A 72089-nucleotide genomic window follows, 5' to 3' on the forward strand; every position below is an offset into this window, starting at 1 on the left:
TCGCCCTTGTTGCCTGAAGCGAATCAGCCCTTGTTCACTATTATTTCAACAATAAATTTAGGTGGAATATTGTAGGTACGCTCAAATATTAATTAAAAAATTTGACCAATCATAACATATTTGTTTTTCTAATAAAATGAAAAAAAAAAATCTTTAAATCATTTTCGAATGGAAATAAATGCTTTAAATTCTTCAAAACGTTATATTTAAATCCAACCAAAATTGTTATATCTAAGACCGTAAAGTTGCAACGGAAATGAGCCCATCCAACTTCAATCGAAAACGTTTTATATCAACTTTTCACGAAAATGAGCTAACAATATTAAAACTTTTAAAAAAGTTTACGCTGCCATAAGTTGTCTATGGCCAGTTCCCAAACAGTTTAATATTTTAATCTGTGTACTGTTAGCGGGATAATGCGATGAAACTCATCGGTAACAAAGCTTTGATGTCGGCAATAAACAGACGTTTGTTGTTGGGCTCAGCACAATTTTCACATCAATATTTTTTATCCCTAGCTTTCATGTTTCGTATAAGTTTATAAATTGACTTACGAATTGGATGAGCCTCTGGATAAGTTAGGTCAATATTATTTGAAATAGTTCTCTTTTATATTTCTTCTCGTAAAGGTTGCAAACATAACTTAATCAACAGCCGCAAAATACAATTAATAAATTCATTATTTGATTTAAATTGACACTAAGCTATTTTTAATATCAATTTATAATTGATAAATGATTAATGTTATATAAGTTTGCCACTGACAAACGGGTTCTCGAGATTTTATTTATTTTAATCTATGTGATTATAATTTTGAAATTTGTTTATTTTTTTTAAAAGTAAAAAAAATAGATATCTGCACTAAAATACGAAAAAAGTTCCACAAGTTTCATCAAGACATTTGATCTTTTACTATCTACTAGCTGTTGCCCGCGACGTCGTCCACGTGACGTTCTTATAAGACAGTAAAATAGTATAGTGTTCTGTAGTTTTTGTGTAAAAAGTGTGTAAAATACACGGACAAACAGATTTAAAAAAATACATGTAGAGTACATTTTTGGATTCGGTATAGTTTGTAGAACACTCAACTAGTGTCTTCTTAAAAACATATTCCATTTCCAGGTTTTACTTTGTTACAATTGTATTACTTATTATGTAACATATAGATACTTATCATTAACATTATAAAATATTTACATGTTAGGGTTATAGTTTAGGAAATCCTGCTGAAGTTAATTGATATACAATAATTTCATGAAGCAACTGTAAAGCTGCTATTTTTTAAAAACAGTAATTTGGTCAAGTAGGCAGTAGTATCAGATGTTGAGAATAATTTATTTATGATAAATGAGTTCCTTCATACATACGTAGTCATAATACTTAAATTATTTTTTTATTTGAACCCAAAGTTTCTTTAACTAAGAGACACACCTACTTCTACTGTTAACAACAACACAGATGACCCTTCCACAAACATCTACATACATATTATACAAACAACGCGTCTACCTGTGCCAGAAATTGGCATGGTGCCAGTACCACCATGAAATACTAAATGTATACAGTTACTTGATAAAGCAAATGTAGCGTGAATGTGGTTTAGGTATAATACATCGTAAGACATGGGAAAAGCTATCCCGTGGTGAGTCCCTTTTTCATTGAATGTTGCTGTCGTCGTTGAACATAAAAACGGATTAATATTGAATGTTTCGTGAGTGTCGGGTCCAGGAATGTGCGGTGGATATATTCGGGAGCAATATCGGGATGCCCGGGATGCCACGGCGGCCACGGCGGTCACGGCAGCCACGGCGGCCTCGCGACGCGGACGGTGTTGGCCCCAACTTATTGCTTTTATTTGTGACAACTTTAACAATAACGACATGCTTTTATAGATTTACAAGGGTGTCGTTGTTTCTGATTTGTTGATTTACTTTTGTTTGTTAAACACATGAAGAAACTAATAAGATTATATTTGCTCTATGGTTTAAAGTGTAACGAATTCTACAAGGAATAATATTTGTCTAAAATTTAACTTGGAATACAGAGATATTAGTGGCGTTCAATGAATTGTTAAAATGAGTAAATAACTTCCTGGTAAAGGTGAAATACTGAATAGTTAAAAAATAATAATATCTTTTGTTTTTCACAAATGTAGGTATGTTTTATTTAAAGTTTGTCGGACCGTGTTGAAGAAAATGCATATAATTTAATTGCGTGCACATTTTAATTATCTGTAGTACTGAAAAAATGTCAGTAGGGCAATCATTTGATATATAAATATGAAATGCACGAGATCACATCGGAAAAATACTAGAAAATAAGAAGACATAGATAGTAAATAATAAATTAGAGGAAACATGATCCAGATCTCAGTGAGACAGAACGTGAAACATGAATAACAAGCGATACCTACAAGATAGAACTTTTCAAATATTGTAACAAAATACAAGCAGTAACTGAACGAAGTGGTGTTCAATATCAGAGGCACACGGGCCGGCCGCCGGCGTCACCGTCGCTTGTTAACCCGCCTGTATTTGTATGACACGGTGACTGTGTGTTCTACAACCGGATCAAGTTTATTGTACGTGCACTTACCCTCCGCTACTTATAATAATTGTAACATGATATGCTATGCCAAGTAAACATAAACAACGATATGTTAATGTTTAGCATACTTACTCAGTGGGAATGGATTTTTCTCATAAAAAACTTAAATAATTTAAACATCTAGAGAGAGTCTCTTGCTTTTAGACAACCGATAAAAACAGGCCAGGTTTAATACTTTAGTGCGCGTGACAAGCTACGTCTTACACTTGCGAGATGTAAGTATGAAACATTATGTTAGTGTGTGTGCATTGCTCAAAATAGAGATTAGCATAATAAGAACAATCGTGCGACTGTACGGTACAGTGCATACAATTTTATATTATATTATTTGATAAAGTTGCTTCATTAACATTTAGTTTTAATTCGATCGTGATCGTTGTTGTGTTTGCTGACAGTAAGCGAATATCGCGCTTTATATTCACACTTCTAGGTTGATGTACGCGCTCTTTGAAGATTTCGTTCGGATTTTTTTATTGTCATTTCTTCTACAAATCTAGGAGTAATCTTTTAAATGGAGGTCATTATTAGAGTAAATTAAGTATAACACTTCAGCTGATACGTATTCTAGTTAAGTATAATTAATATCTATAAAGTTTAAGTTGTCGTTATCGACGGTGCTTGCTCCTTAAAAGCCATAAACGCTGGCGTCCCGCAAGGCTGCGTGCTACCCCCTACACTGTTTCTTCGCTATGCAGATGACGCTTCGTTATCCCTTTGTCGTAACCCCTCGATTCGAGATCCCTCCTCTAACTGCCACAGTTACTATCGGTATACTCGTCTTCAGCCAATTAAAAAACAGGCCTCTAAAAACATGGTGTATTCATTTAGGCGACAGAAGTTCATTACAAGCCACCACCTACAAATATATAAAGAGCAGAAACGGCTTCACATTGGAGTACTGTTCTCACATCTGGTCGGGCGCTCCCCAGTACCAGCTCCTTCTATTTGAAGAGCGGCTCGAATCAACGACGATCAAGTCATCTGAAATTTCATAATGTTTAAAAACAATTAAATTATTAATTTTAATTTATATTTAAAACTTAATTTCAATCAAAACTATTTCAACAATGCACAGTATATACATTGAACTGTTCACTGAATCCATTCAATTTCACTGCGTCAGCTGTATAGCTACAGATATACTGCTATAAGCAGTTCGGCGACGCGAACTCACGAGATTTCCCCCATCTAATAAGTGTTTTACTATACATTTTTTTTAATTATTTATTTATCGCGTGCGCCAGTCATGAGCATGTCGGTGACACGAACCCATAATATTTTCCCCAACCGAAACGTGTCCCACGCGGCTAAAGAAGTTTTCACTTGAAACATTAATTTGAAAGGTTACATGTTGTCGTAGACTCGTTGAAGTGTCGCGCGCGATGGTGTGGCTGCTGGTGGCGGCGTGTGTGGCGGGGTCGCTGGCGGCGCCGGCCCAGTTGTGCACTGCGGCGGCGGAGAATGACCCGCGGGCCGCGCGCTTCTGTCAGGCGCTCAACACCTTCCTGGAGCTGTACGCCGAGGCGGCAGGCGAGCAGGTGCCCGAGTACCAAGGTATCCAACACACAACTATCACAACATGCAAACCTCTCCGCCTTAACATAAGGTTCAATTGACAAAGCCAAAGACAAAAAAGCGTCGTACAGTGTTCTTTCTAATGAGACGTGTTATATCAACACAAGATAAAATTCGAGGTATTCGCTTTTCGAGTCATGAAGATGCGGTGAAAGCGTACGAAAATGCCATAGAAGAGCCCCTAAGGAAGAATGGGCCCACTGCTTCCATCGAATGCGACGATGTGTAATGAGGAACGGTGATTACTTCGAAAAACAATAAAAATATTGGCAACTTTCTACATTAAGCCGTTTTTCAACATTTTCAGTGTTACCTAGGTAGTTTCCGGTTCATCATCAGTAGACTGTTATTAAATCTAAAATATTTACCCGACACCAAAATGTAACTCCAGTTGTTATAACACACATGCCGATTCACTTCACACCATTTACTATTCAACTCTTTTTGCTTGGTTCCAATTCAATTACCTACTTACATTATTGTATGGCGGTCACCTAACAGTTCCTAAGAAGGCATTTTTGCTTTACATTCGTTCACGTGATGATAAGTCATGAACAATACTTCAAGGTCACGCAGGTCCGGCCACATAATAAAGAGTAGGTATTGTCCCTATCTCTGCAGGTCTGGTGCACCCCAGTTTCCGCTCGAATCAGACATCGAATCGTTTGGGTTTTTCAAAAACGCTGAGCGGCATTTCATTATAATGGGCAGGGCGTACCAATTACCATCAGCTGAACGTGTCCTCTCTTATTGTCATAAAAAAAATTGCGTTATTTATCCAAGGTTTCATGGTATGCTGATTGCGCGCGGATCACTTTAAGTAAGAGTTATTGTTTTGGTCCCCAGCTCTGGTTCGAGACTACCCTCAGCTCCTGGACAGCGGCATGAAGCGACAGGACGTCGTGCACTCGTTCTTGCGCTTCGGGCGCAGGCGTTGACGAGTGGCGTGACCACGTCCGTCACAGCGACCCGACCACCCCGAGCGACGCACAGCGACCCGATTTACTACCCGAACATGAACATAGGTTAATTTGTCCAAAACATTGATTGTATAGAATCCCCATATATCGTACATATATAGCTCGTACTTAGCTCCAAGTATTATAGCTGTAAGTATTGTTGTCATTCCGCATTTCCTTTTATAACTAATTACATATATTATTATTGTAATGTTTTAAATAAATATGTATTTGTGAAGCTCTCCGTCTTTTGAATGAACCTCTTTATAATAATAATAATAAATCATTTATTTCAGACAAAAAGTCCATACATAGATCGTAACTAGAAGTATGTTAATAAACAGTTTTGCGTAGGTTTATTATTATATAATTCAAGTCATTTAATCAAGCCAACGCAATCTTAGTCCATCCTCTGTGTGGAACAGTCTGATTTGGCAGCAATCATCTTCAGGATGCTGTAGTATTAATCATCTGTATGGGAATCTGGAATAAATAAGCAGCACTTCAGCCACACTGTGGTCCCAGCAGCATCGTGAAAGCGTTGTTACAGTGTACACGCAGGTCATCATAGGTCGACGTGTGTATGTTACCCGCAATCCACTCGTATATAATGACTTACTTCTTACTGAAATCTTCTTAATGAACTGAACCGTGAACGATTATGAATTGTTTGGCCTAGTCCAGTGGTCGGCAAACTTATTAGCCAAAGAGCCAAATATGAACATAACAACAATTAAAAAAAAATTGAAAGCCAAATCTGCTTGTTGAGTAAACTTATATTTAAACATTGCTTGCTTGCTGCTTGCATTTCCTTAAAAAGTTTGAGCGTAATTTAATTTATCAAAATAAGATGTAATTTTTTTCCAAACAAGTTTTTTTTTATGAAAATATTGATGCGCCTTCCGCGGATATTCGTTCCAGCGCCGTACTTAAGGATCCAAAGAGCAACATGCGGCTCTGGAGCCGCACTTTGCCAACCACTGGCCTAGTCTATACTAGCTCTGCCTGGATACGAGCAGAACTGCAGGAGTAGTATAGAAAGTAATAAAGTTAATCCTGAGGTAAACTTATTCTCATGTTAGGCTCAACTAGTCCAGCCTAGGCTAAAAGGGTTTATCCAAAGGCCGATCGGAGAAACTAATTCAACCTAGTCTGTACCGGTTTATCCTATCACCAAAAGGATGAACTGATTTGGCTTAGGAAAAATTAGTTTATCCAAGAATGGGTTTTGGCCGGTAGCATATTTATTTAATTTTATTTTATTAGGTAAACACACATTATTATATGACATAAATTGGTTAAAAAAAGTATACATCTATTTACCATTGTCAGTTTTCGCATATAAGAAACTATAAGAATGTTACAAATAATGAACAAAAATCAAGAAGTAATACAATAAAAGTATATTAATATAATACACGAAGACAAAATGAATGGAAATTATGAACCTATTCATGTATTCAGCACTCAAGAGAACACGCACGTTGGTTGACAACGCCTCGTCAATGTATCTCTTAACGCGATTGGTGACGTATGACGTATACGTTAGGATAAGAACTCCTTGTTACAGTATATATAATAGATATGTGCCTATTATATTTTAAGTATAATTTGTAGTCATATATTATATATAATATATCTACTGCTACTATACCTACTACTTTAATAAGCTTCGTGTCAATACGTGATATTAGAATGAAGTATAAATAAAACAAACCAAATCAAATCAAACTTTATTTGTGTAAAAGTATGAAAACATGGCAAGAACAATTATACAGTCTGTCAATGGTTATTTACTCAATACGTTTATTGATATACTTAATTTATTACTTCGTTACATTTTCTTGATGAGTCTTACATATAATGAAGTTAATTATGTACATTTTAGAAGGTCATGCCCAAAATAACGTTAAGCCCGGATTCCATCAAGGAGCTGATATGCGATGATTTACACCGATGGTTGGTGGTGAAGCAACCTGGGCATCTCGTGTTGGCGTGCCTTTATAATAAACAAATAGCATTGCTTTTATACAGCTATTTGACAACAAGAGCATAATTTCGATATAATGTGATTGAATAACAAATGACAACAGAGTCACAGGCACATCTGTGGAAGTAACCAGGGATCAACAGTGAGGGTTGCCAATCGCACTATTACATCGAGCATTTTCTATTTAATACAGGTGTACTTTATCATTTATAATGTTAATAGAGTACCTACGCTAAAATACCCTTTTTATATGAAACAAAAACTGTTACTTTAGTACGTCAAAATATAACGTCATATGACAAGTTGTTGTAGGAAATATTTAAATAAATGATTCTCTTTTTTTATTGACCTAACATCTGAAAAAATAGACAACTCTGCTCGGGCGTCTCCGTGGAAGAGACCAATAGCGGACGCCATACTTCTCACTATTACGGTATCTTGTTATACTTTATAATCAGTCCGAAAAGGGAAATGGTAGTTTTATAATATCTAATAGAAGAATTATGAACTTTCTAACGTTAAAAAATGAATATAAGATATGAATATAATGAATATAAAATATAATATAATATATTTTGAAGGAACATCTTAAGTAACTCTGGTTTGATCGTTGTACACAAAATATTAATAGAAACTTAACTGATACCTCTCCTCTAGTCTCGTCACCATCTTGGTGGAATCCGGGCATCCTAATCCCTCGTGCTTATCCTTGGAAGATAACATCTAATATATGTAGAGAAAGCACACACTTAACTTCACCTATACTATGTTAATAATGAACGCAGTATAATGTTACTCCGAATTTAAAATGACTTCTTCCTGTCATGTGATAATAGATATGTAGATGTAGATGAGCTAGTTTAATATGATTAATGACATGTATTTGTCATTTGATAGTGACGGAGCTATGCTCTGCTGTCACTTACTGTCGCTGTAACGGCTGCTCTGTTTCGCCGTGCTTTATTTTGCTCTACTGTAACTCTTTACATCTCAGTAACTCCTAAAAAATTATTACTTTTATTTATTTACGTTTTACGCAACTCATTTGCGAAAATAAGGTTTATTGTGAATTGAATGAAAATGTGATCACACAAAAATTATTGAATAGTTCGAGATATCAAAATATTTATGATTATATCTCAATTGGACGTAGTTAAGCAGAAAGGACTCAAACCACACTTTGGTCAAAATAGAGTTAAGTATGCTATCATATATTAATCTTATCATAGTATCGTTATCATATATTAATAATATATTAATATATATATATATAATATAATAATATAGATAATATATACACTACTCGCTTGTGTATGCGACTGTCGCGCCTGCGCACGTCTCATTTTACGGTTTTATTCCACGCACTTTTTTCCACGGATTTTTTCTTACGGTTTTACTATCACATTTTTTTCAGTTCGGTCGCGCAGCAAAATCCCTATCCCCTCCAAGTCCGCCGTAAGGAACTTCGTTCCAATTAGTAGTGTAATAAATTAGACCAAATGGCATCTATTTAGCATCAAACTAAAAAAGAATTACTTGAATCGGATCATAAATCTCAGAGTAATCGGTGAACATACATAAAAAAAAATCGAATTGTGAACCTCCTCCTTTTTGAAGTCGGTTAAAAAGTGCATTTTTGTGGTTTGAGTCCTTTCTGCTTAGTTACCTCACATTGTTAATATCAAAATATAATTACAAATAAGTACCTACAGATTTGTAATAATGATAGCTACACAGTTCAGTGTCCAATAAAATAAGGCTACGCAAACATAAACATTAGTGACACTTACAAGTATATCAAAAACAAAAAAGTCATCAAGAAAACCTTCTACATCATACAAATGATTGATAGTTACTACGTGAGTATAATAAACACTTATAAATAATATTGACATTGTATAATTATAACTACTTACTTATATTAGTTTAATCAAACGATCATCACAATGCTAATCAACTGCGCAATATTTTTTTACGCCTATCGGAAAACATTGATGTGATTCACAAACTAATTCAAATCTCAATTCTCGAACTCAAATGTAATCCATTGGTATTTATAGTATAAATATGCGCGTGTTGCGAGTTGCAATAATTAAAGTTCACTTTTGATAATTATTGTTAAATATCGCGTTATTGTCATAAGTATAAAGTGTGTGTTTTTGTATTTTCCTTAGCTTTAAGGACGCGTTCTCAAAACAGAGAGGTATCGAATCGCACCACTACACTGACACCGCTCAAACACATACACGTACTTAAAGTTGATAGCGGGAATCAAATGAATTTGATACTTTAGCAAGTTTGAATTTTTTTTAATACCTACCTATGTAATTTTGATAATTGTTTGATGTATTCGTTTAGTAGTTAAATATTAGAACTTTAGATGGCAATTCTGTCGCATAACGTCGTTTGCAGTAAACGCAGTTTTTTTTTAATCCAAGATGGCCGCTGCGAAAATTATGATTTCAGCAATATGGGTATCGTATCCGACGTTATCGAGGGTGCAGCGAATGATTTTGGGATCATTTATGAAATCCAAGATGGCCGATGCGCAAAATTATGATTTCAACAATAAGGGTATCGGATCCGAGGTTATCGAGGGTGCAGAGAACGATTTTGGGATCATTTTTTAAATCCAAGATGGCCGCCACGCAAAATATGATTTCAACAATATGGGTATCGTATCCGAGGTTCTCGAGGGTGCAGAGAAGGATTTTGGGATCATTTTTGAAATCCAAGATAGCCGCCGCGCAAAATTACCCTTTCAACAATATGGATACCGAATTTGAGGTTCTCAAGGGTACAGAGAACGGATTTGGGGTCATTTTTGAATTCCAAGATGGCCGCCGCGCAAAATTATGATTTCAACAATATGGGTATCGGATCAGAGGCTATCGAGGGTGCAGAGAACGAAATTGGGATCACTTTTGAAATACAAGATGGCCGCCGCGCAAAATTATGATTTTAACAATATGGATATCGTATTCGAGGTTCTCGAGGGTGCAGAGAACGAATTTGGGATCATTTTTGAAGTGAAACTTCTTTGCCCGCATGAGGGTATAATTTTTACGGATGAAACGGAGTAAAGTGTCACGAAAATGAAGGGACGTTTTTATCCAAGAAGAGGGGAGGGAGATTGAGTCTGATTGAGATAGAGTGAGAAAATGCGAATGTAGCATGAAGCAGGCGGTACCGCTATGAAGTAACACAAATTGACTACTAGCGTTGTATCAAGCAGGTTTAGCGCGCGGCCGCGAGTAAGTAGAACATCTTCTCTGGTAGCTTTGTATTGTGCAGGTTTAATGAGTAATAATAATTAGTAAAACATCTAATAATTTCTAATATTGACAAAAATCAATTGGTTTAGAGAACAGATTAGCATAATTATTAAATATAAACGAGATTTAAAAATAGGTTTTCACAAATAAGTTTCACTTCTGACATGTGTATTTTGTACGCACGCCATTTTTCGTGTTGTCTGGTACTTTGGACGTACTCCCTCCTCCTCGTATTCCCCCCTAAGGAAACCTCCCCTACAAGTGGAGTTGAAAAAAATACTGGGCACTTACCTTGTAGAGTATCGTTGGATAGGTTTTTGAAAGTTTGATACATGACATTTCCTTTGGTCTTTTGAAAATAATGCGGGATTAAGGAAGATATACGTTACATTAATGTAATAGCTTATACCTTATGATTACAATATCTATTGAAATAACTCTTCTTCACATAATATGGTGGTAATAATTGATAAGCATAGAGCTTCTTGTTGTTAAAAAAAGGATGAAATTTTTTTTTGCATGTAGGGTTTCATTAGATAGGTCATTCAAAATAAATTTTGAGATTTTTTAATTAGATTGGTAGCGGAATGTGTTATGTAAATATTGTGGGTGAAAAGTCGAAACGTAAATATTATATATTTAGGGAACGAAGAATTAATTTAGCATATGGGATATTGTTAGACAGGCCTTTTATAATATAATTTAAGTTTATAAATGAATTCTAATTTTGACGATGAAAATTTTGTAGATTTCATAGGCGCCATCATGGATTTCAGTTTTGACCCGATATTCGTTATTGTTCACCCCGAAAACCATGAAAATGACACCCATGAAGAGAAGTTGGTAATTTTCATAGGCGCCATCTTGGATTTCGATTTTGACCCGATGTCGATTTAATATAGACCTTATATTTAGAGATGAACTTAAAAATCACTAATTCTTCAAAAAAATACAGAAACATAATTTTTTGAAAATCTGACTGCTTACAAAATATGTAAAGTATCAAAGACAGTATCGTAGAGCTTCTAAAGAATGTTCATGTTCGTACAGCGATCTTTCCGAGTACGAGCTGCTGCTCATAACCGACGCAGTGTCTACTCACGAGGGCGGCCGAGCGCGGACTGACGTTGTTTCGAATTTCGATAGATCTTTCTGTGCAATGCGTACGGAGTGACAAAATAAAATAACCCTTAATACTACACTTTAAAGCTCATGCTTATCAGAAAAATATATGAATTGTAGACGATTAATTTTTAATTCTTTCTGAGATTATTTATTCATTAATTTATTTCCCATGTTTTTGAAAATATTATATCTGTATTCCTTACGTAATTTTTAAGAGACAAAATTATATAAGTAGTAGCAGAAAACTGATCCCCATTTCGTAAATTTTGTCTGAAGAGGTAACGGATAATCGTTTTTACGACATAAAATATCAAAATTTAAAAGCAAAAATTTCCCGCTAATTGGATTTAAAGAAGTAATCTATTTGTGGTAATATTTAGTTTTGTTAGATTTAGTTTCATTTCATCACAAACTCTACCGAAAAATATCTTATTTTTGTCGGATTCGTAAACGCGTCCCAGCGCTAAGACACACTAATGCAGTCCTCTATTTCATTTTTGTAATGTTTCTGTTAGTGTGTTGGCACGCAACCAGCGCGCATCGTGTGGCACTGTTGTCGTTTCTTTTATCTGTCGAGTCTGGATCAAATATGAAACCTTTAAAACAAATATATACCAGCTTGTCTGCCTTTTTACTGTTTAATATCTTCTCAGTTCTTTAATAAACTAATTATTTTATTAAGTACGTTTATTAATTACCACAACCGCGTAATATTATATTTAATATTCCTTCAGTTTCAAAATATATTTTTTATAATTAATGAATATTGTTAATAATAATTACAATTAATGCACTGATTTATTGTTTGAAGTAAACCTTTGCTTCGAGCCAATTGTCAGCATTGAACAGGAACATGAGCACAGATAGACGGAGGTGGTGGGAGTTATTGTGACGTCAGTAGGTGACGTGCACCACGTCCCCGCCGACCGATAGCAGGCACTGGCCCTGCCGTACAGAAATACAAATATATTTATTTAACATAGAGAGTGACAACATTGGTAAGTATCATGAACCTACATCAGTTCGTAAAGGGGCTATGACATGGGGAGAAGAACTGATAACAAACTCTCAGCCCATATTATAAATCATATAACTAGTTAGCCTACTTAATATTCAGATTACTACTAACTATTTTATACGAATAATACATAATACAGACACCGATATTGATACTAGTGATATTATATTGCTGCGATGGCTCTTCTGATATTTTACTTCTTGTGAAACTTACTAAAAATTACAAGTGCAGCGAAGAAACTCTTTTATATAAAATGTAGTATAAGTATATAATATATTAAACGGTAGAATGTCAATCCACTTCATGTCTTACAATTTAACGGCCTGGTTTTTAGTTAAATAAAGATCTTTAGTAAAATAAATTTTAACTTGATTGTTGCAGTGCCAACTTACTTACTAACACTTGTGAGCAATTGACACAGTTGGTAGTCGTGCCCTATATAAGCTATATTGTTAAGTTAGATAATTCATTAGGTGCTTATTTGTGAAATGTAAGAAGAAACTATGCTCAAATACAGTGATTATGTTGAAGTGATCACCTGGTTCTTGTGCGCGTTGTCCTGCAACATGAGGTGCGTGACGTACAGCGAGGTGAGAGCGTTACCGCCGAGCGCTGCCGTGTACGCGCGCACGATGGCCAGCACCTGCGACACATGTACATCGCATCAACAACTCACATAACCTTCTAATATTGATTGTACATTCATTCTTTAGATAAACATAAACGGCCTTACAAATAAAATAGACATAAAGTTATACCTGAGAATAAGCAAAGAATATGCTAAATGTTTACAAATAGACTATTTGCTTATTACTGATTTATTCGGACATATAACGTTTCCCGCGTTGAACTTGACATTCATTGTATTGATAGTGTTGTCAGCGATATAGTCAACATTTCGCATATTTTTGGTTTATTTTCAGGTATAGCTTTATGCTAAATTTATTTGTAACGCCGTTCGGGTATTGATATCCTATTATTAAACCTGTACTAGCTGTGGAACGTTTTTTATCTCTTTTAGTCAATTTGAAATGACTTCGACTTCGTTCGACTATTGATGCTCCAGTAAGTGCTTATATTTGACCGGGACACCACGGTACTGTCCGTAAGCTACCAAACTAGACACCATACAGACACCAGTCATGACGCGTCCCAGATGGTCGGAAACGGACACCAGGTGAGTACCAGGATGCTCCTTTGCACAGGATGCCGGCTAGATTATGGGTACCACAATAGCGCACTTTTCTACCATGAAGCAGTAATGTGTAAACATTACTGTGTTTCGGTGTAAAGGGCGCCTTAGCCAGTGAAATGACTGGGCAAATGAGACTTAACATCTTGTCTCAAGGTGAAGAGCGCAGTTGTAGTGCCGTTTAGAATTTTTGAGGTTTTTCAAGAATCCTGATTAACATCATCTGTACGTCCTGCTCGTCTCGTCCCTTATTTTCATAAAAAAATCTCAAAAATAGAGCTTTATATATTTTGTTGGAATCGACTTGATGCGACACCGTGGCGTCCTGGTAGCCCTGTCCTGAGGTAGTTTATTCTTTATGCGTTATAGTGTGTGTGCGTATTAGTGATGCTAGTTTATTCTTTATCATGTCGTTGTGTAGTTTTTACGTCAAAAGACTGTATTTTGTAATACAATACTTAAAGGATTATCACTCTTCCTTGAACAAATTGATTTATAATTTTAATGGTAATTTTTTTCCGTTTTTTACTTTTAGCTGTGAGTATAACACAATGAGTTATAGATATGTTTATTGAATATTTTTGACCGTAATAAATAAGATATTTAAGTACAGTATATAAGTTAAGTTATGTCTGTATAAGCCATAAAGCTAACACTAAAATATAAAAAATAAAACAATATTCTTATAGTCTATTTCGAAACGATTGGAAATGAAATGTGTTGAAGTAATGCAAATTCACACAATACAAAGATTGTATCTAAATAGGTAGTAATTCTATCGTAAACAATATGATACGAATATAATATTAGCTGTGGTAGGTACACATGCAGTTAAATGTTGATAACAATGTTAGCAATTTAAATTAATTTTTTGTATTATATAATACAAACTTCTAGCGACTAGTTCTGATCCTGACTTGAGAATATAAGCAGTGTTTCTTGCACGCGTTCTTCTCAGTTAATAACGAATGGTCTATGACGTTCAATAAGTGATTTGAAATTCTATTTTGAATATTTGAGCCAGTATTAGTCCTGTACTTTTTAATAATGTTCAATATCTGACATACTACGGTTTGAGCCCGGAGACTCCACAATGGTTCAGTAGCTATTTAAATAAAAAAAACAGAAACAGTTAATGTTACTAATGATGGTGGTAGTAATAAATTATCTAGACGTACACCTATCGACAAAGTATATCCCAGGGATCAATCCTGGGACCTCTGCTTTTCAATTTATACAGTGCTGATATAACCTGATATATAAAAATAGTATTTATCATATGTACGCTGACGATACCCAATTATAATATTATTCAAATCCTTAAACACCATTGTTACAAGTAAAAAAAAATTAGTATATTAAAAATTCCAAGTCTCATTTTAGATAGGTAGGGAAATACCTAACTCACTATAATACAATATTTTGTATATGTTATGTTAATTAAAAGAAAAAAATTTTTTTTACGTATTGTAAAATAAGTGTACCTTTGTAGGTATTACCATTAGTAAAATAACTGGCATCTTGTAAAATTCAACCACTGAGTAAAACGTATGTTCGAGAAGCCACTTTTACAAGTTGTGTCATAAATACCGTTGTGGAAGATGCAACAAAAAAATATATATTTTAGATTCTTTATACATATAATTAAGTGTGTTATGTATCTATGAACCTAACTTTGTATTTTAACATTAAACAATATTTTAATAATACTATATTTAATTTGTAGTAACGTAAAAGTAAATATATATGATTTATAGTAGATAATATATTTGATTTATTAGTTTTACATAATGTATACATGTACCCATTCTCATTTATAACAATTTAAATACTATATATATACAATATTGCATGTCAATTTATTACACTGAGAAGACTATAATTATTTATATACTTTAAATATTATATTGCTGTTTTTATTTCCTTTAACTTAGTATATACAAACAGTTTGTTATGTTTTTAAAGTATATAACCCTCACTACTGGAATTAATACACAGTAACGTATCGTCATAAAATCTTGAATGTTTTGTTCAACTCTCAGATTGTGGTTTCATCTACAGAATCTACTTTACAGTTGATAACCTGCCCAACCCATTGCATATTAGGAAATTGACTCACTCGAACGGTTAGCTCATTTGGAAGAGCAGTCGCACGAAACGCGAGAGATCGTGGGTTCGAGTCCCACATCGTTCGTAAAATTATGTTTTTAAAGCATATACGATTTTTTTTCTTCTCTTATATGATTTAAAATTGTAAGATGTAATTTAAAGATAAAATTTGTGCGTGGCGTTATAATGACTGTAATAAACATTTTAGCATTGTATTGTATTTCATCTGCTGTCTGTCGCTGGTGCGGTGATACCTCGCAGGTGAAGGTGTGCAGGAAGCCGCTGAGCCCGCCCAGTTCTCGCACGCCGCTCGTCTCCCGCACGAACAGCAGTCGCAGAGCGCACACGCGCCGAGCCGCACTCGGAGCAGCCCCCGCCCCCGCCCCCGCCCCCGACCCCGCCCCCACGTCCACGTCCACGTCCACGCAGCTCAGCGTCGTCAGACACACACCTCCTGGCTGCAAACAACACACACAAGGCGCACACTCACCTATATCCCGCATCATCACCGCGCTCAACGCTCTTCTGAACGCAAACCCTGAGTGTGATTCGTTCGATGATGAATGGACGGGAATAATGTCAGAATCACTGAAGTACTGTGAGCGAGATGAATGAATCTATTAATATAATTGGTGTTGACGGTTTAAATTAAAGTAGTTAAATTAATTATTATATAACTAATACGGCTGTATGGACTAGAAGCCTTTGCCTGTCCCAATAATGGATGAAGAATCCAAAAAGAAAAACAACGAATGACGCAAACATCAGAAAATTTGAGGAACCAACTTCAACCTGTTACTATTACTATTGCGTTACAGTGATACACGCGCATCTTAAAATTTCACTGTCATAATTTTTTCATAGCGCGCCTAAAGAAGTATAACTTTATATCAGATTATCGAAAGCGAATCACAAAGCGAGTAAATCTGCAAAAGTTGTCCTGTGCTAGGACCCCGTCGGTTACTAGTTAAATTGTGTATAAATGAGGCCTCCATTGAAGTTTGGAATCTAAATGTTATACCTAAAAATACTGCATTATCATCAATTTTCAACCCTGTGTCATTAATATTTACTTTAGTATGTCCTTGCCTTACATTTGGCAACGTAAATTTCGCACATTTTGTTTTAATTTTATTATTCTTATTATTTATAGCTCGAAATACCACAGTTCTACAACAAAGCCTACTTCCCTTCCTGTGAGATGGCAGAAATGTAAAGATAACGAGGGTAATCACTTCGATTAAATATATACGAGGGGAGGTGATATTAATTATAATTTGTTAACGGAAAGTTTCTTAACAGTACGGGCCACTTCATTTTTATATAAGCTGCTTAGTTAAGTCCTTTTTTGAAATTTAAGATAAAATTTGTATTTATACGTTAATATTTTTTATTTAGGCAATACCACAATTTAGAAACGGAAGCGTATACTAAAATGGTGTTTTGGGTATTCCTGTGAATCAATTTATGATAAAATTTTGGTCTAAGTAGTTTTGACACGAGAGCGTTGAAGAAGATCCCCGTGGTGGAAGGCCTATTTCTGCATTTACTTTAATGTGGAAAACCTGGGACCTTCTGCACAAAAAGCATACGTGATAACCGCTGTTCCACGGCAACTGTAATGACCGTGGCGAAATATCTATGTACATCTAGTAAGTGGGGTGTTAGGTTATTTATGTTAAGCAATTTTTGGATTCGGTCTCCACGCTTAAGGCCCGAGTTAGAAGCTATGCAATAGCTTAATAAAATCATAAACATTTAGTAATGTCCAATGAGAGATGATCCCAGAAAATGAACAAAACAAATGTGTTACGAAATTTAAAAGAATTGTTAAAAAACGTTTGTGTGGGAAAGGTTATTATACCATAAACGATTTTCTTAATGACACCACGGACTGGGAATAAAGCGAACACCCTCAGGCTCTTTAATTATAAATGTTTATTGTACGATATTACATTGTAATCCATATTTTATATTAAAAAAAAAGCCCGCTAAGTTTCTTGCGCCCATTCTTCTCAGGTCTGAGGCTGGTAGATTTTGACGTTCAATAAGTGATTTTAAATCCTATTTTGAATAAAAATATTTGAATTTGAATTTGAGCAGATGTTGGGTGCCTAGTATTAGGGTGCCATTTTTCGGGATGTAGTGGAGATTCTGATGGATAGACTGTCTGCCTAAAAACAGAACTATGAATACTTTATATAAGGCATGCTAACATTAACTTCGTCATTAAATTAAGGAAAAGCTAATGAAGCTAAAAACATCTTCAAACAGAGATCAATCAGCAACCTTATAGTCCAGTTGGCTGGCAAGAGTGGCCACTTGTGCCCCGTTGTGACTAGTTTCTTTTAAAAAAATATATTACCTTATTTTGTGGTATGGTGTCACTAACTGACAAATGTCATAAGTGTTGACAGATTATATTTGCACATTGAAAATAAAATATTTAATTACCGATCCAAGTCTTTTTTCATAGCTAGAAGGATTATTTTTCAGCCACCCCTAGTAAACTATACTTTACAATTATTTTTAAATCTAATTAAAAGAGCGAAAATACTGGGGGAGTTTCTTGTGACGTTTCATTTCTCTCAAAGCAGTTTTGTTTTATTTTATTTATGACACATGTTAAAGCCACAGACGAATAAAAAAAAAAGGACTCCGCGCCATGATATTAAGAAGTGAAGCAACATTACGCTAATGTGTGTGCAGTTAGGGGGGATACCAGATAACACAAATTTGTCCCGTTATTAGTCATAGTTTTACAAAGCCACGTTACTTGTTACTCCGATTTTTTAATATCTTATAGTCAGATTGTTTTCTTAAATAAAAATAAATATGGCCATATTATGAGTAAATAAATAAATTACATAAACAGTTACACCTTGAAAGTAAGGATTGCGGGTTTAATTCCTGTGCCCGTGTCTTGTTTGCAATATCTTTGTTTTAACTGATATTAAATGACATACTAACGTGTCTTATTTTATTTTTACCTACACAAAATTCATTCTTAAATTCGTTTTTTTGCCACTGACGTGGTATCAAATAAGTAGATTTTTAGAGAACAAACAACTACCTATGTTCTTTATAGTGATTTGGTTGCTTAGTAAATTCACACCATACAATAACACTTATATAAAGGGTAAAGGGTCTTAAATTCAGTTCTCGGTACTTCGTTATCTTCCTAGAATGACAAAATTACAATTCATACTTTTATGTCATAGACGCCACGTCTCTCCACAACGCCAAGTAATGGAAATTTTCACAGAGTACTGGATCCCCGACAATACGAGCAGCTCTGCTCAAAGATGGGAACAATACTCATTATGTGGCTGTAACTGCACCTTATAAAGCACGCAAATATGGGCCACACTACTTCTTCCACACTACTTTAAAAAATAGTTGGTAAAGACTAAAAAAAAACTACTGGGCAAATGCGACTTGACGTCTTATGTCTCAAGGTGACGATCGCAGTTGTAGTGCCACTCAGAATTTTTGGGTATTTCAAGAATCCTGAGCGGCACTGCATTTTAAAGGGCAGGGCGTATCATTTACCATTAGCTGAACGATCTGCTCGTCTCAACCCTTATTTTCATAAAAAAATGAATTATCTACTTAGAACACCATTAAATTATGGATTACCAAATTTTTCGGGTAATGTCCCTGTTTATTTTCCAGTCACACTGGATGTTACTATCACGCGTTGTAGAGGTTTTGTGTTCCAAACATCGAATTAATTTGTATTATGAAAAGAACAAAAAAAGTGTGATTACTACTATTCTATCTGTGAAATGTAATTCCATAACACTTTTTAAGTTGTGTAGTATTGTTTTTACACGTTTTCACAACGCGCGACGGCTATTTTAAAATATTTTTTTGAGACGCAAACTGATCTGTCACAGCACAGACGATGACAATTCTCATAATGGCGGCCTATCAGCGTGTAAGTGTGTGCGTGCTTTGTATTTACACGTTTATCGGCTTGTTTTGGTGCTACACTGTTATGTAAGGTGACACGGAGTCCTTATTTTTTTTACTAGTCCGTGGTTAAAACTTATGTGGTACCTGTGCATTTCCTTTATCCTCCACTAGCTCCGCTTGACTCTTCACCAGTTGCTCCTCATCCAGTACAAATATGTCATCATCCTGCGTGATGCACTCGCTGCCCTCTTGTTCCTCACTCACAGTGCTGGGGTCCCGCAGCGGTATGGCCGTACCCGACACCACGAGTTGAATTTCATCCTGCATATTTATATAATATAAACATATATTTCCTAATATATACATCGAAACTTTCATAAATGTAAGGGCAGACAAAAAATGAAAAGATGAAACAGATTTAAAAAAAAGGAGGAATTCTCAATTCGATGCTATTTTTTTTATGTTTGTTACCTCAGAACTTTCGACTGGGTAAACCGATTTTGATAATAATGTTTATTTTTGTTTGAAACCTGGTGTTTCCCATGGTACCAATTGCAATTTGGTCCAGATATCAAACTGTCTGTAATCAAATTGCAATGTGCTTACGTTCATTGCTGCTTTGAAAAATTTAGTAGATCTTCTTCTATATTTAAAAAAAAATTGTTGGTGTATTTCAGAGTCACTAAAAATCAAAACATAAAAAAATTACCAAAAAGACAACCGACTTCAAAAAACTATTCCAAAACAATAGATATAATATGCACTAAGAAGTATAAAAATAATTGCGTATTTTTATACAATCTGATTAATTCATCTAATTCTAGTTACGATTATTCTCATTTTTATAATCGGTGTCCTTCCGCCGCGACTTGCTCTTGCCTCTCGCCTCCTCACGACTCAAGCACATCTCACCTATAACTTATATGTACTTTGTAAGAACTGGCCAGTTAGAAACATTGCCAATGAAAATTTCTTTTTAATTTCAATTATAGGGCTCTTTGGTAACCTAATGTAGTATATTGCATTCATTTGTCATTTGTTTTTATGAATTAGCGGCAAATCTAAAAATTTGTTACACGTGAAAATGAACCTAACGCGAGAAAATTTTCGGTCAATGATTTATTATACCTTTCGTTGTAGGCTTACTCAACAACAAAGCTATGATAGGCTGCGATTAGCATTTCTTAATGTAGCCCCATCTCTTGTCACTATTTACAATTGGTTTAACGAGTTTAAGCGTGGGTGTAGCAATCTCAATGATGATCCGCGTGAGGGACGTCCTTTAACAGCGACTACTGAAGATAACCCCGCGCACCGCGGAAAAGTTAAGACACATACTCGTTATCTTTTCGAATTAAATTCGCAAAAAGTGGTTTAAAGCGTATTTTTTCTCAGAAATACTACACAGATTGTCAGTTAAGAAATACATCAACACCTAAAAAGCAAATCTATAACGAAAAGTGAAGTGCTGTGATTAATTAAACGTAAATTGTAAGGTTCAATGTGCAAAAAGAATCCAAGTGATTAGCAGGGTCGGCGTCACAGTATACAATCCGGTCCAGTCACGAGACAGAAAAATAGGACAACAGAGACAGGGACAACAACAGAGACATCCATCACTACTATCATTTGCTATTTTCAATTTGGATAGAAAAGCATAAGTGGCGTTGTCGGTATATTTGCGGTTCTACTCAAACGCGACGGACTGAGTTTGCATTCCAGCAATTCTAAAAGACTTTTTTTTTTCTATCGTTTTTCTTATAATAGACTAGCTGACCCGACATACGTTGTTTTGTATATAATAAATAAAATAATGTTATTATATGAATTTGTCAATAATATATCATAACATCAAAAATTACTTCGTAAAATATGCACCCTGCTGTCGGAATGAAATTGTTTCACAGCAGAAGTGTCAAACCGTGCGTCAATAAATTCTCTCATAGAAATTATGTATGGACACATCAAAGGAAAAACAAATTTATTGTTTTTATTTAATTTAGCAGCATTTTCCTATTTTTTCACCTTTTAAACCTTCTCTGGACTTCCACAAATAATTCAAGACCAAAATTAGCCAAATCTGTCCAGCCGTCTTAGCGAGACTAACGATCAGCGATTCATTTTTATATATATAGATTCTTGTAACACATTGGCGTATTTCGGCCTTATCGGGAATCTCACGTAAACTTATTTGCTACACATTTAGTTGTTCACCTACACAAAGACTGTCATCAATATGTTTGCGTGTGCTAGCTGTGGAGCGCAACACTCTGACGGAACGGTATGCAGGGTCTGTAAGCACCGATATGACTACCCATGCTTAGGTGTTTTCGAGGTGGGCTACCGCAAACTGGGTGACAGGAAGAACTCCTGGAAGTGTCCCAAATGCAAAACCAGCCAATCGGCAACCCCAGCCACCACATCACCGGAAACCCTTCAGCTGGAAAAAATTCATGAAAAACTTAATAAAGTTATGTTCCAATTGACTCCGCTGACTTCCCTAGCGGAAGACATAAAAACAATAAAGAACGAGGTAACTAGTATGATGGAATCACTCGCGATGGCCTTCCACCTCATTGGCGTTCAATCAGTAAAGGTCAAAGACCTAGAATCTCGACTGATAACGGGAGAATAAATATCGCTAGAGGTACCTGCTATTAACTCGGAAATCACCCGAATCAACCGAGAGCTACAAGATCGAGACCAATGGGCAAGAGCAAATAATGTGGAGATAAGAGGGATTTCCCAGAAGAAAAACGAGAACCTCGCTTCGAGAAAATAGGTAAAATTTGTGATGTTCATATAAAAAAGGAAGAAATAAATTATATTACACGCATACCAACACGAGTACCTAACACAGAAAATCCTATAGTGATCGCATTCAACTGCCGTTGCTCTAAGGAAGAATTTGTAGCAGCTTCTCGTAAGAACAAGAAACTAAATCTAACCAGCCTCGGCTTCAGTACTGCAGGCAGCTTCTATATTAACGACCATTTGATGCAGCGCAATAAAAATCTTTTGAGTAAAGCGAGAGCTCTAGCTAGGGAGAAGAATTTCCAGTATATATGGGTCAAGCATTGCAAAATAATGGCTAGACGATCAGACACCTCGCGAATATTTTTTATATAATGCGAAAGCGATCTCACAAAAATAACATAGTTATTAAGCCAATTAAAATAAAAATATTTTTTCAATTGTATAAACTTACACTTGACAGTTTGGGAAACAGTAAAACTAAAGATTTGCTTGAGACTTTTGTTATCAGCTGTCAAAATACTCGAGGGCTACGAACAAAAACACACTTATTCAAAAGAAACATACAACTAAATTCATATGATGTTATCTCGCTGACTGAAACTTGGTTGCTTAGCAGTATTAATGATTCTGAATTATTCGATGACCGATACATACACACGTTACACGTGAAAGGTATGGCGGGGGAGTACTTTTGGCCATAAAACGCGGACTTATCGCAGAAGAACGCTTGGAGTGGCGTACCTCTGCCGAGGATATATGGGTTACGGTCAGCTACAAAAATAATAGAACAATGCCTTATATACATTTTTGTTGTATTTATTTATGTAGTGAAAGACTTGGTCTTTCCTTTAACTTACAATTAAATAATTTTACAGCAAACCTATCTCTCATTATCAATTCTTGTCCAAATGGTATATTTATTATAATGGGAGATTTTAATTTGAGTAACATACAATGGACACCTGGCTCTCATGATCATCCGGAACACTCAGGTGCCTCAGGTGAAGCACAGATATTATTTGTTGATACCATGTCTGAATGTAACCTCACACAATATAACTTATGCCATAATATTAATAACAGAGTCCTAGATTTAGTACTAAGTAATACTTACCTTGCAGTTTCTTCTTGTGATGACCCCTTAATACCAGAGGACTCCCACCATAAATATTTAAGATTAATTTTAAATTTAGAAAACTGTAATCACCTAAAAACAAACAAAATACAGAAATATATGTATGAAAAAGGTGATTACAATATTAGGTAAAATGGATTGGGACGACTATCTATTAATCAATCCTATAGAAGCAATAAAATTATTTTATAAAAGTCATTATGATAATAAAAATATATATATTCCTCACAAGTATTACTCCCCCAATAACACTAGATAAGAGAGAATAGAAATAATACCAGGTGAGCTTAATAAACTACTCAAAACTGTAGACCTTACTAAGCGAGCCGGACCTGATCGAATTCCCCCATTATTTATACAAAAATGCGCAGATGTACTAACGGAACCTCTTATTCTATTATTCAAACGTTAATTACGGGAAGGGGTAGTTCCGAAAATGTGGAAGTTTGCCTTTATCACCCCCATACACAAAAATGCCAGCAGAAATGACATTAAAAATTACAGGCCAATTTCAAAGTTATGCATTTTCGCAAAAGTTTTTGAAAAATTAGTCTACACCCAAGTCTATAATAGTGTATCAACCTTATTTATCCCCGAACAGCATGGATTTATTAGAAATCGCTCAACTACGTCTAATCTACTATCATTCCTAGATTACACAACATTTAACATGGATTCTGGGGTCAAGTAGACTCTATTTTAACAGATTTTTGCAAGGCATTCGATCGAATTGACCATAAAATACTACTCCAGAAATTTTTTTCGGCAGGAATTCATGGTAATTTATATAGGTGGTTTACCTAATACATTGAGAACAGATCGCAGGCTGTGGTTCTCAACGGATACTCATCAGAATGGAACCTCGTGCCCTCTGGGGTCCCTCAAGGATCCTTGTTGGCTCCATTGCTGTTTAATATATTCATTAATGATATCGCTGCTTGTTTTCAACATTCCAAATTCCTACTATACGCAGATGATATGAAAATATTTAAACAAATTCGTGACGTTGATGACTGTCTTTTATTACAACAAGACATGCACAGGAACAAACATAAACTTGTTATGCCTACTACTCGGTTGGGTCGAGTTAGTAAGTCTTTTGTTGGGCGATGTATATGCTTCTACAATATGATCCCAGAAAATGTACAAAACAAATGTGTTACGAAATTTAAAACAATTGTTAAAAAACGTTTGTGTGGGAAAGGTTATTATAGCATAAACGATTTTCTTAATGACACCACGGACTGGGAATGAAGCGAACACCCTCAGGCTCTTTAATTATAAATGTTTATTGTACGATATAACATTGTAATCCATATTTTATATTAAAAAAAAAGCCCGCTGAGTTTCTTGCGCCCGTTCTTCTCAGGTCTCTTTTGAATGGGTGGTAGTTTTTGACGTTCAATAAGTGATTTTAAATCCTGTTTTGAATAAAAATATTTGAATTTGAAATTTGAATTTGAAAAATACTGTAGCATCAACAAACTAGACCTGAACGTTCCAAAATGTTACGCTATAACATATATTTTTTTTTTTATGGAATAGGAGGACAAACGAGCGTACGGGTCACCTGGTGTTAAGTGATCACCGCCGCCCACACTCTCCTGCAACACCAAAGGAATCACAAGAGCGTTGCCGGCCTTTAAGGAAGGTGTACGCGCTTTTCTTGAAGGTACCCATGTCGTATCGTCCCGGAAACACCGCACAAGGAAGCTCATTCCACAGCCGTGGTACGAGGAAGAAAGCTCCTTGAAAACCGCACTGTGGAGGACCGCCACACATCCAGATGGTGGGGATGATATCGTAACTTGTGGCGTGTCGTGCGAAAGTGAAATTCGGCGGCAGGAATCAGGTTGAACAGCTCTTCGGAACACTCCCCGTGATAAATGCGGTAGAAGACACACAATGAAGCGACGTCTCTACGCAACGCCAAGTGATCCAGCCGTTCACAGAGTACTGGGTCCCCGACAATTCGAGCTGCTCTGCGTTGCACGCGGTCAAATGGATCGAGCTGATACTGGGGTGCGCCAGACCAGAGATGACAGCAATACTCCATGTGAGGCCGGACCTGCGCTTTGTAGAGCGCTAGAATGTGGGCCGGCTTGAAGTATTGCCGTGCTCTATTTATGACGCCCAGTTTCTTTGAAGCCAGTTTGGCTTTGCCCTCCAGATGGCCACGGAATTGGCAATTGCTCGAGATTTCGAGACCCAGTATTCCGATACTAGGCGAGGCTTTAAGGGAAGTGTTCTCGAAGAGCGGTGATACGGCAAATGGGGTTTTTTTAGTGGTAAACGCGCAAACTTGAGTCTTCTGGGGGTTAAATTGGACAAGGTTCAACTTACCCCATTCCGCGACCTTCTCGAGAGAGGACTCGATAGAAGACACAAGTTTCACCCGGCACTGGTCAACGTTTTCCCGAGAGAGACCTGCATGGCACGTGTATACGGCATCACCAGTGCTGTCGTCTGCATAGCAATGCATGTTGGCGGTGTCCAACATATCATTGATATGCAGAAGAAACAGCGTGGGAGATAGCACACAGCCTTGGGGTACTCCAGCGTTCACGGGCTTGGCATTCGAGCAATAACCGTCGATAACGACCTGTATGCTGCGCCCAGTGAGGAAGCTGGAGGTCCACTTGCATAAGCTCTCGGGAAGCCCAAATGATGGAAGTTTTGCGAGGAGCGCCTTGTGCCATACACGATCAAAGGCCTTCGCTATATCCAGACCAACTGCCAGGCCTTCCCCCTTGCTTTCAATAGCCGCCGCCCATCTGTGTGTTAGGTATACCAGAAGATCGCCAGTCGACCGACCATGGCGAAAGCCGTACTGCCGGTCGTTGATCAACTGGTGACCCTCAAGGTATACCAAGAGCTGGCGGTTAATTATGCTCTCCATAATTTTGGAGAGTAGGGAGGTAATAGCAATAGGCCTGTAGTTTGCCGGATCCGAACTGTCTCCTTTTTATTGAATCGGATGGACAAGGGTTGACTTCCATGAGTCAGGGACTACGCCTTTAGAATAAGAGTGCCGGAATAAACGCGTTAGCACCGGCGTCAACTCAGGGGCACACGTTCTAAGCACGATTGGAGAAATGCCATCCGGCCCGCTCGACTTCCTAACGTCCAACGAAAACAGAGCTCGCCATACAGTTTTCTGTCGGAACTGTACTTCAGGCATGGAGCTCTGACACCGCGGGATAGTCGGCGGTGTTTTTCCGTTGTCGTCAAGAGTCGAGTTGGAGAAAAAAAGAGTGCACAGGAGATCGGCTTTCTCTTTTGCTGTATGGGCCAGGGTGTCATTCCTCATGTGCAACGGCGGCATGGACGGCTGGTTGAAGTTACCAAGAGCAGCTTTCGACAACGACCAGAACTTGCGTGTTCCGGTCGGGTAACTGGAAAGCTGCTCGCCAATTTTGACGACGTGCTTCGATTTCGCACGGGCGATTTGCCGCTTAAAAAATTTGGAGGCACGGTTATATTTCCTCTTCAGAACTTTGCAGTTCGGATCCTTTGAGCCCAGCGCCGCAACCCAAGTTCGATACGCCTGTTTTTTGCAGTCAGATGCTGCTTTAACTGACGCATCGAACCAGGGCTGTGATCTGCCACCGATCGGTACTACAGAGCTTGGTATAAAAATATCCATGCCCTGCAGTAACACATCGGCTACTGCAACGGCGCAGGCACTAGGATCATCTGAAAGGAAACAAACCCTGCCCCAAGGGTAGGATGCAAAAAAGGAACGCATCCTATCCCAATCTGCTGACTTGTAGTGCCAAACGCGGCGGGTCGCTGGTGGTCTGCGACGTTGGCGTCGGATAGGCACTACACTCCTGACCAGGCAATGGTCGGACGTTCCGAGAGGGGCGTCGACAGAGACCTGGTAACCATCGGGATGTGTAGTCAGCAGAAGATCTAATAAGGACGGCATGTGGCTATCCACATCCGGGAGCCGCGTCGGCGACTCAACCAATTGGGACAGACCATACGCCAATGCAAAATTATGCACAGATCGCCCTGCGTAGTCTGTGGTACGTGATCCAAGCCATTCGGCATTGTGCCCGTTGAAATCACCCAAGACTACGATTTCAGCGGAGGGGATCTGAGCAAGCACGTCATCAAATGCCGCTTGAACGCAGCCCATGAGGTGATCCGTTTCTGCGTTACCACTATGGGACCTGTAGACACACGCATAGATGCGGACGCGGTCCTCTAAATCTACGCGGAGCCAGAGAGTAGACAGGCCCCTACCCTCAAAATTGCCGAGACGGCGACAGCAGATATCCTCCCTAACGTACACACATACCCCGGCATGAGGCATGAAATTATGCTCAATTTTGTACCCGGGGTACGTTAAATATGACGTATCGCTAGGTCGAGATATCTGCGTCTCCGTAAGGAAACACAAGGCCGGCTGCGCCGTCTCAAGGTGGTGGTGGACGGCGTTTAAGTTGGAGTGAATTCCCCGGATGTTACAAAAGTCCACATTAAGCGTGGAGCGGGGTGCCGTGGTGTTGCTGCCCTGTTTGTCCTGTGACATACGCGGTACTGTGCCCTCCCCAGAATACGAGGGGCAGCCCGAGCGCGAATGCTCGGGGAGGGATTCTCCGGCTCTACAAGAGCCGGTACCCTCCTGGGGTAATTTATTTTTTAGGACCGCTCTCATATTTTGTTGGGGGGGGGGGGAAGGACGGGGGGGAATGGCCTCCGGTCCTCGACACTAACCTATGCAAAACATAGCGGCACTAGGCCGCTACTTCACGCCGGTATTCTGTGCGAGTGTGGTAAGTAACCCGGACGAGTCTGGCCCGATTGTGCTGACGTCATAAGGCAGCAGCGTGACTCTCCCACTTTCAAAATATACCCGTAAGCCTAATTTTATTAAATATCAATATTCACTTAATGGTCCACTCAAAATTGTAATAAAGATACGTGATCTAGGCGTAATTCACGACTCTTAGCTTTCATATGATAAACACATTGAAAACATCGCTAATAGAGCCAACCAGTGTATGGGATTTATCAAGAGATCCTGTTCCCAATTCTCAAGTATCAAGGTTATAAAAACGTTGTATTGTTCATATGTTCGTAGCATACTCGAGTATTGTACACAAATTTGGAACCCTCAGTTTGATATATATATTAATAGATTAGAATCAATCCAATTCAGATTTATTAAATACCTTGAATATAAGTGCAAGACATACGACAATGATTATGAGTCAAGATGTAAGGGACATCATATATTACCACTCCACGAGAGACGTAAAATAGCTGATATTCTATTCTTAACAAAAATATCACAATGTCACATTGACGCTCCCCATCTTCTCTCGAACATAAATTTAAATATTGCCAGAATCTCTGCAAGACATCTTAAATATTTACATATACCCCATTGTGCGTCAAATTACAAACAAAACTCATTCTTCTCAAGAGCATCTGACTACATAAATAATCTTAAAGGCTTTCCTGATTTTGACCTGTTTAATGCATCCACAAATTCTATCAGATCAAAAATGACTAAAAACTGGTTTAATGTGTTTCCCTAACTTTTACTATAAACATAATTGAACGTAGTGTTTAAATTCTCTTTGAACATTATAAATGTAATACCTATGTAATTATTAACATATTTTATATAATACTTGTATAAAAAAAAGAAGATGTACCTGTATTATGCTATGTGTTATTAGAAACAATATGCGAAAACTATTAAATAGTGTAAAATGTTCACACTATTGTACAGTAATTAAGTTATTGTAACGCAGTAAGTTTTCCAAATAAAATAAAATAACATCAGTGCTGTGCGACGCATGATAGAGGAAGATAAGAGAATGAGTATCAGCAGATATAGGCAAGCCTAGGCATTGGTATGAGTCAAGTTCAAAAAATATTACACGAACATTTAGGCGTCAGGAAGCTTTGTACCAGTTAGATTCCCCATACTTTAACCGATGACCAGAAACACCTTCGCATGGACTGGTATCGCCAAATGTTAGATAAGTTGAACGGTGGTGACTCAAATGTTGTATTTGACATCGTCACAGGTGATGAAAGCTAGATATATTGCTGCGAACCCGAAACCAAACGATAATCAGCTCAGTGGGTGTGGCCCACTGCTTTACTCAGTGGTCCATCGAATGCGACGATGTGTAATGAGGAATGGTGATTACTTCTAAAAACAAGAAAAGTATTGGCAACTTTCTACATTAAGCCGTTTTTCATTTTCTAAACATTTCAGTATTACCTAGGTAGTAACAAACCTATCTTGGATGACACCGACTCCAAAAATAACAATAATCGTAACTAGAATTAGATGAATTAATTAGATTGTATAAAAATACGCAATTATTTTTATACTTTTTAGTGCATATTATATATATATTTTTTTGGAATAGTGTTTCTGAATTTTTTTTCTTAACATTTTTTAAGCTTTAATTCGAACGAAAATAAATATCTTTAGTAGTCGCTTTTAAAAATGTCACTTATCTATTAATAAAAAGAGTCAAGAAGGTTATTTGATAAAAGGTACACCCATCCCACTAAAAACAAACATACGATGAAGCAGACATAGATCCAAGAAGATAACGCAAATTTCTCGGTCTGTATGAAAACGTCTGTAAAGCTAGAAAGGTCAAGTCGGCAGAACCACTCGTTTTATATCTCAAAATTTAGTGCTCATTTAGTGCTAATTTAGTGCTGATAACAGATATTTGGTGCTGTGATAGGGGGACTAAAAATGAGAACACTGCTAAATTTTCATTAAGCTAGCAGTGTACCATTCGTGACTAGAAAGGTCAAGTCGGCAGAATCACTCGTTTTTTATCTCAAAATTTAGTGCTTATTTAGTGCTAATTTAGTGCTGATAACAGATATTTGGTGCTGTGATAGGGGCACTAAAAATGAGAACACTGCTAACTTTTCATTAAGCTAGCAGTGTACCCTCGTGACTAGAAAGGTCAAGTCGGCAGAATGTCTCGTTTTATATCTCAAAATCTAGTGCTCATTTAGTGCTAATTTAGTGCTGATAACAGATATTTGGTGCTGTGATAGGGGCACTAAAAATGAGAACACTGCTAACTTTTCATTAAGCTAGCAGTGTACCATTCGTGACTAGAAAGGTCAAGTCGGCAGAATCACTCGTTTTATATCTCAAAATTTAGTGCTCATTTAGTGCTAATTTAGTGCTGATAACAGATATTTGGTGCTGTGATAGGGGGGCTAAAAATGAGAACACTGCTAACTTTTCATTAAGCTAGCAGTGTACCATTCGTGACTAGAAAGGTCAAGTCGGCAGAATCACTCGTTTTATATCTCAAAATTTAGTGCTAATTTAGTGCTAATAACAGATATTTGGTGCTTGATAGGGGGGCTAAAAATGAGAACACTGCTAACTTTTCATTAAGCTAGCAGTGTACCATTCGTGACTAAAAAGGTCAAGTCGGCAGAATCACTCGTTTTATATCTCAAAATTTAGTGCTATTTTAGTGCTGATAACAGATATTTGGTGCTGTGATAGGGGGACTAAAACTGAGAACACTGCTAACTTTTCATTAAGCTAGCAGTGTACCATTCGTGACCGCGTTATGATACAGTTGGAGCGAGAGGCACATCAGCTAATATTTTTTTTTATGGAATAGGAGGACAAACGAGCGTACGGGTCACCTGTTGTTAAGTGATCACCGCCGCCCACAATCCCTTGCAACACCAGAGGAATCACAGGAGCGTTGCCGGCCTTTAAGGAAGGTGTACGCGCTGTTTTTGAAGGTACCCATGTCGTATCGTCCCGGAAACACCGCACAACAAAGTTCATTCCACAGCTTCGTTGTACGTGGAAAAAAGCTCCTTGAATACCGCACTGTGGAGGACCGCCACACATCCAGATGGTGAAGATGATAACCTAACTTGTGGCGTGTCGTGCGAAGGTGGAATTCGGCGGCAGGAATCAGGTTAAACAGCTCTTCGGAACACTCCCCGTGATAAATGCGGTAGAAGACACACAATGAAGCGACGTCTCTACGCAACGCCAAGTGATCCAGCCGTTCACAGAGCACTTGGTCCCCGACAATTCGAGCTGCTCTGCGTGCACGCGGTCAAATGGATCGAACTGATACTTGGGTGCACCAGGCCAGAGATGAGAGCAATACTCCATGTGTGGCCGGACCTGCGCTTTGTAGAGCGCTAGTATGTGGGCCGGCTTGAAGTATTGCCGTGCTCTATTAATGACGCCCAGTTTCTTTGAAGCCAATTTGGCTTTGCCCTCCAGATGACCACGAAATTGGCTATCGCTCGAGATTTCGAGACCCAGTATTCCGATACTAGGCGAGGCTTTAAGGGAAGTGTTCTCGAAGAGCGGTAATACGACAAATGGGGTTTTTTTAGTGGTAAACGCGCAAACTTGAGTCTTCTGGGGGTTAAATTGGACCAGGTTCAATTAGTAATTTAGTGCTCAATTAGTGCTGCCTGTACAAGCAAACAGATTTTTCAAAAAAAAAATTTTTCAGTTTTTAAGTATAGATAACTGCTGACATAACGATACGAGCAATCATAGAGCTGAAAGATGACTTTAAAATCGGTATTGCTGAAATTGAAAAGAGTTACAAATTAGTGCTCAATTAATGCTACCGGTAAACCCAGATTTGTTTTTAGAAAAATCGTTTTTTAACTGCCCGCTAAAGAAATCGAAGGTTTTCAATAATCGAAAAGTTATGGGTATTATTGTGTATTGTAAATATCGAGTTTTCATCAGATCTCAACGTTATAAGGTAACAGAAAACTACCCTGACTCCACTCGCGATGTAGCCGCTGTATGTGTGTGTTAAAAAAAAAGAGGAGTTGCACTCGGGGACTGTCGCGGTAAAGCTATTGCATAGCATTTTTTATGAACTTATGCAATTATAATTATTTATTTATTTTATTTATGCAGTATTTTTTCCTTTGTTTGATTGATTTGATATTAATTCAAGTTACACTTTTTGAGCGTGGTGACCGATAAGAAAACATTTTTTTTTCTTTTATAAAATAAATGAGAAGTTAATATTGTTCAAAATATTTTTATTATCTTACAATACATGTAGGTTATTCAGGAATATTTATCATTTAAACTATAGGTTTATGGTAACTGAAATAAGAAACATTAGTTGATGTCTAAATATCTGGAAAATACCGTGTCAATGGTGGTCCCATATTTTTTTGTGGATTCATTTCAAATTCAATATTTTCGAAAGAAAAGTTGTCAACCGCTCTGATTTTTTATCAGCGAAGTTGATGTGGAAATCGCCAGCCAAAATTAGTGGAAATTTATAACCATTTGCACCAAGTATTTTCGGCCCTCCTTCTTTATTTTTTGGATACACTAAGTGATCCAAAAAAGTGTAAAGAAACTGGTAAATTTATTTATATAGTTATATATTTTAACACAAGATGGCACTCGTTTCCCATTGAATGAACCAAAACTGTCGACTGACACATTTTCATATTATTAATATTTCAAAAACAAGAATGAAAATAAAAAGTAATAATATTGAGGTTATTTTTGATAAAATTAATTTTAAAAAAAGCAAACGGGAAGTGAGTAAAATTTAACTTGCAATATTTGATTATAGACAGACAACGGGACAGGTGAAACTAAATATAAATGCTTATCAGAATAATAAAAATTAAAAAAAAGTGATAAAAAAAATAAAGAAATTAAAAAAAATCAAGACGTACCCCGGGCTGGAACCTGGGACCTTCTGCTCAAAAAGCATATGTGATAACCGCTGTTCCACGGCAACTGTAATGACCGTGGCGAAATATCTATATACATCTAGAGGGCGGTGTTAGATTATTTTCGTTACGGAATTTCTGGATTCGGTCTCCACGCTCAAAAAGCTATGCAACAGCTTAATTTTTTTTTCAAAGCAACTACTGCTAATATAACGACGCCAGAAATCTTAAGAGTGAGAAGAAAACTATAGAACGGAAAGTAATGGAATTAAAAGACGTCACCATTTAGTGCTCAATTAATGCTACTAGTATAGCAAAGGATTTCTGAAAAATATATTTTTTTTTTCAAATCAACTACTGCTAATATAACGACGCCAGCAGTCTCGAAAGCTAGAAGAAGACTCTACAACGGAAACTAATGGAATTAAAAGACGTCACCATTTAGTGCTGAAATAGTGCTGTTGTTGTAGTAAAGGAGTTTTGAACAATATTTTTTTTTCAAAGCAATTACTGCTAGTATAACGACTCCAGCAGTTTCAAGAGCAAGAAGAAGACTCGAAAACGGAAACTAATGGAATTAAAAGACGTCACCATTTAGTGCTGAAATAGTGCTGTTGTTGTAGTAAAGGAGTTTTGAACAATATTTTTTTTTCAAAGCAATTACTGCTAGTATAACGACTCCAGCAGTTTCAAGAGCAAGAAGAAGACTCGAAAACGGAAACTAATGGAATTAAAAGACGTCACCATTTAGTGCTGAAATAGTGCTGTTGTTGTAGTAAAGGAGTTTTGAACAATATTTTTTTTTTCAAAGCAATTACTGCTAGTATAACGACTCCAGCAGTTTCAAGAGCAAGAAGAAGACTCGAAAACGGAAACTAATGGAATTAAAAGACGTCACCATTTAGTGCTCAATAAAAACAATGTATTTTTCAAAAATCTTTTGCTGTCCTGGCAGCACTAATTGAGCAGTAGTTGCTTTGAAAAAAAAAATAAAAAAAAAAATCAAAAATGTTTTGGTTTACTGGCAGCACTAATTGAGCACTAAATGGTGACGTCAATTAATTCCATTAGTTTCCGTTTTCGAGTCTTCTTCTAGCTCTCGAGACTGCTGGCGTCGTAATATTAGCAGTAGTTGATTTGATAAAAAAATAAAAAAAAAAATATTTTTTAAAAATCTTTTGTTCTACTGACAGCACTAATTGAGCACTAAATAATGACGTCATTTAAATCCATAAGTTTCCGTTTTCGAGTCTTTTTCTGGCTCTTGAGACTGCTGGAGTCTTAGTATAAAGATTGCAGTAATTGCTTTGAAAAAAATAAAAAAAATTAAATTGATACAAACTCGTTTACTACAACGACAGCACTAATTCAGCATTTAATAGTGACGTCTTTTAATTCCATTAGTTTCCGCTTTAAAGTCTCTCTCTAGCTCTCAAGGCTGCTAGCGTCGTTATACTAGCAGTAGTTGATTTGAAAAAAAAAAATATTTTTCAGAAATCCTTTGCTACACTGGTAGCACTAATTGAGCACTAAATGATGACGTCTTTTAATTCCATTAGTTTCCGTTCTATAGTTTTCTTCTCACTCTTAAGACTGCTGGTGTCGTTATATTAGCAGCAGTTGATTTGAAAAAAAAAATTTTTTTAACACACACACGCACACCTATAGCGGCTACATTGCAAAGGAAATCAAGGTAGTTTTCTGTGACCTTATAACGTTGAGATCTGATGAAAACTCGATATTTGCAATACAGAATAATACCCATAACTATTCGATTATTGAAAATCTTCGATTTTTTAGCGGGCAGTTGAAAAATGATTTTTCTAAATTTTTTTCTGGGTGTACCATTAGCATATAGGTAGCATTAATTAAGCACTAATTAGTAACTCTTATCAATTTCACCAATACCGATTTTAAAGTCATCTTTCAGCTCTATGATTGCTCGTATCGTTATGTCAGCAGTTATCTATACTTAAAAACTGAAAAATTTAATTTATGAAAAATCTGGTTGCTTGTACAGGCAGCACTAATTGAGCACTAAATTATTAGCTGATGTGCCTCTCGCTCCAACTGTATCATAACGCGGTCACGAATGGTACACTGCTAGATTAATGAAAAGTTAGCAGTGTTCTCATTTTTAGCCCCCCTATCACAGCACCAAATATCTGTTATCAGCACTAAATTAGCACTAAATGAGCACTAAATTTTGAGATAAAAAACGAGACATTCTGCCGACTTGACCTTTCTAGTCAAGATGGTACACTGCTAGCTTAATAAAAAGTTAGCAGTGTTCTCATTTTTAGTTCATCTATCACAGCACTAAATATCTGTTATCAGCACTAAATTAGCACTAAATGTTGAGATATAAAACGAGACATTCTGCCGACTTGACCTTTCTAGTCACGATGGCACACTGCTAGCTTAATGAAAAGTTAGCAGTGTTCTTATTTTTAGTTCCCCTATCACAGCACCAAATATCTGTTATCAGCACTAAATTAGCACTAAATTTTGAGATATAAAACGAGTGATTCTGCCGACTTGACCTTTCTAGCTTTACAGACGTTGTATGAAAACCAAGCGTACCCTTTTTTTTGTACCTACTGTGACGTCGTTAAAAATGCCAGTGCATTGAGCATAACGTTTAGCCACTCACCTCATCATTGACGTTTTCAATACATCAATAGTCGGTATTGCTTATTACTAAAATCGGCAATGTATTATAAATCATAATATAAAATCAAATAAAAGCGTCAAAGGAAGACCATTGCTCCTCTTTTTGACACGCGAAGTACATACACTCGCGGCATCTATTTGGATCCATGTCTGTGCGATGAAGTGTTTGGGATGTATTACAATAACTCGATACGCCGAGTCATTTAATACATCGACTTATCCGTAGAATAGAGTTCGATGGGATCATAGAACGAAATCGATTAAAATAGCTAGACGAGCTAAGGAATACGAACTATACAAATGTAGGTTTTCAGAATTTTTGTATCCTTAGTAGTTTCGAAAATATAGAATCGAATAACGTTCAATCTGACATTAGCCCCGCGTAAAAACGCACGAAGTGATCAAGCAACGGCCATGCCATGGTTATAAATAATAATTATTATGACAAAAGTGTTATCGCCTTTTACTTTAAATGCTTAATCCTAAATGTGACCGCGCTCCACCTGGGATAAACACTGAATGATTGGTGGCTGCGGGAGTGACATACAAGGCCTTTCATCAGTCACAGTCGCGAGCTTGCAAAGGACGGTCGGTACGCAATCGCGATCGACACCAGCCGCGTGCGCCACGACGGATCATATGTACAGTATATTAGTGTGAATGGTGATGCGGTCACCTCGGGCAGGTCCAGACGGATCACGGGCGGTGCCAGTGCGGCAGGCTGCAGCCGGCACAGCTTGTACGCGGCGCCGCTGAGCGCGCTCGACACCAGCCGCGTGCGCCACGACGGATCATATGTACAGTATATTAGTGTGAATGGTGATGCGGTCACCTCGGGCAGGTCCAGACGGATCACGGGCGGTGCCAGTGCGGCAGGCTGCAGCCGGCGCAGCTTGTACGCGGCGCCGCTGAGCGCGCTCGACACCAGCCGCGTGCGCCACGACGGCTCATATGTACGGTATATTAGTGTGAATGGTGATGCGGTCACCTCGGGCAGGTCCAGACGGATCACGGGCGGTGCCAGTGCGGCAGGCTGCAGCCGGCGCAGCTTGTACGCGGCGCCGCTGAGCGCGCTCGACACCAGCCGCGTGCGCCACGACGGATCATATGTACAGTATATTAGTGTGAATGGTGATGCGGTCACCTCGGGCAGGTCCAGACGGATCACGGGCGGTGCCAGTGCGGCAGGCTGCAGCCGGCACAGCTTGTACGCGGCGCCGCTGAGCGCGCTCGACACCAGCCGCGTGCGCCACGACGGATCATATGTACAGTATATTAGTGTGAATGGTGATGCGGTCACCTCGGGCAGGTCCAGACGGATCACGGGCGGTGCCAGTGCGGCAGGCTGCAGCCGGCGCAGCTTGTACGCGGCGCCGCTGAGCGCGCTCGACACCAGCCGCGTGCGCCACGACGGCTCATATGTACGGTATATTAGTGTGAATGGTGATGCGGTCACCTCGGGCAGGTCCAGACGGATCACGGGCGGTGCCAGTGCGGCAGGCTGCAGCCGGCGCAGCTTGTACGCGGCGCCGCTGAGCGCGCTCGACACCAGCCGCGTGCGCCACGACGGATCATATGTACAGTATATTAGTGTGAATGGTGATGCGGTCACCTCGGGCAGGTCCAGACGGATCACGGGCGGTGCCAGTGCGGCAGGCTGCAGCCGGCGCAGCTTGTACGCGGCGCCGCTGAGCGCGCTCGACACCAGCCGCGTGCGCCACGACGGATCATATGTACAGTATATTAGTGTGAATGGTGATGCGGTCACCTCGGGCAGGTCCAGACGGATCACGGGCGGTGCCAGTGCGGCAGGCTGCAGCCGGCACAGCTTGTACGCGGCGCCGCTGAGCGCGCTCGACACCAGCCGCGTGCGCCACGACGGATCATATGTACAGTATATTAGTGTGAATGGTGATGCGGTCACCTCGGGCAGGTCCAGACGGATCACGGGCGGTGCCAGTGCGGCAGGCTGCAGCCGGCACAGCTTGTACGCGGCGCCGCTGAGCGCGCTCGACACCAGCCGCGTGCGCCACGACGGATCATATGTACAGTATATTAGTGTGAATGGTGATGCGGTCACCTCGGGCAGGTCCAGACGGATCACGGGCGGTGCCAGTGCGGCAGGCTGCAGCCGGCGCAGCTTGTACGCGGCGCCGCTGAGCGCGCTCGACACCAGCCGCGTGCGCCACGACGGCTCATATGTACGGTATATTAGTGTGAATGGTGATGCGGTCACCTCGGGCAGGTCCAGACGGATCACGGGCGGTGCCAGTGCGGCAGGCTGCAGCCGGCGCAGCTTGTACGCGGCGCCGCTGAGCGCGCTCGACACCAGCCGCGTGCGCCACGACGGATCATATGTACAGTATATTAGTGTGAATGGTGATGCGGTCACCTCGGGCAGGTCCAGACGGATCACGGGCGGTGCCAGTGCGGCAGGCTGCAGCCGGCGCAGCTTGTACGCGGCGCCGCTGAGCGCGCTCGACACCAGCCGCGTGCGCCACGGCGGATCATATGTACAGTATATTAGTGTGAATGGTGATGCGGTCACCTCGGGCAGGTCCAGACGGATCACGGGCGGTGCCAGTGCGGCAGGCTGCAGCCGGCGCAGCTTGTACGCGGCGCCACTGAGCGCGCTCGACACCAGCCGCTCGGCGCTCAGGCCGGCCGCGCAGCCCGGCGACAGCCGCGTGCGCCACACCTGCCGCACGCCGCACAATCCGTGTGAGACACTCTCCCGAGGGACGGCCCATAGCGTGGAACTCGTGCTAACCAGCCACTTTCATAATTGTCCGTAATTTTTGTTCATACGCGATGAACCGTCACTCAGGATGCACACAAACGCGCCTTTTACTTCTTTATTCAGTATGAAAATATAATAATAATATTGACTCACTTTTATACACATTATATCGCCCCAAACCACTCATAGTCTGTAGAATGGATGCAAAACAACGATTTATTTAATATGAATTACTTAAACATACACAAATAGGTACATATAAACATTTCGGAAACAAACATATTGATTATACAAATGTTTGCACCTACTGAGATTCGAATCCGCGCTCTCTAGTTTAATAAGCAAAGCTGCCTACTAAACTAGCCATATAGGTAGCAATATAGCCCAGTGGCTATATTGACCTACAAGCGTGAAATTGTCGAATAATAAGCTCGACATAAATAAATAACAATGAGCGAAAATAAATATGTGTTCCTTAATATCGGCTTAGTAGCGGCCAGTTACAATCTACATTTTGCTCGTAAGAAGAATAGGGGAGTCCCAGGCCCAAGGGTGTCGTAAGAAGCGACTAAGGGCTTTTTAAAAGTGGGAGGGTCACGCTGCCGTCTTATGACGTCAGCACAGACAGGACATACTCGTCCGGGGTGCTCCACCAGACTATAATAGTGATCCTTAATGAAATTTTACCCCAGGAGGATTTAGGGGAGTCAGAGAATCCCTCTCTGAGCATTCTAGCTCGGGCTGCCCATCGTATTCTGGGGAGGGCACAGAACCGCGCATGTCCAAGAACAAACGAGGCAGTAACACCACGCCACAACGCTCCACGCTTAATGCGGACTTTTGTAACATTAGGAGAATCCACTCCAATTTAAACGCCGTCCACCACCACCTTGAGATGGCAATTGACGACGTGCTTGCACAGATCCCCTTCGGTGAAATTGCTGTTTTGGGTGATTTCAACGTGCACAATGCCGAATGGCTTGGGTCACCACAGATTTCACAGGGCAATCTGTCAATTTACATATACAGGGCATATTTTTATACCCAGCTCTGTAGTACCGATCGGTGGCAGAGCACAGCCCTGGTTCAATGCGTCAGTTAAAGCAGCATCTGACTGTAAACAACAAGCTTATCGAATTTAGGGTACTTAGAACGTGTGCCCCTGAGTTGACGCCGGTGCAAACGCGTTTATTCCTGCACTTTTATTCAAAAGGCGTAGTCCCTGACTCATGGAAGTCAGCCCTTGTCCATCCGATCCAAAAAAGGAGACAGTTCGGATCCGGCAAACTTCAAGCCTATTACTATTACCTCCCTACTCTCCAAAATCAAGGAGATCAAAATTAACCGCCAGCTTTAGGTATACCTAGAAGGTCAGCAGTTAATCAACGACTGACGTACATTTCGCCATGGTCGGTCGGCAGGCGATCTTCTGGTATACTGGTTAGCATGGATATAGCGAAGGCCTTTGATCGGGTATGGCACAAGGCGCTTATCTCATAACTTCCATCATTTGGGCTTCCCGAGAGCTAAGGCAAGTGGACCTCTAGCTTCCTCACTGGGCGCAGCATGCAAGTCGTTGTCAACTGTTATTACTCGAACCCGAAGCCCAGGAACGCTGGAGTGCCCCAAGGCTGTGTGCTATCTCCCACGCTGCATATCAAAGATATGCTGAACACCGCCAACTTACATTGCTATGCAGACGACAGCACTGGTGATGCCGTATACGGGCCATGCAGGTGTCTCTCGGGAAAGCGATTCCCAATGCCGTGGCTATCTGAAGGGCAAAGTCCCAATTTTGCTTTGCCCTCCAGACAGAGCACGGCAATACTTGAAGTATTTGGCCCACATTTCAGCGCTCTACAAAGCGCGGGTCCGGCCACATATGGAGTATTGCTGTCATCTCTGGTCTGGCGCACCCCAGTATCAGTTCGATCCATTTAACCACGTGCAACGCAGAGCAGCTCGAATTGTCACGGACCCAGTGCTCTGTGAACGGCTGGATCACTTGGTGTTGCATAGAGACGTCCCTTCAATGTGTGTCTTCTACCGCATTTATCACGGGGGGTGTTCCGAAGAGCACGACGCGCACGACACGCCACAAATTAGGATACCATCCCTATTATCTGGATGTGTGGCGGTCCTCTACAGTACGGTTTCCAAGTAGATTTCTGCCACGTACTACAAAGCAACCAAACTATAAAAATGAGCTTTCTTGTATGGTGTTTCCAGGACGATACGACATGGGTACATTCAAAACAAGCGGTGATTCGTCTGGTATTGCAAGAGAATGTGGGCGGCGGTGATCACTTAGCACCACGTGACCCGTACGCTCGTTTGTCCTCCTTTCCCATAAAAAAAAATCCACTGATATTTTGAAGCCTTCCTGCCACGGCTTAACTTCCTGGCTTGGGCCCGTAATCTCCCAGTATATTTTAAACGGTGAGAGAGGCGCATGAGTCTAAGATGACTATTATACAGAAATCTATATCAATGTGTGTAACAAATATTCAAAGATTACAAAAGACCGGCAATAAGTGACTGGAGAATATGCTGGCTTTCAAACAATTTGTTATTTTTAAAGTAATAATAATAAAGCACTTCTGGGAGTCATTATACGCTCTTACGTGCGGATGACGCATGGATCGTAAATTTTGGTATATCTTATTAAACTCTTAGGTTGTGGCTCTATCTATCTATCTACCTGCTTTACAGTTAATCTACTTTACGTAAGAGCGTTCGGATCCCAGCGGTGCGAGTTGGAGTATCATCCCGTATCGTTCATAAATTATGGTTACAAATTTAATGCTAGTGTTCACCTGCATGAAGGCATGCGGCATGGCGGGCGGTCGCGCGGGGTACAGCGATGACGTCATCACCTGCATGTGGTTGCGGCGCACGGACAGTAGCCGCGCCGTCTCCACCTGCGGATTTATAACGGAATTTGTGATTGAATATACATATTGATGTATTATTAATATAAATGTGTCAAGAGTTTCTCGCCACCACCGCAGATCCGCCGCGACCACCATTCATGCAATTCAATCAAATTAACAAAATATATATCGTGAGTAACCGTCATGATAATTACTAAGTCAAAATATAGAATTATATAGGTATACTCAGGCTCTCATTTCTATCTCAATCTCAATCTCCGTCACTCACGTCCTCGGCCTCGTCCAGCTCCAGGACGCAGGTGTCCTTGTCGGCCATCAGCTCCAGCGCCGGAGGCTCCTCCACCTCCGCCTCCACCTCCACCACCGCGCTCTCCACCTGCTGCTCCTGTATCGCGCCTGCAATCATCACAACTCATCTGTGCCATGGTTGCCGTACAGAGTCATTTATCTATGGTTCATAAACGCTTTCATTCGCTTCTACAGATACTACGGTTCCAATTTTTTGACATGTTTATCTTCATTTCTTTAACTAAATTATGGCAGTTTCGAAAACACGATTACGAAAAAAAATCTCGATAGATTTATTTTTTGAAAAAAAGGCTTTCTATTTGAATTGTTTTATATTATCATAAAACTATGATAGCTATCTACACAAAACTTATTTTATTCGATAGTTTATCAGTATTTACAAATTTTCCACGTTGGTTTTATAAATTTTTTTCATAATAAATCAACGCGACGCCTTGGTTGCATGAAATGAAATGAAATTTTATTTGCACGCTCGCTCATACCAGCAGTACGCCCGTGACCACTGTCAAGGATGGTACTGTGTTCATTTCTCACGGCTGAGAGCTTACGTAAGCAAACACGTATAAAACGGGGATTAATAGTAAAAAAATGATGATGATGCGGCAGCGTATTATGTTAAAATATAATAGATGAATGGAAGTCGGAAAGTATTAAAAAGAAATGTACACAATGTTATTTTGAATATTATGCTTATGGGATTGTTGTACGTATGTTCTTTAGGGAAGTTAGAAATCCAATTTGGCCGAGTCGCAAAAATATGTATTCAACAATATGGGTATCGTATCCGAGGTTCTCGAGGGTGCAGAGAACGAATTTGGGATCATTTTTGAAAACCAAGATGGCCGCCGCGCAAAATTATGAATTCAACAATATGGGTATTGTATCCGAGGTTCACGAGGGTGCAGAGAACGAATTTGGGATCATTTTTGAAATCGAAGATGGACACCGCGCAAAATTTTGATTTCAACAATATGGGTATCGTATCCGAGGTTCTCGAGGGTGCAGAGAACGAAGTTGGGATCATTTTTGAAATCCAAGATGGCCGCCGCGCAATATTATTTTTTGATCCATATGTATGCGTGGAGGTTATAATGATAGCCCTTATGCCAAACAACTAAAAGTAACAAAAAAACATTCGGAAATTGTTGTGCCACATAGAAATTAAATCGTTAATATCAAGACTCTATGTGCTAAAGAACACGAACACGAAACACTAGAAAAAGTCAGTATATAAATGTGTTCTTCTTCACTGCATAATATTAATACAACTGCTCCATTTTCACGGACTGATGATGTAAACGAAAATGCAGGTGACGGTTATATTATAGATAACATAGAAGAAAATGGAGGCATAATGTCTTGTTTACTAGATCATAACCAAGCTTGTGAATATATATAGCAAATAGTGTATATACAGAGTGAACCAGAAAGGGTATAACATATCTTGAATGGTACGTTATTTGAGTCATATGCAATAGTATGGTGATGTTTAAGTTTTAATAAATAAATAATAAAAAAGAAAAAACTTCCCTACGAAATAAAAATATTATTTTTCAATTTTTCTTAGACAACCCTACCTTTTAAAGAGATATTTTTCGTGGCCTTTGTTAGTAAACAGTTTGAGGTTACCTGCCTACGGACATAAACATAAACAAAGCGTAGTTACGTACCATTCTTTTTATTTGTATCTTGAGCAGCTTTTAAATACACCTGGAGTTACACAGAAAATACCACATCACGTCTTGTTGATTATGTTTTAGGTACCCGGTTATTTCATCACTAGTATCTTCAAAACAGCTCCGGTACATCATGCATACACATGATCAAGCGAAGCATCACTCACACTCCTCACGGTTAGAACTACAAAACGACCGAGTTGAGTGGAGCCTGTGCACCAACCTCACTGTACCCATACACAACATCATGTCGTAATATTCATTGTTCCCATAATCTGCCATACAAATCACACGAGTCCACGCAACGAACTGACAAACACGACATCAGGCAGATAACTAAATTATAAAATTATTTATTTTGGTAAATATTCATTGAAATTGGATCTATGATTAAGGAGTATGCACACTACATGAAACGTGGCTTGTGTCTATGTTTTATTCATTCATTTTTTATTTCCTGTTATTGCAAAACAAATAAACAAAATAAGAAATTACATAACATCAGACAGTTTCACGTCTGTATTCCTGAAGGGTTAGAGGCGTATTTTTCCCACCCACGTTTCACTATGTTTAATTCCCACGTAAAAGGGGGGCGTGCCTCTATATTTCTGAACTTTGCGCTGCTAGTGAGAAATTTCTTACGAAAAACTCAACAACTGTCCCATTCCCTACCCAGGCCGAGTAAAAAGCCCGGCCCGGGAATGGAATACCTACGTACCTATTATTAATACGAGGATAGGATGGTCAAAGATATATTTGACAAAAATTTCCCGTGAAGAACGTTTCTTAAATAGGAGCCTATTAGAATTATCTTTATTGGACAAAACATTTTTGAATTAAGATGTTAAGTCTCATTTACCCAGCAATAACACCAGCTACAGTGCCATTCACACCAAACCACAATAATGCTTACACACTTTTGCTTCACGGCAGGAAAAGGTGCCGTTGTGGTACCCATAATCTACAATTACAATTTTAGAATTATTTTCGATGCCACTTGAAGAAAACTTCGAAAAATTCTTCATTGAGGTGCTAAGGTAATAACTTATCAAAAATGTGAACTCATTTAATTTCGAACATAATAAAAAAAAATTGAATTAAAAATGGTGCAGTGTGCCCTTTACAAGCTGTTTCCTTTAGTGAATGCCGACAGAATTTGCGTGATTGTGATTGGATAATGTAACAGAGCAGTAAATATCGTGTTTCAAAGCACAATTCAAAGAGACAGGCCGATCTTTTCAACCTAACATATTTAAATAAATGCAAAATGTAAAAACATACTTACATTATTACACTAGATTTTATCTTTTAAACGTGTTTTATTTAAATGTGTAACACTCGCGGAAATCAAAGAAAATACAAACATAACATAGTTTCATAATTAAATATCTTTATTGGGTAATACATAACCACAGTAAATACAAATTTAGAATAATTTTCAATGTCAGCTAAAGCAAATGCACATATAAAATAACTTTGTCTTCATGGCAAAATGAGAACACAAATTGCTTCACAGCTGCAATGAATAGTAGGCATTTTACTATGATCTGATATTATGCACATCTACTTTTTCATCTGATTTAGGTCAAAGACAGTTCAAAAAAACAGCTGATTAGGGTTGAGGGAATCATTGTTTTTGCGGAAACTTAGCACTTTAAATATTGTATAAAAATATAGTGCTAATTCATGTCTGACTTGACATAGTCATTAGAGGTGACCTAAGGAATGTCTGGTTCAAAGCATAGTATACCCATTTAGTTTCACCGTGTATAGCTGGTTTCGGGTAAGATCTCTTTGTCACCATTTAAAATGCATAGGTTGCATCGACTTGTTAACTGAGAACAGTAAGATTGAGTACCACAAATTAGTAAGCTCACGAGATGGAGGTGCAATAATAATTGCCTCAAGCGATGTATATGAAGGTTTATAAAGCTGCACAATTTGTTTTACATATGTATATGTAATATAACTGTTTATATTAATATATTTAATAATTATTAAGCTTGGTGAAAAATAGTAAACCTTAAACCCTGCTTACACATTTACTGATACTCCTGATACTCTATATCCATCTCAATCTGTCATAGCCTGAATTTTTTTTAAATTTGAAATTGAAAATAATGAAAAATAACTGTTTTCAAAAATCCTAGTACTTTTTTAATGTATTTATAAATATCAGTTTACATGAAGCGATTGTTTCTTTTTTCAATACATTTCAATGAGTATTTTTAATCAGGGACTTTTCAGAAGTTTCACTTCTACCGTGTGTGACTTGCACACACGGTAGAAGTGAAACTTATGACACACACACACATATTTTTTTAAAGTATAAATAAGTATTTACTACATGAGTGCTTTGCATAGTACACCTTTATGAAATACTTATTATAAGATATAGGTTTGCAATCAGTAGTATACGTACCTGCACGATACAATGCTATGAGTGAAGATGTTCTACTAACTCGCATACGCGCGGTAAACCTGCACGATACAAAGCTATTGGGGAAGATGTTCTACGTTTTCGCGGCCAAGCGCTGAATCTTCGAGAACCTCGGACACGATACCCATATTGTTGAAATAATAATTTTGGGCGGCGGCCATCTTGGATTTCAAAAATGATCCCAAATTCGTTGTCTGCAGCCTCGAGAACCTCGGATATGATATCCATAATGTTGAAATCATGATTTTGCTCGTAATTTAACATTTCTCTCATACGTCGATGAAAAAGTTTAACTTCAAAAATGCATAAAAAATATCACAGTATTTCGTACTCTTGCGCAACTGTAAGTAAAAATATTACGCGGTCCATCCGGGTCGGGGGTCGTTGATCCGCATCGCTCGGTACGTTCTCAGCCATGCCCGTGTCTATGCGTACCTATCGAATTAATTTTCTCAAAATTTTCGAATTCTTTTTGATGTCATTTCTAATAACTACTAGATACTACTACCGCTTCGGAAACAAATGGCGCTCTGAGAGAGAAGAATAAAGAAGAAGAAACTCTTTCAGCATTATTTTTTTTGCGCTCTTTTCAATAAAAATATACAATATTGTACAGTCATTTCTATCGCTATAAAATAATCACAATCTATTCCCAGGCTGTCCGATTATTTAGATATTCAGCAGTGGAGTAATAGGATTTACGACAGAGCCATTTTTTTATAAAACATTTAATTTTATTTTATTTATAGATAATGCCTGAACAGCTGGGACTTTGTTATAGAAGTGTATACATTGACCCTTTAAGCTATTATGTATCTTATGAAGCCTACTAGAATTAGTTACAAGCAATCCCTTATTTCTAGTGTAATTTTTGCTCTTAATAGTGTAAAATCACTATTAAGAGCAAAAAGGTGACGATTTTTGTGAACGTATATTAAATTTTCATAAATGTACTGACAATGAACAGTCATAATATTAATTTCTTTAAATTTTTCTTTGAGAGACTGTCTATAACCAAGATGATATTATATAGCACAGCTCTCTTTTGCGAGCAAACACTATATCAATGTCAGCAGCATGACCCCATAGTAAAATACCGTACGTCATGATGCTGTGAAAATAACTGAAGTACACTATTTATTGCAACTATTGCAACATTCGTGTACTCTCTAATCTTTCTAACTAAGATATTATATAGCACGAACAGCTCTCTTTTGCGAGCAAACACTATATGAATGTCAGCAGCATGACCCCATAGTAAAATACCGTACGATGCTGTGAAAATAACTGAAGTACACTAATCTAGCGGTCGCAACATTCGTGTACTCTCTAATCTTTCTAACTGCATATGCCGCAGGGTTGAGTCTATCTGCCAGATGGGCAATAAGTGGTCCCCACTAAAGCTTTTTATCTAACGTGATACCCAAGAAGACCGTTGTGTTCACAAGTTCCAATCTCTGGTAATTTATAAGTACGTTGGTTTGTAACTCAGCTGTGTTTGGTGTAATGAACCGTAAACACTCTGTTTTTACTCGTCTCAAACCAACGCACTATCTTTGAGAGTGCATTGTTTATCTCGTCATCAATATCTGCACGTCGCTTCACTTTAAAAATAAGTGAAGTATCATCAGCAAACAATACAATCTCATAGCTATCATCTACCACAAACGGTATAAAATAACAGTATGGAACTAACTTATTTGAAATAAATGTAGGTACATACCTGTTAGATTATAAAGGAGTTGAGAGATAATTATTGTGAATAAGGAAGAACTTAGCAATAACGATTTATTACTTGTTTCACATGTTACTTAATTCGAACGCAACCTATAAAAAATCGTACCAATTTACCTATTTGCAGCTCAAGAAATCACTCAGAAAACAGCGGTTTTGTAAGTTGAACTTACGAAAATAATTTCTTTTTTTACAAAATTTACCCATTCATTATTTTATTAATAATTGTTATAGTTTGTAGGCTAGTTTATCTTGTTGGTGTATGTGTAGAAAAGTATCGATAAAATAGAATTGTGGGGTAGATATGCCTTACATTTTACGTAATACAAAGCAATCTAATAGTTAAAAATCGTACCAACTTGCCCGTTTGAAACTCAGGATTTTTTATGGAGAAATGAGCATTGCTAGACCTTTAGAAATGTTTACAAACTTTTTTTGACATTTGTCCACGATACACCGCACAAGGACGTTTATTCCACAGCCTGCTTGGTTGTACGTGGGAGAAAGTTCTTTGAAAACCGTACTGTAAAGTAATGCCAGACACCCCGATGGTGGGGATGACATCCTAATTTGTGGCGTGTCGTGCGATGATGGAAACCAGCGGCTTCTTCCGAACTCTATCCTTGATAAATGCGGTAGAAGACAGAATTGAGCGGCGTTTCATCTCTCTCACACACTCCACATCGAAAAGGTCATGTTTGATCCTACAAAAATATTTTTTAAAGTTTATCTAATAAATAATTTGTTAAAATTATTAAGATATTCGAAAAACACAAAAAAAGTAGACATGTTTAATAATGTAGTTGTGGTAATCGGGATTACGGAGAAGTATTTATCGAATTCATTTGCAATTTCTATTTCCGAATTTACAACGCGATTATTAATATTTAAACAGATAGAGGTGATATGGCAATTCGATCTACCAGTTTCATTGTTGATTACACTCCACGTCGCTTTTACTTTATTATTACTGTTTTTAATTTTATCTGCAATAAAACGTGTTTTCGCTTTATGACACACTTTACTACTACTTTAAAGAGCTTGGCGTATTTTTTTACATATATTTTAAATTCTTCACAATTATTGTAATATTTCTCATAATAAAGGCCATATAAGCGTTTACGACTTTTGTGGATACCCATTGTTGCCCAATCATTAAAACAATGTTTGTTGTTTACTGTCACCGTTACTGGAGTAAAAATCCTGTCAAATTCCTCACAGAAGCAATTGAAGACAAAGTTATAGTGAAAATTAGCAGTTTCACCACAGTGTAAAAATGGTATCGTTTTACCAAATTATTTCAATACGGCTACCCGTAATTGGTATAATCGTCAGCTTTTTTGGTCTGACATTGTCCAATCTTGTATTTACTTTTACAAGTTGCCCACTATGGTTGGACCGAAGAGTATTAATTATGAGTTTACTAGTAATAGTAACATTTGTAAAAATATTATCTAAAAGGTTGCTGTTGTAGAAGTGATTCTAGTAGGTTCCCAAAATACATTGAACAAATTAGAACTTTGAAATAAATTTTTAAGGCTAGTACAATTGGCCGAAGGTTCAAGCAAGTTTATATTAAAATCTCCACACACTATAATTGACTTGCTATTTTTGCTAAATTTTGATAGTACCTCCTCCATTCTATGTTGGAATTGTTCATATGATACAGTGGGGGGCGGTATAATTAGTTGTTCTATAGAGAGATTAACAATATCTCTTCTATTTTTACATTTTAATCTATTATTAATAATAATTAGGGAGCCTCCATGTATTGCCCTACTCCTACAAAACGAACTGACTACTTTATGATACTATATGATATAAATCGAGCCATTTTTGCCTGTGTTGGGAAAACCTCGCCTTAATAACAATTGGTTTATTTAATTAAGTTGAAAATGGTAAAAATCGTAACTGGCTATGAGCACACGTGAACCACTTGATGCCCGAATATGATCTGTGCAAAAATGTGGAAACACGACAAACGCCAACAGAGCGCGACGTGATGTGCGATGTTCCACTCGTACAAGGTTTAATATACAAAAATATAATTAGCCTCTCTAGTTCTCTATCGACAAGTGTACTTATTAGCAGTGAACGCACAAATGTATGCCCTCTACGGGTTACATTGTACTAAATTAAGCCAACGACGTCCCAAGACTTTGTATAGCACAGTCACAATTTCAGACATAATTTTGTTTCCTTCTCGTCAACGCTATCTCAAGAAATGTCTCGGATTTGCCTTGTTTCATTCACATGAGGAAGAAACAGTACAGGTGATGGCTCATATCCTTGCTTGCCTTTATTTTTTAAATCGGGGCATGCACCATTTGTATAATTTCTTAGAATGCCCATCAGGAGAAATTATCTAGTAGCACTGTATCAGCTACTTGCTCGAAAGGTTTCACTATATCTAGACCAACCGTTAAAGCTATTATTTACCCGACAAATGCTCTTTTGGGATTCGGCTGCGCGATTATTTAATATGGTGATCTCTTCAGAGATTAGTGCTACAAGTTACATTTAGTTATAAGGTATGAGCTGAACATCGATAAGATAAGGTATAACGATATAGTTACATTGTATAAGTAATATGTGTTATACAAACTGACCATTCTCGTAGCCGTTGGCCGCTTTGTTGGCAGCGAACGCGTCCCAGAGAGCCTTCTGTATTTCAAGCGCGTCTCTCTCGGATTCAGTCGCCTGTCAACACAATTGCATATTACACAATATTATTTGGATTAACAGATTTGACTATGATTGACAAGACGAAAACAGTCAGCCACGTTTGGCATTAGTCCTTACTATTTAAATATTAAAGTAGCCAACCCAAACACTGACAAATCAAAAATGGTCACGTATTATATTCGAGCTGTCTATAATCTTATATCTTTAAACGAGCAATTCTTGTATATATATAATTTGAATCTCGGAAACGGCTCCAACGATTTTAATGAAATTTAGTATAGCGGAAGTTTCGGGGGCGAGAAATCGATAAAAATTTCGAAAAAAAATGTTTTATCCGTGTTTTAATGAGAAACTGCTACAATAATATTAGAATACAATGGTAAATTTCGCCACTATATACCAGACTATAATAGCTGGGCGAACCGGAAAGTAGAAGACCCCGGTTCGAGAATCAAGATATTCTATTAGTTTGTTTTTTGTTAAAATTTTGTACTTTCTTAAAAAGCCGAGCAAAGCTCGGTCGTCCGGATATTTGTAACTTATGTGAGACGGGCCGTCACAGCGAACTCACTCCACTCACCCTGATGAAGGGCCGCCGATAGATGTGAAACTAGTCGGTACCTACACCGATAAACCGAGAGTAAAGCCGTGTTAAATATATAAAGTTAATAATGTCTCACGAAAGATTTTCTAAATTAATGAAAGAACTGATAAATTCCTGAGCTGTAGTTTACTCTGATTAATATAGGGAGAAAGCAAAAATATTGTGCTAGCCTACAAGGATGACTGTATGCTTTTATCCGCACTCAGGAACGTGTCACATTTAGTTGCAGTAGGGAAGCAATAGAGAGTGAATGGCGTCCACATCTCTTGGTGCTCACCTTGATAGTGGGCGGGGCTGGGGGTGGCAGCGAACACAGCCGCACGGCAGTGCCGCTTGCTACAGCCATCACGCACCGCTCGCCGATAGCGATCTCCGTCTGCAGAGAGAACACTGCGTTGGCGCCCTGCAACCACACATACAACCTGCCACTTTAGCGTAACCACGGTAATGTTAACGAATACATATACAGTATTTTATATATTATCTTCATACAACCGGCCCGAATATAAGTTCCCTCGAAACACCAGACAGTCGCGAATGCGCCGCAAGGACGAACGAAAGTAGTTTTGTTAGAGTGCGATTTGAGAATGCTGTTGCATAATAGATACTAGTATAGTTTATTTAAATCTTTCAAATATTTCAGGTTGCGTTGACTTCGAGTTTATTGATTGATTATGAGACTGATAGAATTCCGAATTATATATAAGGCAAGTGTGTGTGGGCAGGTCGGTCGCGAGAGACCTCATAGAGTACTCGTCGACCAAAATGGAGACGTATTGAGAATAGGAAAGATTCGAAGCACCCGCAACCGACGAGCATGTATGAAAAGGATAGAGTGTGTGAATGATATTATTAATATTAATAATGAATTACATTAAAAATATAATATTATATTAGCTTGTAATTATTATATAATAATTACAAGCCGGACAAGCTAACTGAGTCGAAGTGGCCATTCTCCCCACCCCGCCGCCGATGTCGTGTTAGTAGCGTTAGCAACTTAGCACACTGAACACCGGTACTATATTATTCATTATTATACTGTTAAGCTCGTTTTGTTACATTTTATTCTAACATCTGAACATAATATAATTCATTAATAATAATTGTAAACAGTAATTTGATTTTCTACAATAATGTTTAAAACCACATAACTTTTGCCCTAAAATGCATAGTTTCCGAGATATCAGCCAAAAACTTTTTTTAAGAGCTCCACGTGGATCTGGCATCATTTTGTAATTTTATACTCTGTAACTAACCCTAAAATAATTGGCTCGAAAATTTTGTGCAAGATAGTTTCTCTTTTTAGTGGCCTACTTGATTTAAGCCGCTTTTTTTGAGTTTTTCTTGCTGACCCTACTTTCTAGAACTGTCATTCGAGCCAGGTCTCGAGTTAAGTTGACAGACTTATACAAACACAAAGCTGGAAATAAACTAACTTGAGTAGATGAAATTAAAATACTTTAGGCGGACGGTTATACTGCTGTTTAAATTATGTAATTAACTATTTTTAGTATAGAATTACTGAGCAAGTAATTCAAAATATAACAAAGGCACGATTGGATAAATTGTTTTAAATAAAGTATTCGACACTTGAGGGATGTTTTTAAATTCAAATTAAGTGTTACTATTATTTGTCTAGACTTTTCAATACAGTATTTTCACTCAACTGATTAATATCATTACAAAGTTGATAAAATTTTGCATGGCGCTTATTTCAAATGCTTTTAGTAAATTAGTGTAAAACAATATAAAACGTAACCTTATATGCAAATTAGAGTCACTGTTATTATTATGGAATGATGTGTTCTCCTATAATTGGTAGTACATACAAATGTTTAGTTATAAGGCATGTGTTAGATGTAAGTTAATATGTACAACTGTTGGAGATCCATACAAATAAATAAATAAATAAAACAGAGATATTATTAAAGACACATGAACAAAGTGTGAAGAATTTGTCCATGTCTTAAGGGGAAGTCCCTTAAGACATGAACAAATTCTTAGTTTAATCTATCTAGCAATTTAATTCAAAGTAGAATTAGTTATTAGCCTAAGTTTAGGCTAAATTGTAATGAAAGTGCTTTTGAACGGCGTAGGTGTTGCGATATTGGTATCTCTTAAAGTTTAAACCAGGCACCTGCATCCGCAGCTTGGCTAACAACAGCTTGTGCAGCTCGTACTCCAGGAACGGCAGCTGGTCGGAGATGTCCCTGGCGCCCGGCTCGGCCGACGGTGGGGCCCGGCGTGACCTAGCCGCTGTCCGACGTTTATTAAATTTAGTTGTCATACACAGGGTTCAGATGTTATATTACCAAAATATATAATATGTTTGGAGTAGTTTCTATAAGTGGAGACAGGATACAGAGCCGGGAGACTGCGACAATTGTCTTCGGTTTCTTCGGCATATACTCAGCCACTTCGCGACCCAGTCTGTTATTGTTTTTGGCTCAAATTCAAATATTTTTATTCAAAATAGAATATAAAATCACTTATTGAAAGTCAAAAACTGCCACCCATTCCAAAGAGTATGCCTCAGACCGGAGAAGAACGGGCGCAACAAACTCAGTGGTCTTCTTTTTTTATATATATATATAAATATGGTTACAATGTAAAATCGTACAATAAAATTATTTACAATCTGTGGAGAAATAAGAAAGTCATTTGTTACAGTAACCTTTACCACACAAACGTTTTTAACAATTCTTTTAAATTTCGTAATACATTTGTTTTGAAAATTATCTGGGATCTTGTATATCTACAGACTTTTATATCTATATACATCACCCCACTAAAGACTTCTCGACTTAGCCGAGTAGCAGGCATTATAAGTTTATGTCTATTCCTGGGTTAACATTATGGCTATGACAGTTTCTAGCAAATTCACTTATGTGCTTATGAACATATAGAACATTACCAAGAATATATTGAGAGGCAACAGTCAAGATGTTTATTTCTTAAAAAAAATCTCCTTATGATTATTTAGGACCTGGGTTATAAATAGCGCAAATAGCCCTCTTCTGAAGCACAAAGATAGTATTAATATCGGCTGCACTGCCCCATAATAAAACAACGAGTTTAAGCGTAGACGTAGCAAATCTCTATGATGATCCGCGTGAGGGACGTCCATTAACAGCGATTACTAAAGATAACATCAGTGCTGTGCAACGCATGATAAAGGAAGATAAGAGAGTGACCTATCAGCAGATACGGGCAAGCCTAGGCATTGGTATGAGTCAAGTTCAAAAAATATTACACGAATATTAAGGCGCCATTAAGCTTTGTACCAGATGGATACCTTTACCGACGACCAGAAACACCTTCGCATGGACTGGTGTCGCCAAATGTTAGATACGTTCAACGGCGGTGACTCAAATGCTGTATTTGACATCGTCACAGGTGATGAAAGCTGCATATATTGCTACGAACCTAAAACCAAAAGACATGCATATATGGCTACGAACCCGAAAGCAAAAGACAATCAGCTCAGTGGGTGTTTCCTTTCGAGGATCGGCCAACTAAGGTAAAGAAAGGAAGAAGTCAAGGAAAAAGATGATTGCCTCATTCTTTGGTCAGAAAGGTCATTTCGCGACAGTTGCGCTAGAAGATGGAAGGACAGTTACTGCAGACTGGTATGTCAATCGCTGTTTGCCTGTTGTCGTCGAAAAACATTCGACAGCAGCGCCCTCGAAGAAGGATCCTCCTTCACCACGACAATGCTTCAGCGCACTCCGCAAAACGGACTGTTGAATATTTGACTATAGCAGGAGTAGTGATAATGAGTAGTCCGCCATACAGTCCTGACCTGGCACCCTGCTACTTTTATTTATTCCCAAGAACTAAAGATAAAATTCGAGGTATTCGCTTTACGAGCCCTGAAGATACGGTGAAAGCGTACGAAAATGCGATATAAGAGACCCCTAAGGAAGAATGGGCCCACTGCTTTACTCAGTGGTTCCATCGAATGCGACAATGTGTAATGAGGAACGGAGATTTCTTCGAAAAACAATAAAATTATGGGCAACTTTCTACATTAAGCCTTTTTTCATTTTAACTACAGCCTTTCTCTTGCTCTAGACAAGTATCGGAAAACGCATTCGGTTGCTGACTTAGGTGTTTAGAATACTTTACAGGAGAACATGATTGATGGAACTTACTGTTTGTTTATTTATTTATTTATTTATTATAGACACACCAACAAGCTAGAATAGCTAACTATACAAAAATAAGAAGAATATAAAGGGAACATTATGAATAGATTAGATTTCTTACAGGTATATATAACAGCTCTGTTGTATTATTAAAAATAATGTTAGTACATAAAAATACAAAGTACTTTACAGGTAAATTAATATTAAAGATTCAAATTATTTCTTATGTTGAATATGAGTAAATCGAACCAGCACCGACATCCTAAATACATCCATTGAGTCAAAGTTATTATCAAGGAGCTCATTAAATAATCATAAAATGGAACGCTCTAGTGGGGAGTAAAGACCAATATTAGTTGTCAGAATGGCAAGATGAAAGAATTCACGATTAATAAGCCTTGCTCCGAGCGGGGTATATTGATAAATTTGTTGTAATATTTCTGGAGTACTCACAATACCATTACATAATTTAAATAAAAATAGCAAGTCTTGAATACCACGACGGTTTCGAGAGATGTTTATTTAAAAATATTTAGCCTCTGGCCATATGATAAACATGAACCGCTATGTGTTGTGTGTATACCAGAAATCGACTAAAAGACCTTTGATTTCTCACCAAACTATCAATATGAATTTTGTTAAAGTGGTCCCAAATCACACAAGCATATTCCAAATGCGACCGAACATGGATTGTATAAGCAGATGACAGAATTAATCTGTTTAAAATCTTTGGAAGTACGTTTAATAAGCCCAACTATTTTCGTCGCCTTTCAAACAACGTCATATATATGTGGTTTGAATAAAAGTCTAGAATCAATTAATATTCATAGATCTTTGGCAGTATTTACTTCATTGATGGCTAATCATTAACAAATTATGTTTTGGGTGTTACATTTTTCTTCCGCATGATTTTAATATGAACACATTTATGAGCGTTGAGGATCATTTTGTTACTTCTCGCCCAGTCGCCAACAGCGTTAAGATCTTCTTGTAACAACGCTCCATCATTATGGGACTTAATGACGTAGTTTCGGTTGTGAAGCATAGCAAAGCGCTTCTGAATGCTGACGATTTAAAATTAATTAATTAATAAAAACTACAGACAGAAAAAGCCCTTGGAGAGATCCTTGGGGTACGCCAGAAAATTAAGTGTAACACGCGGAGGTAAAACCATTTGCGATGACTCTTTAAGACATACCACATAGGTATGACTTAAACCAATAAGATGTGAGAGATGCCGTAGTTGAAAAGCTAAGTAAGGACTAGATTATGGTCGGCTTTATCAAACGCACTACTGAGATGCGTGTCGATGACTGCTGCTTGCAAGAGATGGGTTCAAAAGCAAATTCAAAATTTGCTCAAATGCCTGTACATCAATGGAGACAAGAAGAAAATTTAAATTTCGTTACATAACGTTACAACAGCAGGGTTTTCGAACAGCAACTCACTAGATATTAGAGCAAAATTACCAGAATACTACGTCGCAGCAAGGCGCAGTTGACTGGCAAGAACAACATGTCACACTGCTTAACTAAGGTGATTCCACCCATTTTTCTATATATATATATATATTATATTATATTTTCTATATATATATATATATATATATATATTATATATATTATTTTATATTATATATTACTATATATATATATATATATATATATATATATATATATATAAGTACTTGCAAATGTAATATATATATATATATATAAATACAACATTGTAAACTTAACATGTTCTATTAAGAATTTGTAAATTAGTTACCTACAGGACAGGCTCTAGGACATCAACTTGCATAGTTCGGCTTTATGTCACGAGAATATGTATCAATGCAATGGCTGATACGTGCGGGGTAAGAAGTGCACGGCTCTAAGTGTAAATCTGAATTGAAGTTTAGGCTATACTTAAACTCATATTTATATTCATTATTATTGAGATTTATACTGTACAGCGGACCCTTAACGACGATTTGGAGTTAGTCGACGACTATACTCACCGACCGCAGTGAGCGTCACAGCCTTCCCGGCGGCGGCGAGGCGGTGTGGCTTGGCGCACGTGGCCAGGAGCACTGACGGCACGCGGGCGCGCCTGCGACACACGCCCATGGTCACTGAATGAGCTTTGAATATCTCATAATAACAATCATTATGTACATATTTAAGTGGCTTCCATTGTATTTTCACTACATCTTATCCTTCAATAAACGCCACGCTGTACTGTTCTCGTTGACCAACAACAACGGACCAGTTTGTGAGTCACGATAGGAGAGTACTGACCGGCAGTCGGCACAGAGAGCCAGCTCGGCGCGCACGGTCCCGGCGCCGGGCGAGTAAGGCACGTGGCTCACGCTGCAGCCCTCGTCGTCGCACTCTTCGATGGTGTGGGCGGACCCGTTGGCCGCTGCAACTGTACACGCTATTAAAGGCATTTATTTTTTCCTCAAAATTGATTCCTTTAGAATTATTTTTGATGTCATTTCTAATGACTACTTGATACTACTACCGCTTCGGCAACAAATGGCTCTCTGAGAGAGAAGAAGAGAACGGCGCAAGAAACTCTCCCAACATTCTTTTTTTGCGCTCTTTTCAATAAAAATATACAATATTGTACAATCATTTCTATCTCTATAAAATAATCACAATCTAGTCTCAGGCTGTCCGATCATTTAGATATTTAGCAGTGCAGTAATAGGATTTACGACAGAGGCATTTATTTATAAAACATTTAAATTTATTTATTGATAGTGCCTGAACAGTGGCTGGGACTTTATTATAGAAGTGTATACATTTACCCTTAAAGCTATTATGTATCTTATGAAGCCTACTAGAATTAGTTACAAGCAATCCCTTATTTCTAGTATTATAATAATGAAAATCACTATTAACAGCAAAAAGGTCACGATTTTTGTGAACATATATTAAATTTTCATAAATGTACTGACAATGAACAGTCATAATATTTATTTCTTTAAATTTTTCTTTGAGAGACTGTCTATAACCAAGCTGATATATAGCACGAACAGCTCTCTTTTGCAGTGCAAACACTATAAGATAAGATAAACTTTATTTGCATTGAATAGGATTCATTACAAGATGGTATAGTACAAATGTTTACAGTTTGCTATTCAGCTCTATACAAAGCATGCAAATGTCAGTGATTTACAATTATATATATAAATAAGAAATTTAAATATCCATGTGACAATACAAGAATTCACTTACATTATACTATACTGATGTCAATAGAAATTTTTTAAGAGTTAATCTAAATTTATATTCGGGTAAATTTTGTACACATTCGGGTATTTTATTAAATAATTTAACACACATTCCGCATGCGTTACGTTGAAGCAATGAAGTACGTTGTGGTCTATCCAAAACCAGTGTATGACCATTTCTGGTGCAGCGTGCATGAACCTGTCTAACAGTTTTGAACAAATTTTTATGTTTTTTAACGAACATGCATGTTTCCAATATATACATGCCAATTAGTGTTAATATATTCAGCTTGCGAAATAGTGGCCTACAAGATTCGTACGGGGGGATACCTAATATAGCCCGAACACATTGTTTTTGTGCTACGAAAGCTCTTTGAAAATGAGTTGACGAGCCCCATAAAAATAAACCATATTTAAGATTCGAGGCTACGTAACCATGATATGCTAAAAGAGCTACCTCCACAGATGCAGTTTGGCGTAATCTTGAAAGAACGTAACGGAATTTTATGAGTTTATTGCAAATCTTGTCTATATGGTGAGTCCAAGTTAAGTAGGTATCAATGGTTATACCTAAGAATGTGCTGCTTTGTACTTCTTTAATTGATTGTCCTCTGAAATTAATTCTTAAATCTACATCAGATTTGTTTTTTTGTTTTAAATCTAATAAAGTTAGTTTTTGCTAAATTAATATTTAGGTTGTTACATGTCATCCAATTAATTACTAAATCAATTGTTTTATTTACGTCATATTCAAAATTAACAATGTCAGAACTATTTTTAGAATTAACAGTAATAGAAATGTCATCAGCAAACATTATGCAACGATGTAATGTCACATTTGGGAGGTCATTAATATATAAGAGAAATAGCAAAGGTCCAAGCACACTTCCTTGTGGTACGCCACTATTTGTATTCTCGTAGGGTGATCTATATTTAACAATTTCATTTTTCTTATTTACTTTAGTAATTTCAACACACTGCAATCGATTTCTAAGATAGAACGACATCCATTGTAGTGCTAGTCCTCTTATTCCAGATTTCTCAAGTTTGTCTAATAAAATATTATGAGAAACAAAGTCAAAGGCTTTTGACATATCAAAAAATAGTGCAATTACGTCATTATTAAATTCAATATTTGTTATAATTTCGTCTGGATTTATTTTTCTGAAATCCGTTTTGATCATTTTTAATTACATTATTCATGGACCAATATTGATTTATTCTTGTGTACATACATTTCTCAATTATTTTTGAAAGTATTGGTATCAGTATGATTGGTCTGTAATTATCTATATTTGTTTTGTTGCCTTTTTTAAACAGTGGTTTGACTACCGACTTTTTTAATAACTCGGGAAAAGTACCTTGTTCAAAAGATAAGTTGACTAAGTGTAAAATCATTGGGCTAATGTCATCAACGCATTCTTTTAAAACTGTTGTAGAAATTTCATCATATCCAACAGCATTAGAATTGTTCAATAATTTAATTGTAGACTAAATTTCATTTTCTGTGCATGGCGTAAGAAATAATGAACGTTGGACAGCACAATCGAGACTGTAAGTAAAATTATTTCGGCTTACCTCTTGGTTATTTTTACCTTTCGTATATTAATGTCAGCAGCATGACCCCATAGTAATATACCGTACGTCATAATGCTGTGAAAGTAACTAAAGTAAACTAATCTAGTGGTCGCAACATTATTGTACTCTCTAATCTTTCTAATCTGCATATGCTGCAGAGCTGAGTCTATCTGCTAAATGGGCAATATGTGGACCCCACTGAAGCTTTTTATCTAACGTGATACCCAAGAAGACCGTAGTGTCCACAAGTTCCAATCTCTGGTCATTTATAAGTACGTTGGTTTGTACCTCCACTGTGTTTGGTGTTACGAACCGTAAACACTTTGTTTTTTTACTGATTAAGTGCAGATTATTCGTCTCAAACTAACGCACTATCTTTGAGAGTGCATTGTTTACCTCGTCATCAATATCTGCACGTCGCTTCACTTTAAAAAGAAGTGAAGTATCATCAGCAAACAATACAATCTCATGGCTATCATCTACCACAAACGGTAGATCGTTAATATATATAAGAAACAAGAAAGGACCGAGAATAGAACCCTGTGGAACACCTATTCCAACAGGTTTACCCGAAGACCGTTTGCCATTTGCATCGACTATCTGAACACTTTCGCTTAAATGTGATTTTAACAGATTTAGGGCTCTATTTTTCACTCCATAATGCTTTAGTTTTAGGAGTAAAGTTTCATGGTGGACGCAGTCAAATGCTTTGGACAAATCACAAAAAATGCCCAATTCATCCTGTGACTCTTCCCAGGCTCAAAGATGTGCTCAATGAGTCTAGTACCCGCATTAATTGTTGATAAGCCTCTAGTGAAACCAAATTGATTTTTATTCATTAAAGTTGAAGCAAAAGTTTTTCAAAAATTTTACTAAAAACAGGCAGCACTGAAATAGGCCTGAAATTAGCAGGGACAAAAGAACTGCCCGTTTTAAACAAAGGTATAACTTTGCTGTATTTCATGAGGTCAGGGAACACACCCTCATTCGTTAAATATTATTGCTAATTCAGGTGCTATTAGGTTATTAGGTGTTAAGTATGTATTTAACAATATTAGTCGAATGGCCCCATAGGTCTTTTGTATTTTTTAGATTAATTAATTAACCTGTAACATACTTAAATTTCAAATCAGTGGAAGATACTGGTACGTGTAATTTAAGCATATCATGTGCTACTTTTGGTGAAGAGTTAAGATCTTTGGTCGTGAAAATCGGGATTTCGGAGAAGTATTTATCAAATTCATTTGCAATTTCTATTTCCGAATTTATTACGCGATTATTTATATTTAAACAGAGAGAGGTGTTACGGCAATTCGATCTACCAGTTTCATTGTTAATTACACTCCAAGTCGCTTTTACTGTTTTTAATTTTATCTGCAATAAAACGTGTTTTCGCTTCATGACAAACTACTTTAAAGAGCTTGGAGTATTTGTTTTACATATATTTTAAATTCTTCACTATTATTGTAATGTTTCTCATAATAAAGGTCATATAAGCGTTTACGACTTTTGTGGATACCCATTGTTGCCCAATCATTAAAACAATCTCAAATTCCTCACAGAAATAATTGAAGACTAAGTTATAGTGAAAATTTGCAGTTTCACCACAGTGTAAAAATGGTATCGTATTTACCAAATTATTTCTAAACCTCTCAAGACGGCTACCCGTAACTGGTATAATCGTCACCTTTTATGGTCTGACATTGTCCAATCTTGTATTTACTTTTATAAGTTGCCCACTATGATCGGACTGAAATTATTAAATTTATTTTATTATAATTAAAAATTATTATAAGGTGCAACTCCGTTAAATTTGATAAAACAATATTGGTTTTATCAAATTCATCATCACCACACCATCTTTCAACGCCGAGTATCTACACTCGGTTTTCGTAAGGGCGTCCAAAATATGTTGGTGAAATCGCAGTGCAAAAACAACATTAATTAATATTATTTAAAATAATGCTGTTTTTATTTAAGGCGAAGCTGTAGCTAGTGCAATTATTGGGATACAGAGACTTAACATCTTATGTTTCTAACTGATGAGCGCAAACGCAGTATTCCTCACAGTTTTAAGTTAAATGCTTATCATAAAAAATTACTTAATACTCAATGGAAGTATAGTCAATGACAATTAAAATATATAAATAAATTTTATAGAGATTAGCCCGACGATACAAACTCCAATTTTTGGGAAGTATATGGGCGTGGCGTCCACGATCCGATCAAAATTTCCACACCAACCAATCACATCGTTACCCTGCACTGTATATATCCGACCAAGTTCTATGATACTTGCGGTGTGTAAGCCCAGAAGTAGAAACTGTCATAACGCAATATGCACAATAATTTCTACAAGACCCCTTTTCATTAATGTGTACAATAATAATTGTGTCCAAAAACGGCTCACTGACCATTTTTGAAAAATGATGCAGTATTGAAATTTAGTTCAACGTTACTGTTATAATTTAAATAATTAAAAGTAAATATGTAAATGTACAAGATAAAGTAATTGTTATTAGATTAATACTTACGTGAAACATTGTCGTCCGTACCCAAGCTGCAGTCCAAGTTGATAACAGCCGCCGTTCCTGACGCGGACAGGATGCAGACATCTTCTCTGAAATAATTAACAATATACTTTATTGCTATTATATTAATAATATTTTATTTTTAGGAGCTCCGCCCACCAGGCCGCGCTCGCTGCTCTCAATATTGTAGATAGACACGTGTCACAACGTACCGCACGGCCGCCCGCTCGCTGTACGCGATGACGGCGGTACAGCGCAGCGCCCGCGCATGCGCCCGCAGCTCGGTGCGAAGCTCCGCCCACCAGGCTGCGCGAGCGCTGCTCTCACTGCCTCCGTCCACCAGCTTCACGGAGCGTGCACACACCGTACCTCCTGTAATTTAATATTGGTAACATGCATAATGGCGAACACAATAGGGTCAAAATATTGCTATCAAATACACCTAACATTAGTGCGTAGACCATGTACAGTACATTAGTTTTTATTTCAGTTCAATAGTTTTAATCATAACATCATTTTTTTAATGATTGGGCAACAATGGTTATCCACAAAAGTCGTTAATGCTTATATGACTTTTATTATGAAGAAAATTTCAATAATAGTGAAGAATTTAAAATATTAGTAAAAATCGTATAAAACTCCTTTAAAGATAAAGTCGTTTAATTAGCAAATAAAATTAAAAACAGTAATAATAAAGTAAAACCAACTTGGAATGTAATTAACAATGAAACTGGTAGTTCGAAATGCCGTAACACGTCTATGTGTTTAAATATTAATAATCACGTTAGAAATTCGGAAATAGAAATTTCAAATGAATTTGATAAATACTTCTCCTAAATCCCGACTATCACGACCAAAGACCTTGACTCTTCACCAAAAGCAGCACATGATATGCTTAAATTACACGTACCAGTATCTTCTATTTATTTGAAATTTAAGTATGTTAAAGGTAGCGATATACTAAAAAATCTTCAAATTAATTGACCTAAAAATACAAAGGACCTCTGGACCATTCGACTAATATTTTAAAATATATACTTGTCATTATAGCACCTGAATTAGCTTTAATTTTTAACGAATGGATAGATGAGGGTGTGTTCCTTGACCTCATGAAATACAGCAAAGTTATAACTTTGTTTAAATTGGGCAGTTCTTTTGACCCTACTAATTTCAGGCCTATTTCAGTGCTGCCTGTTTTAGTAAAATTTTTGAATAACTTTTGCTTAAGCAGCTACAAATGCATTTTTGTAAATTATTGAACAAAAATCAATTTCAGAATCAGTATTTGGTTTCACTATGGGCTTATCAACATTTAATGTAGTAGTAGACTCATTGAGCACATCTTTGACGCTTTGGAAGGATGCATTGGGCATTTTTTTTGATTTGTCCAAAGCATTTGACTGCGTCCACCATGAAACTTTACTCCTAAAACTAAAGCATTATGGAGTAAAAAATAGTCTGTAAGCGTAAAGTAAGCCCTAAGTCTGTTAAAATCATATTTATTTATTTATATATATTTTATTCATATATATTTTATTCAGAAACAAACAGTCATTTATAACTATATTAGCTGAGATACACTCAGTAAAATATAGACCTACAGTTTCCTAGATTTTTAAAAACTACATCATTAATTATTTTATATAACACAAATTCTTAATTATAGATATAAGTTTTGAGGAGTTACACACTACTTAAATTTTAATAACTACTTAATTAATTATTTTATTTAAAGCAAACAATATTATCATAACTTGAAGAGCAACATAACATATAAGTTAACATTTCTCGAGGTTCGTGTGTTTGTGTACATTGGTTAAGGCAACTGAGTGAAATCATTGTGTGAATATACTAGAAGAATCATCATTCACCAAGAACTAATAACCACAGTGCATAACCATCACTCATGAGGTTCGAAATTAAACTAATTCGTGTCATAGTTTTGTGATAATAAATAAAAGTTATAACGTGAGGGTGATTTTAAATTGCACAAAATATAAAGAACTAATCTCGTAACGTCGTTAAGCTCACGTATTAAAACACACGTTTACAAATTTCATTCAACCAAGTGTGTAGTGTGTAGCTGTGCGGTAAAAGGACGTCTAAACATTGCGGCGAACTTGGTTCAATCCCAAGATATTATACAGGACCAAAAGTCCGTTTATAATTGGAATGATGATTAAAAAAAAACTAATTACAGTAGATCAAAATTGTTTATTGTTTTCGATAGTAAACAAAGGGGGAATTTATTTCTTAAAAATCACATCATCCATATGCAATCCTTCATTATTCTGGCATTGCTGCAATCTAGAGCGGAAATTTTCGATGACAGCTTTACATGTTTCTGTTGAGATGTTTTGGATTTCTGTGCGAATACGATCCTTTAATTCGTCAAGAGTTACTGGGTTGGTCAGCTGGAATGCAGGGGTTTTTGATCACCATGACGTAGTGTCACTCCAATAACGACAATTTTGTCTATTAACATGCCCATTTAGGTGGAAGTGTGCCTTGTTGAGAAAAAAATGTTTGTAAAACTGGTGAATCGCTCTACCATTTCGTTCGCAAACTGCAACCTAGTGGCATGGTCCTGAGGCCTTTATTCCTGCACCATTTGGATTTTATAGGAATGTAGACTTAAATCTTTCTTGAAAATGCGGTTTAATACATCATTATCTTGGCACGTTAAGGACAGCAGACCGCTTTCGAGTTGATAGTCCAGGTTGGTCACGAACAGACGATTATACTCGCTCCACGTTTTCGGGGTCCCTCGACGTTCTAGGCCCGCCAGATCGACGTAAATCCATTGTTGAACCCGTCTTCTCAAACTTGAGCACCCATTTTTTAATTAACACACCTGATGGAGCTTGATTTTTGTGTCGTATCTTGTAATGATTGCAAAACTTTCGTTGAGCTAAGGTCGCAGAATCGTTGTTTCGATAGTACTCGCGTACACAAAATGCACGTTGACTACCGCTAAACGACGCAATGGTACTAAATTCCCATTGGCCGCTCTTGCAATACGTAATCCTTCCACCCCCCTCCACCGCCGCTGCTAGACGCGGCAACCGATTCAAATGTAAACGGACTTTTGGTCCACCCTGTATAAGTGAACTATTTTTATTTTATTTTATTATTTTCTAAATTCAGGTGTAATATTATTATTTTTGTTTTTGCTCTATTCAGTTTTTTTTTAAATAATAAAGATAAAATTAATCTATGTACAAAGAAACAATGAACGTTACTGTTCGTAAGAAGACCACAACTCCTTCTTCAGCACCTGATCCTAAAGTGAACAATGAAAATTTAATATCAGCTATAAGTGATCGAGTTCTCACTTCATTTCGGTCTGAGATTCCGCGTATGTTATCTAGCGCTCTCCACAAAGAGTTATCTGAAATAAAGCAAGAACTGCTTGAATATCAGAAGTCAATTGACTTTTTGAGCAGCTCTCACGATGATTTAATAAAAGCCGTGGAGCGTCTAAGTTCTGAAAATACGCAGCTGAAAAAAGAAAACGGATCTCTGAGCTCTACCGTACTAAATTTATCCGAAAGATTGAACAATCTGGAACAACACCTGAGAGAAAATAATTTAGAATTAAACGGTGTACCTGAGAATCGTTCTGAGAGCTTGCCTTATTTAGTACAACAATTTGCAAATGTTATTGGCCATAAATTTAACGACGCTGATATCGTTCACTGTACGAGAGTCGCAAAACGGGATAAAGATAGCAAGTTACCTCGTGCAATTGTTGTAAAGTTCAAAAGCCTAAGATGCAGAGATGAATTCTATTCCGCTGTATTTAGGTATAACAAAGCGAATCCCAATGAAAAACTAAACACCGCATTACTCGGCATAACTGGACATAAAAAACCTGTATATGTCTCGGAACACTTGTCCCCTCAAAACAAATTTTTACACGCTGCAGCCAGGAAAAAAGCCAAGGAGTTAAAGTACTCGTTTGTTTGGATTCGGAATGGAAAAATTTATGTTAGGAAATCTTCTGACTCAAAATACATTTTGATCAGAAATGAAAAAAGTCTTGAATTAATGAGTTAAAACATCTTATTCCTAACGGTACACTTTTTGCAAACAATACTTATTTGACTTTTCTTTTTGTACAAATGGCTATCTCTCTATATTACCAGAATGTAAGAGGTTTAAAGTCTAAAACGATTGATGTGTATAATGCTTTTTTGTGTAATAATTTTGAGATTGTATGCTTAAGTGAAACGTGGTTAAATGTAAATATCAACTCTTCTGAATTGTTCGATGATCGGTATTTTGTAATGCGCAGAGATCGAAGTGAAAATTTCCTTAAACATTTTAAAAAACACCATGGTGGAGCTGTACTTATGGCAATATCTAAAAAGGTTGAATATGTGCTGAGATGCGATTGGCAATCTGATTTGGTGGAGGATTTATGGATTCAAATAAAAGTAGATCCTGTTACTACTATCAATTTATGTACAGTATATTTACCGGATTACCTACCCACCAGCCTATATGTAGAATTTCTTAATAAATGTCAAAATATTATGAGCAGCCATCCAAACCATAAAATCTGCATTATTGGTGACTTCAACTTGGGTAGTATGATGTGGTCGAACCAAACAGGACTTCCTCTAAGCCACGTGTGCGAAAAATCTAGAGCATTGTTTGAGTTTTTCCAGCTGACTTTATCAAAACAACTTAACTACATTCCTAACCACTTAAATAGAATCTTGGACTTGGCGATAACGGATTCACCTGATACTATCTCACTAAGTCATACCATTGCTGTTTGCCGCTTAGACTCACACCACCCTCCCTTTGAGCTTACCCTACTTAGTGGTCGAGCCCCGTTGCTTGAACTCAACAACTCTATAACTGAGAAACTCTGTTTTCATAAGATCGATTACGAGAGCTGTAATAGGGAAATTCAAGACTTTGATTGGGAGCAGTCGGCTTTGCAACTTGATTGTGATGAGTTCGTTCATTGTTTTTATAACACTTTGTATGAAATAATTGAAAAGTACACACCCAAAACCAAAGTACGCAAGAAATCTTATCCCGTTTGGTTTTCTACTGGGCTAATAAAGTTGCTAAAATCTAAATTTAAATTTCATGTCAAATTTAAAACTTACGGTAATCCAAGAGATTACGATACTTTTGCAATGTTAAGATGTAGAGCTAAGGTAGTTTTTGATCAATGTTTTCGCACCTATATAAATCGCATAGAGTCTGATCTGGCTATAAACTTAAAAGCGTTTTGGCGTTACACAAAAAATAAGAAAGTCACTAATGCCTACCCAAGACAGATGAGTTACAATAACCGATACGCTAATGATGGCCCTGGCATTGTGAACTTGTTTGCTGATCATTTCTCGTCGGTTTACTCTATGAACGCTAATAGTAATGTGAACTATATTCCTGACTTTCCTCCTTCGGCTTTTTCAATCTGCCAATTTTCAGTGTCTCTAGAAATTGTTATTCAACAGCTTAAATCCATTGACTTATCCAAAAATTCTGGACCAGATGGTATACCACCCATTTTAATTCGTATGTGCGCTGTGAGTCTCGCCAAACCGCTCGTTCTTATTTACAACAAATCACTACAAAATGGAATCTTTCCTGCTTTATGGAAGATTGCTAAAGTAACACCAATATATAAGACTGGGGACAAAACAGATGTCACAAACTACCGCCCGATAACCATTCTAAGTTGGTTCCAAAATCTTTGAAAGGCTTGTGTATGCACATGTCTTTAACCATCTGAAGCCCATCTTAAGCTCACGTCAGCACGGTTTCTTTGCGGGTCGTTCAACTGTTTCTAACTTACTGGTATATACTTCATTCTTATGTGACACAATTAACGATAAGAGTCAGGTTGATTGGTATATATTGAATATACAGATTTTGCGAAAGCTTTTGACTACGTTCACCATTCAGTGCTTTTATGTAAGCTACATCACCAGGGAATTCATGGTAATCTTCACAGATGGCTCACATCTTATTTATCAAATCGTACGCAACTAACTGCGTTGAGTGGCTTCGAGTCAGTCCCATTTCTTGCTAGCTCTGGTGTGCCGCAAGGCTCAAATCTAGGTCCTTTGCTTTTTTTGGCATTTATAAATGACTTATTATCTAAAATTCAATGTGAGTGTCTGGCGTACGCCGATGATATAAAAATATTTCGTAAAATAAACGGTCCAGAAGACTGCTCATTGCTGCAAAGGGACATCGAGACTATTTGGCAGTGGTGTAAAAGTAACCGCATGATGCTGAATATAAAAAAGTGTCAAACGATTACATTTACTCGCAAGAAAAATCCATTTGTTCATGATTATGTTATCGACGGCAATGTTCTAGATCGTGTGAATGTGATAAGGGACTTGGGCGTCATCTTTGACTCGGATTTATCCTTCAAAAGCCATTACGATGATATTTGTTCAAAGGCAAATAGGATGTTAAGCTTTGTTATTAGAATCGCCAGACCATTTAAACAGGAAAACTCCTGGATATTATTATACAAAGGTTTAGTGAGAAGTATCCTGGAGTATTGCTCAGTGATTTGGTCTCCAATTTATAATGTTCACCGTGATAGAATAGAGTCAATTCAGCGGCGGTTTGTAAGAGTTCTCTGTAGCAGGTTGGGTGTTAGACGTAAAATTCCCGAATACTCTGAGCGCTTACGTAAATTTAACTTGCATAGTCTTGATAAACGGAGATGGGTATCTGATATGTGCGTCTTACATAACATCGAATGGTTTTATGGATAGTCATCTATTAAGTTTGATAAACTTTAAAGTTCCAACACGATCTGTGCGTATTACATGTTTATTTTCGATCAATTCCTCAAATAATAATGTATCGCATAACAACCCGATTATGAGAATTTGTAGAGAATTTAACGAAGTGTGTGCTGATTTTGATATATTCTTTACAAATGTAGGCATTTTTAAAAATACTCTTTATAAAACTTTCTAGTTTACGTAAAATAATTTAATGTTTAACTAAATTTCGTTATACTGTAATTACTATTGTGTCCACTTATTAATTTTTTAGTTTTTTTACTGTATTTGGTGAATGATGTGTACAATTATAGTTGGATCTCATGATCATAAAAATATGCTGTACTTGTTATTAGATGATAGTTTTATCTTGTTATCTGTTATTGTACCTACTTGTAAATAAATAAATAAACATACCTACATTATAGGCCTACAGTTTCTTATTTGTAAAACTACATTATTAATTAATTCATATAAAACAAATACGTACTTAATATAAACATCATTTTTGTAAACCAACATACCTATTTAAAATAACTTACATTACTATTTTTCAGAAAGATACTCCAAAGCAGATTCTTTCATACTGCTTAGGGATTCACTAAATAAATCTATGTGTAATAACTTATCATATATATATTCAAGTACGGCTTATGAATGCGTTTTCGGCGTAGTTTGTTCAACTGCGAGGTATTACAAAAAAAGGCTTGCTCCGGCAAGTTCATTCGCGACGTTGAGGTACTCTAAAAGACAGTGAGTGCAATAATGGAGGGGAATCGATAATAATCGATATAATTTTAAAGATAATTGATATATCAGTGCAATTTCGACGGCAACTTAATGATCATATTTCATGCCTTTTCAGTGATGTGTCATAATCCATATATATGTGACCGGTACGATAATCGAGAGCTCTTCAAAAAAATTTCTGGACCCTTTCTATTTTATTCGCATAGATATTAAAAAAAAGGATTCCAAACAGAACTAGCAAACTCAAGATGACTGCGAACATAACTATTAAACAGCACCTTGTACGTTAAAGCTCTCTTAAAGGGCTTTCCTACCCGAAGTATGAAACCTAATTGTTTAAAACCTTTATTTATAATGCTATGTATATGATGTACAAAAGTGACTTTAGAATCCATAATTACACCTAGATCACGAATTTGATCAACGCGGGCCAGTTCGTTTTGAAAAAAATTGTATTGAAATTGTATGGGTTCTCTTTTTCTGCTAAAACTTATAACAAAACATTTATCGGTATTCAAAAATAGGTTTTCTGGTTACAAAATGTCTCGAAATTACATAAATCACTCTGTAAGGTATCACAGTCAGCGATGTCGCGGATGACTTTAAAAATTTTTGTGACGTCAGCATATAAACGTAAATTGGAACGGTTTACACTTTCTATGACATCATTAAGGTATAATATAAATAACAACGGTCCTAAATGTGACCCTTGTGGAACGCCAGAAGTAATGAGTCTGTACTGAGAGGTGTATCCATACACTGCAACTGTCTGCGACCGCTTTTCAACGTACGACTTTATCCAGCGAAAAAGATCCCCGTGTATACCAAGTTGCCAAAGTTTCAAGAGGAAGCGTTCATGAGGAATTTTATCGAATGCTTTGGCAAAATCAGTGTACACGGCATCCACCTGGTAATTATTATTTAAGGCTTCCAAAATAATTTCAGTGTACGATAAAAGATTTGTTTCAACACTGCGACCTTTTACAAAATCATGTTGATATATACTAATATGACGACGTACAGCGGCAGTCAGCTGGTCGGTGACAATCTTCTCTAATATCTTGCCTACTTGGCATAATTTGGAGATGGGCCGATACTTCTCAATGTCACATCTGATTTCTCCTTTCGGTATCGGAGTAACAAGCGCACGTTTCCAAATAGAGGGCACACAACCTTCACGAAGAGACTTCTCAAATAGTAAAGTGATAGGAACACATAACTCGTGAGAACATTTGTTTATGATAACTGGATGAATACAATCAGGACAGGCTCCCTTATTTATGTTGATTGACTTAAGATATTAATGCACAAGGTCTTTAGTTAAAATTATGGTATTCATGTCAAAAACTGTATTTTTTACCGGTGGAAGATTGTGCAGCCCAATGGTACCAGCTTTTTCAAATACAGAGTGGAAGTGTTCATTAAACATGTCGCATGTCTGGGTGCCAGTTGAAGCCGATACACCTTTATAATACATAACTTGTGGAAGACCACTCTTTGCGGAGATTGACTTTATATAAGACCAGAAGAACTTTGGGTTAGACGTAATTTTATTTTCTGTGGAGATTATGTAATTTTTATAGCATCTAGGTTCTAATTTATCAATTCTTTTTCTTATGAATCTAAAACTGTCGTAATCTAATGGGTTGCCATATGTATTCCATAGTTTATGGTACTTTTTCTTTTTATTCAGTAATCTTATGAGGGGTTTTGTACACCAGGAGGCTTATTTGAATATGTGCGTAGAGGGCGCTTTGGAACATGCGTTGCTATCAAACGATTTAGAATTTCATAAAAAATTGAAATACACTCCTCCAATGATCGTCTTGAAAATAGCAAAAACCAATCAATCTTAGACAACTCGTAATTAATTTCAGAAAAATTCGAGTCAAAAAAACAATATTTAAGAATAGGCGCGGGTATAAGAGAGAGTGAGCGAATTAAGTATAACTCAATT

The 72089-nt window shown here is 37.4% G+C and overlaps 1 protein-coding gene and 1 long non-coding RNA gene across 2 annotated transcripts; both read right to left on the bottom strand.

Moving 5' to 3' along the window:
• Window positions 1–6861: 6861 nt before the first annotated feature.
• Window positions 6862–16225, bottom strand: LOC126977554 (uncharacterized). The gene is made up of 3 exons (XR_007732235.1): window positions 16105–16225; window positions 13088–13192; window positions 6862–12476 (listed from the first exon to the last, which is right to left on the bottom strand). It is a non-coding gene; the product is annotated as an uncharacterized LOC126977554 (long non-coding RNA).
• Window positions 16226–16227: 2 nt separating this feature from the next.
• On the bottom strand, window positions 16228–54506 carry LOC126973150 (C2 domain-containing protein 5; the record flags this gene model as incomplete). Its single annotated transcript, XM_050820305.1, has 9 exons — window positions 54425–54506; window positions 53267–53385; window positions 51404–51529; window positions 50447–50537; window positions 41947–42074; window positions 41601–41705; window positions 38593–38742; window positions 19913–20089; window positions 16228–16308 (listed from the first exon to the last, which is right to left on the bottom strand). Coding segments are annotated over exons 2-9 (864 nt in total), but the record flags the coding sequence as incomplete, so codon positions are not given.
• Between the last annotated feature and the right edge of the window lie 17583 nt (window positions 54507–72089).

Source organism: Leptidea sinapis, chromosome 2 (genome assembly GCF_905404315.1).
Source record: "Leptidea sinapis chromosome 2, ilLepSina1.1, whole genome shotgun sequence".
In the NCBI taxonomy this organism is placed as follows: domain Eukaryota; kingdom Metazoa; phylum Arthropoda; class Insecta; order Lepidoptera; family Pieridae; genus Leptidea; species Leptidea sinapis.